The sequence below is a fragment of the Citrus clementina genome, unplaced genomic scaffold (genome assembly GCF_000493195.1).
Source record: "Citrus clementina cultivar Clemenules unplaced genomic scaffold, Citrus_clementina_v1.0 scaffold_7, whole genome shotgun sequence".
Classification (NCBI taxonomy): Eukaryota; Viridiplantae; Streptophyta; class Magnoliopsida; order Sapindales; family Rutaceae; genus Citrus; species Citrus x clementina.
In genome coordinates, this window is record NW_006262075.1 from 11,780,748 (window position 1) to 11,852,836 (window position 72,089).

General features: G+C 37.1%; 3 protein-coding genes and 2 pseudogenes across 3 annotated transcripts; 3 read left to right on the forward strand and 2 right to left on the reverse strand.

Annotated features, from left to right (window-relative positions):
• The first annotated feature begins 8,443 nt into the window (after positions 1–8,443).
• On the forward strand, positions 8,444–33,884 carry LOC18036192 (annotated as a pseudogene).
• Positions 18,803–22,290, forward strand: LOC18035959 (probable disease resistance protein At5g63020). Its single transcript, XM_006427273.2, has 2 exons — positions 18,803–21,710; positions 22,197–22,290. The coding sequence occupies exon 1, from the start codon at positions 18,956–18,958 to the stop codon at positions 21,674–21,676; it is 2,721 nt and encodes a 906-aa protein (XP_006427336.1). The 5' UTR covers positions 18,803–18,955; the 3' UTR covers positions 21,677–21,710; positions 22,197–22,290.
• A 4,508-nt stretch (positions 33,885–38,392) lies between the features above and the next one.
• LOC112096910 lies at positions 38,393–55,526 on the reverse strand. Its single transcript, XM_024181133.1, has 5 exons — positions 55,093–55,526; positions 41,233–42,410; positions 40,573–41,079; positions 39,087–40,445; positions 38,393–38,895 (listed from the first exon to the last, which is right to left on the reverse strand). Exons 1-5 carry the CDS (start codon positions 55,524–55,526, stop codon positions 38,393–38,395), a joined length of 3,981 nt encoding a protein of 1,326 aa, XP_024036901.1.
• Positions 55,527–65,566: 10,040 nt separating this feature from the next.
• On the forward strand, positions 65,567–66,196 carry LOC112096911 (putative pentatricopeptide repeat-containing protein At3g15930). The gene has a single exon (XM_024181134.1). The coding sequence runs from the start codon at positions 65,567–65,569 to the stop codon at positions 66,194–66,196; it is 630 nt and encodes a 209-aa protein (XP_024036902.1).
• Positions 66,197–69,552: 3,356 nt separating this feature from the next.
• LOC18036199 lies at positions 69,553–70,532 on the reverse strand (annotated as a pseudogene).
• Positions 70,533–72,089: the final 1,557 nt, after the last annotated feature.

Consider the following 72,089-nt stretch of genomic DNA (forward strand, 5'->3'; position numbering starts at 1 on the left):
GTTTCGGATCCATTTGAGGGCATCAACATGGATTGATACTTTGCAGTGGAGAAATTCGAATAAAACCTGGTAAGTGCTTTTCCATTTATTGCATATTTATATCTAACTTTTGTTTTCCTTTGTGGTTAAACTTTGCTCTATATACGTTGTTGTACGGTGACATTCTCATATCAATTATTAGCTTTTTAATTCTCTTCTCACATTAACTGCCCTTTTGATCATGTAGGATATGCTGATGTCAAAGAGTCGTAATTTGGACTGCAAATGTAAGAATTAGACAGATGACCAGTTGTTTTGAAGCGCTCGAAGAAGGATTAATTACGTCATTGAAAGCCTCCAATTTTATGACTTTTTTTTTAATTTGTTGTTTTTCTATTTTTAGATAGCTTGATTGTTAGTTGTCGTGACGTAATGCTTTAGTGTAGAAAAATGATATTCGGCCAAGACAACATTAGGAGGGCACCTTGTGCATGCATACTAGTGGATAATTTTGGCATGCTAAATCCAGTTAGGGTGGATGACCTTTTATAAGCATTAGGCTTCTCTCATACCCGAAAACAATGTAGAATATGCTTATAAGCTGTGGATCACCCATTATAAGTTTTAGGCTTCTCCTATACTCGAGCGATGTGGAATACCTTTATAAGCATTAAGCTTCTCCCGGTATCTTTATGTTAAAAATAATAATAATAAAAGAAATCCATTTTAAAATAGACTCTTTTTGCTTTTTCTATATAAACAAATGCATTCTTCAAATCAATTGTGGGCAGAAGAAGTTAGTAGAAAAGAACTAGTCCCCTTTCATTCCCCCTTAAACCTCACCAAAGCCTCTTTTGTAAGCTTTTCGGATTTTCTTTCTATATTGCTTACGATCTCATTTTTGATTGAATCACTTCTTTTGCATGCTGCATTTTTTGTTTGTTGTATTTGGATATTATCGTATTTGGAATGCTGTTATGATTGATGGAACAAGTAATCGATTTTTAGTCTGATGGAAGTTGACTTATTTATTTATTGTTATTTTTATTGAAATTATGTACAATTGCATTTCATTCATTTCTTCCCCCCTAACATATTTGTTATGTATAATTGCGTTTCATTTGATATTGATCATGCTGTAGATAACCATGTGATTGTAGGATGGGGATTTCAAGTTTGTTGAATATTCAAGTAAGTGAAGTAACTGTCAAAATACTAGTGAAATTGGGAGCTTTATTCATGAGCTTGTGGTTTTGAAAAGTACCACAGTTCAACCGATGAAGGTTCCTTTTTGGGGTTTGTTGATGCGAGATTCTGGTTATGCTCGTCCTACGACCAGGATATCTGCTCGATCAACCTCACCTCGATCAGGATCTCTCCTCGTATGCTTTCTTCTCCAAGTATCCCTGCGTTCACAGAAACGAGTCAGAGCACGCCGGTTGTTTTCTCGGCGTAAACCCTCCGACGCTCAAGTCAGATGTGAAGGTTCTGGGAACGCTTGCCACAGATCTTATGGCTTTTCTATAATCTCAGTTCTTAGAGTTCTCTTTTCTTAGTTCCAAAATCAAAAATTCTAAACCTTTTACCTTCGTTGGCTACCTTTTTATAGGCTTCCTCTGAATCCAGATCTTCCGCAGTCCACGCCCGCCATTCTCCCCACTTTCGGGTGTGGACGCCCCATTACCGCCATTGTCGGCGAATAGAGATGGACCTCGTGTCTTAATTCTCGGATAGGAATGCACGTCCTGCCAACTGTCGTTGACTGGGTCTCCTCGCCTCGATGCCTAGCAGGAATGACCTTATGCCTCTAATAGGAGTTCGGCCTCACGAATGGCATATTCGTGGACGAGCAGAATACTCCTGCTCGTATTCCCCTGCTACTTGGCTCTTGCAGGATACCCCTGCTCGCAGAACCCTGCCACCAACCACCTGCTCATCATGTTTGGTCGCCTCGATATATTTCCCTCAAACACCGGTCCCCCAGTTTCTGGTGTTGGGTAATGTAATGGACCAGCAGTAGAAACTCAACGGTTCTTGCTCGCGTGGGACTGGAGAAGGCTGCCAAGAGTCGTGTCGCATTTAATTGCGGACGAGGTGATGTGGCAGAAATCTGCCCCTCTATTTGAATTTCAAACCAACGGTTACGAGGCCCTTGGGGTTTGGTTCCGTTAAATGCTGGCAACCTAAGAGTCCGTCCCCTTTATGAAACCCACCTCCTTTCGTACAACAAATTCATCATCCACTCCGTCTCCGTCTCCGTCTCTCCGGCAAAGAAGTTCCGGCATAAAGGCCTCCATCTCTGTCTTTCACCGACTGAAAAATTACTTCAGGTACTTCTTCTATCTCCTTGGTCTCGAATAGTTGTAGATAATTTCTCTTCTCTTTTGTTCGGGTAATAGTTGGTGGTGGCGTTGTGGTTAGCGCTTAGGGAATGTCGAAAGGTAAAGAGAAGGTCGTTGAGGTTGACGACGATGAGTTGGACTTCCTGCCTGGTCTGCTCACCGATCCTGCTTTTGACCCCGGGATCCCCTTAGAGCCCATCAGATCCAGTGTTGGTACTAGCGCTAGGAGGATGTCTCCCCAAACAACCTCCTCGAGCGGAAATAACGATGAAGAGGGGTCTTCTGGATCGGAGAACACCCCGAGTGAGGGTCGAGGAGATGATTCTGGTGAGGTGTCCCCATCAGGAGCGTCGCGACCAGAAGAGAGGAGTACAATAGGAGGTAGAGCCCTATCGCGGGATTACGCTATTGATTATATGACGTGCACGACCACGTTTGATGAGCTCGATGACCTCCGGCTTAGGTATAGTATTCCTGGTGAAATACCTCTTAAGGTCCCAGGAAAGAAGGATGCTCCTAGCCGGCCTCCTAGGGGATATGTTACCCTATATCTGGATAGCTTTAAGTATGGGCTGAGGTGTCCCTTGCAACCTTACTTTGCCCGGATACTTGACGGGCTGAATCTATCTCCTGGTCAGTTGAACCCAAACGGTTGGAGAGTGCTCTCTGGTCTGTTCATATTGTGGGACAGATGTTGCCAAAGCGAGCCCACAATTGATGAGGTGAAGCACCTGTACCAGCTAAAGAGCAGCCCCAAAGATGCCGGCTGGTACTACTTCCAATCTAGCACCAAGACCAGGAAACCTATAACCGACCTCCCTTCTGGTGGTGGTGGGAATTGGAAGAGAAAGTTCTTTTTTGCTGGGGGTCCTTGGGGTCAGGTTGCACAAATGGACGGGAAGGATTATCGGGTCCCACCCCGTTTCACAGTCCCAGGTTGCCTGCTCGCTTGAGATGTCCTGTATCCATAATTGTTCTTGCTTTATTGGCTTGTCTCTAACCAAGTGTCTGTTTGTGTTGTAGTTTCTTGGGGTGTTCATTTCCCGCTCCAACCTGGCCAGCTCAAACAGGTTGAGGCTGTGCTAGTCAATTCCTGCCCGAGCCGAGAGCTGTTAACTACTTACAACTTGCTCGAGTCTCGTTTGATACTACCTGGTCATAAGATGGAGGACGTTGTGATTGGGGCTCTGAACAGGAAACGTTCTCGACCTCAAACCACGAAGAGGGACCAGAATAAGGACGCCCTTACTGCAAAGCGGGCCAACATCGTGCAGCAGGTCTTTCCCTTGAAGACTTTACCTCCTGCTCCTGCCAAAGTCGGGGAAACTAGTGGAGCAGCCACCGATCCTGCTTCTTCTTCTCCTCCTGTCGGGCCGCGATCTCGCTTACCTGATAGCCGAGCAGAACACTTGGTCCTCTATCTCAATGAGTTATCTAAGCTCGTGAGCAAGAAGGACCTGGAGGACTTTGATGGCTGCACTCTGGGCGAGCTGGTGGGAGCCATGCAGTATAGTGCTTTCCATCTCAGTTGCATGACCACCTACTATAAGGCCAAGGTTGGCCGTTATGACAGGAAGATGAAGGAGGACATTCAGTCGGCGACGACCAGAGCTGACGTTGCTGAGAAGAAAGCAGGGGACTTAAACCTCGAGAATCTCAAGTTGATTGAGCGAGAATCTCTTGCTCAAGCCAAGGCTATTACTCTCGAGGAAGAGCTGGCCAAGGTCAAGGAAGATCTGCAGAGGCAGAAAGCTATGTACGAGGCTCAGCTCGAATCTCTCCGTGATTCCCACCGGGTTCAGGTCGAGAACTTAGAGAAGGAGGCTGACAACCAGTACGACCAGGGACTTCGGCATTCCTATCGTTGCATCATGGCCGTCCTCGGGAAGCAACACCCTGATCTAAAGATGGATGACCTTGCAGTTGGTGTTGCTCAACATATGGATGAGGAGGCGGCCGAGGAAGATGCTGAAGGGGTAGAGCCGATCGTGATTGAGGAGGAAACCTCTCCTCCTCGTGCAGTCCCTGCTGCTGTTGGCGAGGCGAGCACCCCCCCGGACGCAACTGGTGATACCCCCCCTGCACCTGAGGAGGTCCAGACAACCGATGCTGCTCGGCTTACTGATCCACCATCTTCTTAATATATTTCTTGTACTGTAATGAACAATTTTTGTGACGATTATCTCTTCTGTTAATTACTAACAATTAATAAAGATGTTTTTTATTACTTTCTTATGTTGTAATCACGGCTTATTTTCCGTTTGAGAATCTGCTCGTCCTTGTCCGGTCGAGCAAGTTCTGGCTTGGCATATGGTTTTGCCACATGCCTTAGAAAATTCTTCGATGTTCGAGATTCTGCTCGCCTTCGCGCGATCGAGCAGACCCTTCCACGCTTGACTTCATTCTCGCCATAAACAGGCTTTGAGACTTGACGAGCCTTTGCATGCCTTAGAAATTTTTTCGATGCTTGGGGATTCTACTCGCCTTCGCGTGGTCGAGCAGATCCTGGCACGCTTGGCTTCTGTCTCGCCATAAACAGGCTTTGAGACTTGACGAGCCTTTGCATGCCTTAGAAATTTTTTCGATGCTTGGGGATTCTGCTCGCCTTCGCGTGGTCGAGCAGATCCTGGCACGCTTGGCTTCTGTCTCGCCATAAACAGGCTTTGAGACTTGATGAGCCTTTACATGCCTTTGATTCTTCAAGGACTGGGATTCTGCTCGCCTTCTCGTGGTCGAGCAGATCCTGGCACGCTTGGCTTCTGTCTCGCCATAAATAGGCTTTGAGACTTGATGAGCCTTTGCATGCCTTTGATTCTTCAAGGACTGGGATTCTGCTCGCCTTCTCGTGGTCAAGCAGATCCTGGCACGCTTGGCTTCTGTCTCGCCATAAAACAGGCTTTGAGACTTGATGAGCCTTTGCATGCCTTTGATTCTTCAAGGACTGGGATTCTGCTCGCCTTCTCGTGGTCAAGCAGATCCTGGCACGCTTGGCTTCTGTCTCGCCATAAAACAGGTTTGAGACTTGATGAGCCTTTGCATGCCTTTGATTCTTCAAGGACTGGGATTCTGCTCGCCTTCTCGTGGTCAAGCAGATCCTGGCACGCTTGGCTTCTGTCTCGCCATAAAACAGGCTTTGAGACTTGATGAGCCTTTGCATGTCTTTGATTCTTCAAGGACTGGGATTCTGCTCGCCTTCTCGTGGTCGAGCAGATCCTGGCACGCTTGGCTTCTGTCTCGCCATAAACAGGCTTTGAGACTTGATGAGCCTTTGCATGCCTTTGATTCTTCAAGGACTGGGATTCTGCTCGCCTTCTCGTAGTTGAGCAGATCCTGGCACGCTTGGCTTCTGTCTCGCCATAAAACAGGCTTTGAGACTTGATGAGCCTTTGCATGCCTTAGAAAATTTTCACAGTTTCAAGCGAATGAAATTCCTCATTGATTTATTATTGAGTTCGGCTTACATGAGGTTGCTTTGAAATAAGAAATCAAAAATAGAAAACAACGGACACGAACAGAAAAAAAAAACTTTAAAACATGAATAAGTCTTACTAGAAATATTTCCTGAGGTGTGCCGCGCTCCAGGGGCGTTTCACCTCGTGGCCCTCCGTGCGAACCAACTTGTAAACTCCGGGTCCAACTAGCTGCCATTCCCGGCTTCCACTCGGGTATCAAGGTATGTTATCTGCATTGCTTCCCTTGCTGCCGAGGAGTAACAGCTTCGTGCGATTCTCTGGTCTCCTCGTACCACTCCAACTACCCCATTCACCCGGTACTTGAGAGCCAGATAATGGTTGGACAGCACCGCTTTGCTGATCCTCAGAAATGGCCGGCCTAGGATCATCTGATAAGGACCTTCCTCATCCACTACCACAAAGTCCAGTATCATTGTCCTTTCTGTCGGGGAGCTCCCAATCGTGATAGGCAGCTCGACCACGCCCAGAGGGACCAGCTTTCCTCCTCCAAACCCCTTCAAGGAGGTATTGGTGTACTCCAACTTCCGGTCTGCTATTCCCATCTCTTCCAAGGTTGACTTAAATAACACATCAACTGAACTCCCTGTATCAACCAGTATCCGGTCACACTTCTTGCTAGCGACAGTAGCCTTGATGACTAAAGCATCCTCGTGGGGGTATAGAATTCCTTCCTCATCTTCATCCGTCCACATGATTGGCACTTGCCTGACCCTTGCTCGTTTGGCTGCTGGGGTGTTGAAGAATACCTCTTTACTAGTCATGGCGTATCTAGCATAGTTCTTCCTAGATCTGTTGGAATCTCCAGCCAATGTCGGGCCCCCAGCAATCACCCTTACTGTAGGCTGCTCGTGCCTCAAATTTCTGCCACTCTGGTCCCCTTCACATGTCGAGGCCACCATCGGGAAAGTCCCATCTACAAACTCGTCCAGGTACCGATTTCTCACCAAATCTTCAACTTGGGTCTTGAGATCTTTGCATTCTGCGGTGGTATGGCCATGAGTGCCATGGAACTTACAATGACGTCCCCTATCCCTCCTGCCGGGTAGCTTTGTTATTGGGGCAGGGAGGTACATCGATCCTTGGTCCTTTATGGCCTCGTATACTTCGTCCAGGGACATCTTCAAGGAAGTGTATCGCCCATACTCCTGGTTCTGGTCAATCAGGTGCACTGCTCTTTCTCTGTTTGCTCCGTTCTGAGTTGGGTGCGGTGGCAGTACCTCTGGTCTGCTCCCTCTGCTACCGTGGGAGTGTTGATGACCACCATATGATGAATCGTGCCTTCTCCAAGGCTCCCTAGCTGGGGAGCGAGGAGGCTGCGCCCTGCTGCGCTGATACTGTGGTGGCCTCTGATGAGGCTGGTAAGCAATTACCCGACCTCCTGCTCCACTATCCGAGGCCTGGTGGTCCCTCCTCCTGATCGGCCCATTCCCCGGTAATGCTTTCTTCTCTTTCCTCCCCAACCCTTCTAACTGGTCTATCTTAATGCGTGCTGCCTTCTCCTCTTCGATCTCAATATCTCTCTTAGCCTGCTCGTATGCGGCCGCATACGTCTGGATAGCTGGGCTTCTCAAGTTGTACCACAGCCTTCCTATCTTCACTCCTTCTTTCAATCCCCTTAACGCCTGAGGGTGGTTGAAGGCTCCCAAGTCGAGGACAGCACGATGAAACCTCTTGATGAATTCCCGAAGGGTTTCTTGCTCCCCTTGTTTCATGCTTTTCAGCTCCATCATGTCATCTTCTGGTGCCATTGCCCCACTAAATTGCTCTGCGAATTCCTGGCACATCTGCTCGAAGGTTTTAATGCTGCCCCGAGGAAGTTTCCTGTACCACTCGCGTGCACATCCCTCCAGGGATAGTGGGAACACCCTGCACCTTTGAGGCTGAGATAATCCTTGTACCCCCGTTATGTCATTGAAGCGTTCTATGTGCACCAGCGGATCAGTTCGTCCCGAATATCTAAGGTCCGGGAGACGGAAATCTCTCGGAATAACTGCCCTCATGATATCTGCTGCGAGCGGTGACTCTCCGTCCAGCATTATCCTCCAACCAGGAGCTCTGCTCCTTCCTTGCATATCGTCAATTATCTGCGCTAGTCTGCGCACTTCCTCCTCCAGCTGCACCGCACGACCAGGGTCACGTGCTGTAACTTGATCCCTCTCTTGCTCTACATCATGCAAGTGTTGCCTCAACTCTGTTTCTTTTGCATTCGCCACCCCATCGTCCTCGTAAAAAATCTGTCTTGCCGGGGATTGCTCTTCGTCTCTATGGAATTCTCCCCGCAGAGGTATGTTACCTCTCTCACCACCAAGTCTCCCGGTGGTTTGACTTCTCCTTGTACCATCGGGACCTGGTGCCACTCCACCACCTCTCACCATTTCCTCCTGAGTTACCCTTCGTTCACTCCGCAACTCATGCATGATGGTTGTCAAGGTCTCCATCTGCTTTTCCATCCGTTCCATTCGGTCGAACATGGCTTTTTCCCTGGCTTCGCTGGCTATCTCCCTCAGCATCACGGAATCGTTCAGCCTCATATCACCCCCTTGTGCACTACTTCCTCCTGTCTCCATTACTTTTCACTTGCTTCACTCCTCTTCTTGCTATCAACATAAGCTTTTTGCTCAGTTCCCCACAGACGGCGCCAAAATATTGATGCGAGATTCTGGTTATGCTCGTCCTACGACCAGGATATCTGCTCGATCAACCTCACCTCGATCAGGATCTCTCCTCGTATGCTTTCTTCTCCAAGTATCCCTGCGTTCACAGAAACGAGTCAGAGCACGCCGGTTGTTTTCCCGGCGTAAACCCTCCGACGCTCAAGTCAGATGTGAAGGTTCTGGGAATGCTTGCCACAGATCTTATGGCTTTTCTATAATCTCAGTTCTTAGAGTTCTCTTTTCTTAGTTCCAAAATCAAAAATTCTAAACCTTTTACCTTCGTTGGCTACCTTTTTATAGGCTTCCTCTGAATCCAGATCTTCCACAGTCCACGCCCGCCATTCTCCCCACTCTCGGGTGTGGACGCCCCATTACCGCCATTGTCGGCGAATAGAGATGGACCTCGTGTCTTAATTCTCGGATAGGAATGCACGTCCTGCCAACTGTCGTTGACTGGGTCTCCTCGCCTCGATGCCTAGCAGGAATGACTTTATGCCTCTAATAGGAGTTCGGCCTCATGAATGGCATATTCGTGGACGAGCAAAATACTCCTGCTCGTATTCCCCTGCTACTTGGCTCTTGTAGGATACCCCTGCTCGCAGAACCCTGCCACCAACCACCTGCTCATCATGTTTGGTCGCCTCGATATATTTCCCTCAAACAGGGTTCTTCTTTTTCTAGGCTGCAATTAGGATATGTACATGTTAGACAATCTTTTGTGGGTTTAGCATATCTTCTCTGATTTTGTCTTTTATTCCCCAATCTTGTAATTACACACCATGAATGTTGAGTGATTGTATAGATAATTTATGTTAGAACCAAAGCATTGTGAAGGAGTTAAGTTAGTGGCTTCTGTTTTTTTGGCATTGATTGGGTAGATTATGTGTTACAGTGATTCAATTTGTGATCCAAACTTTGCTTTAATTTCTGTTTTCCCTAATTATTTATGTCAAATTTAAATCCAGAAGCATGTGCTGATTTTTTCTTTTTGTATTAATCTGTGAAGTTTATTTGGAATGGAAGTATCTGGGTTGGGTCTAACGGATTAAATTATGACATTGGGGGGAAGGCAGTAAAGGGTTTGCTTGACACATTTGGTTCTGTGTTTACTTTGCAAGAAATAGCTTTTGGTTCTCGCAATGCTGGGGGAAATCCCGATTTGGCCAGTGAATTTCTTTGTGACAAATAGGCGAACACATCAACCTCTTCTATCCATCCTTCTACTCGTAAGGCAAGGGGTAAAGAGTCTTCAAAATCATCAAATAGTAACATCTCTGAGAATTCATTTTATGCAAATGGAAAATCTTGACCTTCTAAGACAAAATGGCGTCCTGTATCAGGAGGTACCGTTTCAAGTTTTCTTGGTAAAAATTATGTTAAACCTGCACAGCCAGCTAATGGCACATTTCTAGTATCAAAGCCATTGAAGTTGGATCCAAAGGGGTTTCCCATGTCTCCACTTTTGTGGAGAAGATACTAAACTGAAACAATCAAAGGATGACCATTTGCAGAAGGATATTGAAGATTTTCTGTTTAAATTGCTAGGAGAAGTGTTCCAATTTAATACATATTGTCCTTTTCAATGTTCTTTCTTTCTTTCTCTTCTTTTCTTCTTCTTCTTCTTTTTTCTTTTTGTGTGCGTGTGATCACTAATTTGGTATTGTAGTTAAGTTGCAGATAGTTGTGGATATGATATGCAAAAGGCAAGGACTATATCTTCCTGATGGAGGCCTCTGCTTTTTCCTTTATGTGTAATTTAATAAATTGCATCTTCCTTTCCGATTGTTAGATCATATCAAAGACAAGTCTTAAATACTGCTGTCATATGTTAAGGTTCAACTTGCAGTTTGATTAACATTCATGGCTCAAAGGCCTGCAAAAACTTGCCAGTAATTGTAAAATGACATTCTTTGCTTTTAATGCAATAGAGGGAACAGGGAAGTATAGCTTTGGAAGCCTGGATTGGTAACTATAGAGAGACTTAGTATTTAATTGATAAAAATTCCCATAACCCAAGGGTCAAGAAAATTTTAGATCGTTAAAGACTTCATTTTGTTTCGGCCAGAAATGTTTGTTTCGATCGAAGACTTGAACCATTTTCATTGAACCTGATTATGATGCTTTACGTTATGCATGTTCCTCTTAATCAAGAAAAGTTGAGGTGATGATTTTATATTTCTATATTGTAAGTTGAAATAATAATTGGTCTGCTTGTTTCTGTAGCTTGATAACATGAATTTTCCTTCTCAAGTTAATTTAATCAATAAAGTAATTCTTCAAAGAAAATATGCCCATTCTATAATCATTTTCTTAACTAACATGTTTTTTTCTTCACTCTTCAGAGCATGTTGAAACTAATTGTTTCGGCAGAGACTTTGGGTGAGAAGACAAAATTTCTCGGTAAATCCTCTGAAAAGGTATGCATAATTCCGGAGTATTAAATAACCAATGGTCATAATTTTTGTACAGGACTCTTTTCTTGTGGAGATGATTAAAAGTGGCTGATGATCCAGTTTGTATATCATAGAGAGCATCAATTCCTTTTCTTTTCAGTGGCTAGGCAACACTTTCAGGGCAAAGTAAGGAAATCTATTTTAGGCAATGTAAAAACCAATGGTAGGATGTAATAGTTTAACATGCACTGACAATAACTTTTTGTATAATTGTCAGTTGAACGAATACAAGAGGAACTCTGTTGACAATTCATCCAAGATAGATGCTAAAATTATTTATGCATGCCAGTTGCCTTAACTAATTTTTCTTGACACTGGTATTGAAGAGGAAAATGGATATGCAATTTGTATATTGTGCCATGTGGAGAATTTGGATATTCCTATCTAAGTAACAAGGAGAGTATTTGCCTCATCTTTAGACAATGAATCTTTGAGAAATTAGGAGTGGGTGATTGGCAGTGTCTTCATGTAAATGTTCATTTGTTTGTATTTTGAACTATTATGAGAATCTTTTATATGCCAAATTAGTAATGCAAATGTTCAGATTATTTTTTCTGTTGATCGTGCATTTGTGTCTGCAAACAACCATTGTATATCACTTCATTCTGATGTGCAAGTCTCTGTAGTTTAGAAGAAAAGAAATAATAATGATATATTATTGCTTGATTCATGATTATTAAATGATTATGGCTTTAAAAAGCCTACAAATTCCTTCTGTTGATATATGAATGTACCAAGTTTGCTATATCTTAGATTACCATTTCCAAGATTACAAGTTCAAATTTTTTCTTTATCCTTTTCCATCACAGTTGCATTTTAAGTGTAAGATTTGTTATTAATACCTGGTTTCCCGTCATTATGATTTCATAAACAGTGTATGGGTATGTGCTCTACTTTTGGAGGGCCTCCACGTGAAAGAAAAATTGCAACAATTGAATTCTTCCAGATTGTATGGTATTTAATTTATTTTCTCAACCTCTTGTAAGACTAATATATTTTCCTTCAGTAGACACGGCATGGTGGGAAGGGTTTTTTATTGAAAGAATTCTGATATTTCTTAGACTTTGTTTTGGAAGGGGGTGCAGGGGTTTCTCATCCATATATGGTTACTTGATTAGCTTTTGACTGTATTGCCTTAATCATGCAAAGGAAGATCCAAATACAAACGAAGGAGAATTGTTTAGACACCCAGAAGATGGAAATGAACTACAGAAGGAAGTTTTTGCTGCTTTATTTAGTGCTCCTGAGAAATCTGATGAATTTCCTGAAATTACGGTGAAGACCAAGTGTGAGGTCCAAAGCATTAGGAAAGGTGGTGAGTGAACTGCCGGAGGAATTGGTACAGAATACAAGGCTAATGTGGTGGACTTGCAGCAAGATAACCGAAACAGTCCGTGCTCTTATATTAACTATATTGACTGGATTTGCTAGTGTGTATATTTTTGTGTGTATACTCACTTTTGTATTTATGCATATTAACGTGTGTAGGATTCTTGATTTCTGCCACTTACTGGAGAACTAGTGGAAAGCTTTATACTGATATATGTGCTATAACTAATGGAAACTATGATATTAATATTTTCTCTCGCTTGGAGAACTGCATAACATATATACTTTGTGGCTCTGGAATACTAAAGATTCTGCAATAACTAATGGAAACTATGATATGAATATTTTCTCTCACCTGGAGAACTTTGTAACAGTTACACTTTGGGGCTTGGAATGTCTAAAGAATTTTGTCTGCTTCAGTTAGATCAAATATCTTTTAGTTGCATACATTATAGAAAAGATAAAGTTCTCTGAATCTGAACGACTTAAAATTTTGCGCATTTCTTGAAAGGGAAATATCTGTAGATACTAGTTCATGCATTGTGGTAGCATCAGTGTTAAAGAAAAACAGCAGTAAGTTATTATATAGAATTAGGTTGACTTGCTTTAAATCCTGGTCTGGTCAACCATATGAACCTGTAAGTGGTTCTGTAGAAATATATATATATACGGGGAGAAAGTAGCTAAATTTTCCTTTCATTTATGGGTTTGGTCATTTTTTCCCCTTATTTATGTTTTCTCACACATTTTTTAAATGCCCCAGACATGCAATTTTGTATGTGTCAATTGCCTTTTAAGTTTTAAAAACCATAAAGTAAGAATACAGTTTCTTGTCAGGCTATTGATGCATTTGCTCGGGGGGATCATGCTCGAGCAGGAAAACTTCTAGAACAGGTAAGGTTTCCATCTACAGCCATTTATTGACAACATATATATTTTCATTCAGCAAGCACTGTTAGCATTCAAGATGCTGGCAGATTCACTTGATTCTTATTAGTTTGTTTAGTAGCAAAGCATATAACCTGTATTTCAAAGCTAAGTTGTGCTATTGATTATGTTAACTTTATTGTTCACATAAAGTGATATAGAGGAAATAATCAATGTAGGAAAATTAGGTGAAGAGATGATGTCAAATCTTGAACCTCTTACAAAACTCTAAGCTCTTTACTTGAAGAAGCTACCAAATTCGAACAGCATGTACTGGAAGGCCTTGCCATTCCCTGATGCATGCAGAATTTTTGTATTTAAATGCCCAGAGCTTAAGAAGCTGCCACTGGATCTTGAAAGGGCAGGCCAAGGTAAAATTCTTATGAAGGGAAAGAAAGATTGGTGGAAACAAACTTCAATGGGAGGATCAAGTAACTCAGAATGCATTGCTTCCATTTTTAAAATCAACCAACAAGTGATTGAAGGGGGCATCATCAACATGGATGGAGAGATTCTGGAGCAGATCAGCGGGGTTTAGTACGACCTGTGGTGGTTGCTTTTTTGTGACTTTTTTCCCTTTCATTTTTTCACTCCCTGTCATATTATCATTTCTTTGTCTCTGTTTCTATTGCTGGTGTTGCTGCATGCTTGCTGTCCTTGACAAAGTTAGCTAGTTTTTTTGTTTATTAAATTTTGTATGTTCGGGACAGTCACAAAGTACTACTTGTTCTATAAGGGGGTGATGTGAATCCACTTTTCAATTATATATTCTGTGGTAATTGTGAATTCAATTCATTTGTCTCCAGCAAATTATGAAGAAAGTGCAGAGTTACAATATGGAAAAGTTCACTGGCAAATACTTTGTAAAAGCTTCGGAGTGAAACAGGGAATGCACTGGCAACTAAGGACAAATTGGTGGCCAGCTAATGCATTCATTTTATGTACATTCCTCTTTTTAATTATTGAAGATAAGTGGTTCGTTGCTTTTGTTGTAGATAAAATTCAGACGACCTCAATTGTGAGATGACAATATTTAAAATATCTCTTAAATTATTATAAACTTTAATTTATCTTAATTTTATTTAAAAGATAAAAGAAAAATGTGGTATATGGATAAATTTTTTTTTATCTTCTTAATAAAATGAAATAAATTAAAATTTATAATAATTTATAATATTTTAAAAATTATTATTTCATAAGAGATTAATATGAAATTAATCCTTTTTACTTTTTGAATGTGAAAGGACAGGAAAAGAGAAAGCAAGTGTCACTGCTTTTTATTTTATTTGAAATCGGAGTTATCCCATATACTTTACTACTTTAGCTCTAACATTACAATGTTTTTAGGCTACACTTTTATTTTTCTTTTTCCCCCTTTTTTTATACATGCATGTGGATTACTTTCCTCTAAGCGCCTTAATATTTAAGACAAATCATAAAAGCGATTGAAGTATAACCAGATGATCAAAACATTTAACCCAAAAAAAAAAAGAAATAAAACATTGAAAATGGAGATGTTGATTAATTTAGAAGAGATGCAAGTAAAAGATATTCCCAAAAAAAAGAAAAAAAGAAAAAAGCAACGTTAGTTCATCCATGTCTGTCAATGCGTTTTTTATGGTTTTTTTTCCAGTTGTTTGTTGTAATAGATTGATTGTAAATTGATATGAACTTGATGTTGTAATATGTTCCCTTTTGTGGAATTAAATTTGAATATTCAAGATTATTCAAGTCTTATTTAGTATGTGTTTAGTTGTGTTGTCGATAACTTTGCATTCGAATAAGTTTTCACCTAAAATATTAGCATGAGTAGTAGTCCTTGAAACTTTGGTCAAAATTATTGTTATTGTTTCTTTTAGAGGAAATTTTTTTATTAAAGCCTCGTTAACACTATTTCTTATTAAGATTATAAGTTAGTGTCGGTGTAGGATTTGCAACGACAAATCCTGTCTAGCCACGTGTCAAAAGTACAAATAAATCAAGGGAAAGCACATGTCGCGGATTAGGATCCAATAAAATTTAAATCCCAAGGAAAAGGACAACTGTATCCTAAAGTTTCAATAAGAGATACTGATATATCTTTTGACTAATGTTATTTTTTGGCTTCATTAATAAAAAGATCCAATAGTTTATAACAAATAAAAATATAGCATTAAGCTAAATGTGATAATATATACATTTTACATAATTTCAATAAAAAAACATTTTAATGTTTTACGATCTATCAGACATATTTTATTAAATTAATAGGAATTTTCTGATAAATAGCAACATAATATTAAAATAAATTTATAAAGATTTAAATGTAAAATAATTTTAGTATAATTAATACATGGGATATATTTTGTAAATTATAAAATTACTTAACCCAATGATTTTTAAAAATCTTTAAAATAAATAAAAATAAATTATTCACATTTTGATGTAAATATTTAAAACATTTTTATACATTAGTCCACAATTATTTATGTTATATTTGTATTTATTAGAAATTTTGAAAGTGAAATGTTTTTCACCTCTATCTTATTAGAATTATTGCACACAGAGAAAGAGCCATATATGCTTTATAGCTTTAAAATCGGTTTGTTTTATAGCTGGGAACAGAGATGATCATTATTATAAGGATTAAAAAAAGATAAAGAATATTAATGATTAACGAAATCTTTATGGAAATTGAATTTAGTAAGAAAAAATTGAGCTGATTTTAGTGGTATAGTCATATTTTATATAGAGAAAAGTAAAAGTTGCACCCCGAAATGTTCAAAACTCTTTTTTAATAATAATATCCTTTTTTCTAGATAACTTAAAAATTTGACTCTAATATTTTATAATAAATAAAAACATATAATCCTAAAATAAATAAAATAATATATATTTTAAAATAATCTCAATATTTAAAATATATTTTAACATTTTATAGTCTATCATATATATTTTATTTTTTTAAAGTAAATTTTATAATAAATACCAACATACTATTAAAAAAGATATATAAAAAATTTAAAATATTTTGAATATTATATAAAATAACTTTAATATTGTTAATATGTGAGATATATTTTATTAATTAAAAATTCTATTTAACCCAAAGATTTATTTAAGATAAATTAATAATTATATTTTTGAAATTATTTCAAATATTAAAAAATATTTTAATATTACTAACTATTAGATAGACTAAACTATTTATATTATTTTATATTTATTATAAAATTTCAAAGTTAATCTTTTTAACTACTATTCAAAAGATATTATGATAAAAACAGAATTTTTGTGTTTTTATTGACAATTTGGAGTTTACATCTATTTTTTTCAAATATTCGGGGTGTAAATGTTTTTTCCCTTTTATATATACGAACGGTGGTGAGAAAGCTTGATTTAACGTTATTTATTTAAATAAAATCTCAGTTAAAAATGTACAGAGAAGAAATTTCTGTTGGTATTTTAGTCTTTTACCAATTATCACGATTAGGCCTTGGCCTTGAAACATTAATTGTTTCACTTTTAGCGCTAGTGGCGTTGAAAGTTGTCAAGAAAAAAGCAAGACCATATTCCACAAAAGCAAAAGTAACGTTGGCTCTTTTATTAAAGGCAAAGTATAAAGTAGTCAAGAATCGAATATCCTGTCGTCTACTCTTTTTTAAATTCTTCTTTTATTATCTTTTAGAATAGTTTTTGGTAATTACAATCATTATTCAGAGTTATTGTTATCTTCCGGGGCAGTCTCTGTTCATCGAACTCGTTACCCTTTTTTATAGATTAGTTCCAGTGGTCAGCAGTAATTTTCTTAGAACTCGGATCTTTAATTCGAGTTTCTGTGTGAATTAATAATAAAAAATTTCATTACACGCAATTTAAGCTACGAATTACTTTTTGCAAAGTTGAATATGAAATTGGAGAAATTAAGTAATTTAGAATGTTGGTAAAAATTGACGAACATATCTCCAATTACAGTAAAACCTCTCTACAGTCATAACATTATAATAAAATTAATTTTATTACTATGTTGAGGTAATATAGGTTTAGTTACAAAATTATTGTTTTAATATGGTTAGTGTCAAGTGATATAAAGGTTAAGTATGTAGTACATTGATAATTAAATAATGAAGCGTGTCAAATCTAATGTATATATATATATATATATATATATATTTTTTTTTTTTTGGTTTTGACCACGAGGTATCCTGGGGAGGGCCCCAACTGTGGGAGACACCTTTAAGCCCGTACCACAACCCAGACTAGAAGTCCTCACTCGAATCGAGAGGCACAGGTTCTCCCAACAAAGGCGACTTCCCTACGACTCGAACTGGGGAGCAAACCCAGTCAAGCCACTTAAGGGGACTCCATTGCCAGTGGAGCCAACACTTTGTTGGTTATATATATTAATGATATAGATAGACATAGTTTTAAAAAACTAATTAATGTATATTTATGTAGTGTTATGAATATGGAAAGTCAAGCCTACACTTTACATTATCCTTAATTTTTTCTCTCAGTTAAATTCTACAAAAATTTTACAATGATTGGGCAAGAACTCTAAATTAAGAATAAATTATTGTCACAAATAATTTTAGAAAATATTTTATTTCGTCTTAAACCTTTAATGTAAGTAAACATATATATATATATATATATATATATATATATATATATATATATATATATATATATATATATGTGCATATTTTGCAACGTATAGATAATTGTTAGTATATGGAGACAAGTCTTTTAAGGTAGGACCTAGGAAAATTTATAACTTACTACACTGGGGAGTTTTTATTCCTTTTTATAATTGGCTCATATTGATACATTCTTACACAAAATATTACCACTGACATATTTTATTACAATTAGTTTAGAACATTTGTTAGGAAAAAAAAAGAAAAGAAAACATCCCTTGGATGTAGCTCTCCTGATTATTTAAATCTTTTAAGGAAAAAAAGAAAAAAGAAAAACTAACACATTCAAATCTTGAAGCAATTACATTAAAACCTCTCCATAATGATAGGAATAATCTCCATTTAGTAATAAAAAATTTTGTTCGCAATTTAGGCATAGTTATAAATAAGAATAAAATCCTCATTGTAATAAGTTATATTTATTATGGATCCCATCCTAAGGAACTTGTCTCTATATAGTAATAATTATTTGAATATTATAAATATATATGTTGCATTAGATTAAATGAACTTGTCTCCACATACTACTTAGACAACGAGAGAAAGTTATTAAAGAGAACACAAATATTTAAAGATTTTTAAGATTACTTTGTATATTTATAACAATAATACATTGATATATGTATTAGTTTTTTGATATATTAGATTTGACATGCTCTATTAATAAATTATTAATACGATGCATACTTCATCTCTATATCCTTGCAATAAAAGTAACTAAGTTATAACGATAATTTTTGTAACTACATGCTTATTAGGTTTTAACTACTTCATAATAATAAATTAGTTTCGTCCTAATATTATAATTATGTAGAGTTGTGGTGTATAGACACACCCAATTTAAATAGTATATCAAATAAAATTGTCCCCACAAAAAAGAAAAAAGGGGTAAAGGATTGTTATTTCTTCAAACATTAGGATCACGTTTGTACAAGTGCGATGCCTTTCTTTTGAAGGCAACGTCAGTGGGTACCCAATAGGACGTGTGTAAATCTTTCCAAAATTTCTCCGGTATAACGGACAGAGATCATTACTTTTCTCTTCCATAGACCACAGCAGCTTCAGTTAATCAGACTCAATCAATTTTCTTGGTTTCTTCGCTTATCAAAATTCCAAAGTATGGGTAGCATATTTCAAATCACATGCGATGGTGCTTTTTTCAATCGTTGCTTGGATTGCTTTCTTGGAAAAGTAGCAAACACAAGTAAGCTCCATGATAACCTTGTTGCCTTGGAGACTGAATTGGGAAAACTAATCGCAGCAAAGAACGATGTGATGATGAGGGTTGTCAATGCTGAACGGCAACAACTGAGAACGCTGGACCAAGTGCATGTGTGGCTTTCGAGGGTGGAAGCTGTTGAAACTGAAGCTGATGAATTGAAAAGACACGGCTCTCAAGAAATTGACAAATTATGTGTTGGAGGCTACTGTTCCAAGAACTGCGCGTCAAGCTACAAGTTCGGGAAACAAGTGGCTAAAAAGCTACGGGATGTGCGGACTTTAATCGACGAAGGAGTTTTTGCGGCGGTGGCTACCGAGGTGGTGCCTGAGAGAGCTCCAGAACCTGTAGCAGATGAAAGACCCACTGAGCCAACAATAGTAGGCTTGCAATCACAACTTGAACAAGTTTGGAGATGTCTTGTAGAAGAATCAGTGGGAATCATTGGCCTATATGGTATGGGCGGTGTTGGTAAAACTACACTATTGACCCATATCAACAATAAATTTCTTGAGAGTCCAACCAGTTTTGATTGTGTGATTTGGGCCGTAGTTTCAAAGGACTTGCGACTCGAAAAAATTCAAGAAGATATTGGGAAAAAGATCGGTTTGGTTGATGATTCATGGAAGAGTAAAAGTGTAGAGGAGAAAGCTCTCGACATCTTCCGGAGTTTAAGAGAGAAGAGAATTGTATTGCTGTTAGATGATATATGGGAGCGGGTTGATTTAACAAAAGTGGGCATTCCACTTTCCGGACCAAAAAATACTACCTCAAAAGTCGTATTCACAACCCGTTTCGTCGATGTTTGTGGTAGCATGGAAGCTGACAAGAAGTTCCAAGTGGCATGCTTATCAGAAGAGCATGCTTGGGAACTGTTTCGAAAAAAAGTTGGGGAAGAAACTCTTGAGAGTGATCATGATATCGTTGAGCTAGCCCAAACTGTGGCCAAAGAGTGTGGTGGTTTGCCACTCGCACTTATTACTATTGGTCGAGCTATGGCCTTCAAAAAGACAGCCGAGGAGTGGAGTCATGCAATTGATGTGCTAAGAACATCAGCTTCTGAGTTTGCAGGTTTGGGAGAAAAGGTGTATCGTCTTTTAAAGTTTAGCTATGATAGTTTGCAGAATGAGACGATTAGATCTTGTTTCTTATATTGTTGTTTATATCCCGAGGATTATGGCATTCTTAAATGGGACTTGATTGATTGTTGGATTGGTGAGGGATTCTTAGAGGAATCTGACAGGTTCAGTGCAGAAAACCAAGGATACTACATTGTGGGCACTCTTGTTCATGCATGTTTATTAGAAGAGTTAGAAGGTGATAAAGTAAAAATGCATGACGTTGTTCGTGATATGGCTCGATGGATAGCTTGTGAAATTGAGAAGGAGAAGAGAAAATTTTTGGTTTGTGCAGGTGCTGGAGTAGGAGCGGTACCAGATGTTGAAGGATGGGAAAATGTGAGAAGATTGTCATTGATGCAAAACCAAATTGAAATTCTGTCAGAGGTTCCCACATGCCCTCATCTCCTCACTTTATTTCTTGACTTTAATTATAAATTGGAGACGATCACCGATGGCTTCTTCCAATGTATGCCTTCTCTCAAAGTTTTGAAGATGTCAAACTGTGGGCATGTCAAAGTTTTGAAATTACCTTTTGGGATGTCAAAGTTGGGTTCACTACAACTTCTTGATATTTCACATACCGGCATAAGAGAGTTACCAGAAGAGTTAAAGTTGTTGGTAAATCTGAAATGTTTGAATTTGAGGTGGACACATATGTTAAATAAAATTCCACGGCAGCTAATATCAAATTCTTCATGGTTACGTGTGTTGAGAATGTTCGCTATTGGCTTCGAAAATTCTAAAGAACCATCAGAAGACAGCGTTTTAATTGGTGGGGGTGAAGTTTTAGTACATGAATTGCTCGGTTTGAAATATTTAGAGGTATTGGAGTTGACCTTGCGAAGTTATGATGCTCTCCAATTTTTTTTGAGCTCAAATAAGTTAAAAAGTTGTATTCGATCTCTTTTCCTCATTAAGCTGGGAGATACAAAGTCGATTCATGCTACGGCATTCGCAGATCTAAAGCATCTCAATGAACTATGCATTCGTTCGGCAGTGGAGTTGGAAGAATTGAAGGTTGATTATACAGAGATTGCGCCAAAAAGGTCGGAACCTTTTGTTTTCCGCAGCCTTCACCGTGTTACTATGGAGCGGTGCCATAAATTGAAAGATTTGACATTCCTCGTTTTTGCTCCAAGCCTCAAGTCTCTTTCGCTATACGGTTGCAATGCTATGGAAGAAATAATCAGCGTTGGAAAATTTGCTGAGACTCCTGAGGTGATGGGACATATAAGCCCTTTTGGAAATCTCCAAACGCTTTATTTAACTGATTTGCCAGAGTTGAAAAGCATCTACTGGAAGCCGTTGCCTTTCACTCATCTCAAAGAAATGACGGTACATGGGTGTAATCAGCTTAAAAAGCTTCCACTCGATTCCAACAGTGCAACAGAGCGTAAATTTGTTATTCGTGGATACACACACTGGTGGAACCGTCTTCAATGGGAGGATGAAGCCACTCAAATTGCTTTTCGTTCCTGTTTCCAATCTCATGAAATATAAATTCCTGAGCGGTGGTTGCAAAATTTGATTTCTAGTGAGTGCTTTTTTCTGAAACTCTTACATATATTCTCGTCGTTTGCTTCGTGCAACAGACTAGGTTTTTATTTCAGATTCGTTTTTTGTCTCCTGCAAATCACAATTAAATGTTGAATTATATGGAGTCAATGCTTTAGAAAATTTTCAAGGCACTGCCATTTCCTTTTTCTTTTTTCTTTTTTTGGGGTCGAATTGATGCTCTGGCTTTTTTCTTCTTCTTGTCAAATTTTGCTCTGTTTTTTCAAGTTGATGATTGAATAGTTGAATTCAATTAATGCTCACATAAATTTGTTTAGTTGCCGTAAAAGGATATAATTAGACTGAAGTACACACTTCTAGAATGAATACAAAATGTTAAGTATACTAGCCCTCTTTACAGAAAATCAAATGAAAATCAATTTTTTGGGGCTTTGATTTTCTATGGTCTATTATATACTCTTTTTAATATCTTCTGTTCTAACTATAACCAAATCCTTTGTTCAAGGATTTTTAGTTGGGGTATTGATAACTGTCCACCAAAAGAGTGAACACTTGGATGCTGCTCAAGGATCTCTAATCAATAGGTGGAAGCAACTGAGAAGGCGGTCGCTACTGTTTACAAAGCGATGCAGTATTCGCCATTCATCTTAATAATTGTGAAGCTTTGGTAAAATTTTCAAACAAAGTTGAACATGCTGTTTTGAGATTTGGTTCATGATTTTCGATGAATATCGTTGTTCCGTTTGAGTTGGATGTGAATTCAAAATCTATATATTCTTTAGTTTTCAATTCTGAACTCAATTTCTTTTTCTCAAGCATGTTATGCAGAAATGATTTTTATAATTACTAAATCATTTTTGATGAATTGTTTAAATTAAACAAGTGGAATAAGAATTGTAAAGGTTTATCATAAGCATGCTAATATGATAAGTTGTTTTATGAACGATTAATTAATTAATCAATTAATATTAAATTATATATTAGTCAATTAGATATGCGTTACATGTCATGTTTAAAAACTATTTATTTATATTTCAAACAAATTTGACTGGATGTTGTGTAGGTAATACTACATAATTTCAAAACAAAAAAAGTAACAAAAACAAGTTAAATTTTGTTTTTATGAAGAAAAAATTTAAAATTTTATTAAGTAGGTGAAAATAATAAATGGATTCGTGTATGGTTTGAGATTCTTGACATAATTATGAAATAAGCCGGATTCAACTTAGTTCAATTTTGACGCGATAAGAAGACGACACCACACAAACACACGATAAGAACCGTTACCTGAGAAGATTGCCATCAGGAATTTTGAAATTGATTTCACTACAATACCTTAATCTTTCAGATACTCCCATCACTGAGCTGCCGGAAGAGCTAAAAGCCTTGGTAAATCTTAAGTGTTTGAACTGTACACAAATTATCTCTCTACAATTCAAAAACAACTGATTTGTTACTTTTTCAATGCTACATGTTCTGCGAATATTGAGTTGTGGTTATCTTGTTGAAAAATCAGAAAATAGAGTTCTATTTGGTGGTAGTGAATTGTTGGTTGGGGAGTTGCTTAGTTTAAAACGTTTAAATGTATTAAGCATCACCTTACAAGGTTTTTCTGCTGTCCAAAAACTTATGAGCTCTCAAAAGTTTCAAAGCTGTACAAAATGTTTGGAGCTTATAGACTGTGATGATTCAAAGTCTTTTGCCTTGGCAGAGTTGAAGCATCTCGAAAAACTAGTTTTTCGAATTGTGGAAGAGTTTAAGTTCTGCTGTGTTGAAGTTGGAAAAGCTCAAGAATGTTTTCGTTTGAACAGCTTTCACCGAGTTAATATAAAGGCTTGTCATAAATTGAGGGATGTGACATGGCTTGTATTTGCTCCAAATCTTATGGTTATTCAAATAGAAAAATGTATGCAGATGGAAGCAATAATCAGTGCAAGGAAATTGGGTGAAATTCCAGAGATGATGGCAGATCTAAACCCTTTTGCAAAACTCCAATATCTTCGCTTCCGAGTTCTTCCAAAATTAAAAATCGTCTATTGGAATGAGTCACCCTTTCCACATGTCAGGGAAATTATTGTATCTGAATGCCCAATTCTCAAGAAGCTTTCACTCAATTTTAACAATGCAAAGGAATCTAAAATTGTCATTAAGGGAGAGGAACACTGGTGGAACGAGCTGCAAAGGGAGGATGAAGCGACCGTTAATGCTTTTCTTCCTTATTTTGGTTCCATTTGACAGGCATCAACATGGATTTATATTTTGCGGTGGACAACTTGTAGTAAGTGCTTTTCCATTTATTACATGTTTATATCTAACTTTTGTTTTCCTTTATGGTTAAATTTTACTATATATATGTTGTTATACGGTGACATTCTCGCATCAATTATTAGCTTTTTAATTCTCTTCTCGCATTAATTGTCCTTCTGATCATGTAGGATTTGCCGATGTCAAAGAGTAGTAAATTGGGATACAAATGTAAGAAATTAGCCAGATGACATGTTGTTTTGAAGCTTTCGAAGAAGGACTAATTATGTCATTCAAAGCATCCAATTTCGCTACTTTTTTTTTTCATTTGTTGCTTTTTCTATTTTTAGATAGCTTGATTGTCAGTTGTCGTAATGTAATGTTTTAGTGTAGAAAAATGATATTCGGCCAAGACATCGATAGTAGGGCACATTGTGCATGCACACTAGTGGATGATTTCGGCATGCCGAATCCAATTAGTGTGGACAACCCTTTATAAGCATCAGGCTTCTCTCATACCAGAGCAATGTAGAATATGTTTATAAACTGTGGATTACCCTTTATAAGTATTAGGCTTCTTCTATACTCGCGCGATGAAACAAAATGCATTCTTCAAATCAATAGTGGGTGGAAGAAGTGAGTAGAGAAGAACTAGGCCCCTTTCATTCCCCTAAAACCTCACCGAAACCTCTCTTGTGAACTTCTCAGATTCTCTCTCAATATTTCTTATGATCTCATTTTTGATAGAATCAATTCTTTTGCATGCTGCATTTTGTGTGTCTTTTTTGGGTAATATCTTATCTGGAATGCTGTTATGATCAATAGAAAAAGTAATCAAGTTTTGGTTTGACGGAAGTCGATTTATTTATTTACTATTATTTTTATTTGAAATTTTGTACAATTGTGTTTCATTCATTTCTTTCATTTTTTTAAATATTTATTATGTATTGTTGATGCTGAAATCTGCTCGCCCTTTGCCCAATCAGATCTTTCCACCAATGTTTACGTGGCTAGAAGAGAAGGTGTCACTTTCTTCTTGTTTCGACTGTTTGCTCAAGCCGCTGGGGTTGGAATCACCCTTCCTTCTTTTACTAAACATGCGTTCACAAAAATGGATCAGAGACGCCGGTGGTTTTATCGGCGTAAACTCTCCGATGCCTAAGTCAGCACAAGGTGTTTATGGGAAAACAGTGCAGTTTAGATTTTGAGATTGCTTATAATTTGCTCAAAGTTTGTATAGAAGACGGCTTGGTTTCAATTTGGCAGAGTTTTCCCCCCTCTCAGTTTTTCTGTCCCTTCTCCATTGGTTTTTCCTTATTTTTATAGCCGTTGTCCCACGTTTCCGTTCACCCTTCATGCCCCCCCTTTTCTCGGGTAGTGGCAACCCCTCATGGGACTCCAACTGCTATATTGTGGGTAAACGTGGGACACTGTGTCTCCCTCTACGATTTTGGGCACAGCGCAACTGGCGTGATTTCGTGAGATCGTGTTCCCGCTCTTTGGGGAATGGGTATCTGCTCGGTATATGTCTCTGGTCGGTGCATTCCTCTGGCTGGTACTCGTCTCTGGTTGGCCCATGTTTGTAGAAGGCTCATTATCAGTGTTCTGCTCGTACCATTTGGCTGAGGTGATCCCTGCCGAGGTGGGGATGATGGCATGGCTGAGCTGATGCTCTTATTTACTTAACATGTATAATTGTGTTTCAGTTGATATTGATCATACTCTAGATAACTATGTGATTGTAGCTGGGGATTTTAAGTTTTGTGAATTCAAGAAACTGTCAAAATGCTAGTGAAATTGGGACCTTTATTCATAAGCTTGTAGTTTTGAAAAGTAGCCCAGTTCAACTGATGAAGTTCCTTTTTGGGATTCTTTTTTTCCTAGGCTGCAATTCGGATATGTACCTGATAGACAATCTTTTGTGGGTTTAGCATATCTTCTCTGATTTTGTCTTTTATTCCTCAATTTTATAATTACACACCATGAATGTTGAGTGATTGTATAGAAAATTTGAGTTATAACCAAAGCATTGTGAAGGAGTTAAGTTAGTGGCTTCTGTTTTATTGGCATTGATTGGGTAGATTACGTGTTACAGTGATTCAATTTGTGATCCAAACATTTTTTTAATTTCTGTTTTCCCAAATTATTTATGTCAAATTCAAAACCAGAAGCATGTGCTGATTTTTTCTTTTTGTATTAATCTGTGAAGTTTATTTGGAAAGGAAGTATCTGGGTCTAATGGATTAAATTATGTAAGTGGCAGAAATTCCTACACACATAAATATGCATAAATACAAGAGTATACACAAAAAAATGCACACACTCATACATCCAGTCAATATAGTTAATGTATGATACCAATTGTTGGGGAAAAATTAGGTTTTTAATTTTTTATAAAACCTTTTGAAGATCGCTCTCATATAATATATAAGAATTTGTATTCTAGAAATCGTACCTTGAAAATCCGAGTTGGCTTTTTCCGCTGAAGTGTTTTAGGCTCCTAGATCACGATCCGCCACCACCGCTCCTGTTAGATCACGATCCGTCACCACCACGCTTGTTAGATCACGAACAGTCTCCAATGATCTTCCAGGTTATGACTCAGGTTCGATCTGCACTTGACGTGTAGGCGCCTTTATCACTACCAAAGCAACTAGCACGAGAAAATTTTTCTCTCAACAATAGAGAGAAAAATCTTTTTCTCTGATCTGTATAAAGTGGCTTCTCACTTTTTCTTTAGGGAAAAATAAGCCTTTTATATCACCCTTTAGTGAAAACCCTAGGCTCCAAATAAATGAAAAATAAAACCCACGTTTATTTGCTTTTTCAATAGGGGACCCACCTTGTAAAATAACATAAGGCCCCTTATACAAAAGCTAATTAAATGGAGCCTCCCACTAAATGATATATTTAGGCTTTTGACCCAAATAGCTGGTTATCTTACTTATTAGTCCAGTAGTGGTGCAGTCAATTAAATGAGCTAACCCGGGGATCATTTGGGAACATACAATAGTGGCTACAATAATTAGGCCTGTAATTAAACTAGCCCAATTATTTAATTCCAAATCTACTCCATTAAAAGATTGGAACTGACTTCCATAATTGTATGCTCGAATAATAATTCGTCCCAAGCCACATTGATTTCTTTACTGCACAATCCTTTGTACCACATCGTTAATTAAATTGATATCTCAACTGTCCAATCAATTTAATAACATCTTATTCCTTGATCCTTACTGGTTTTCTCTAATGATCATTTTCAACATACTAAATATGTTGACACACTCTGGCCAGAGAATTCTATGATCAAGTGCCGAAAACCCATGAAGAGATGTGTTGTACAAATTCTATATTGTTAATCTATAACTCCAATACTCATAATTGCTCCCACCAAGATACCGGGTAATCTTGACCACAAGGATGTGTCGTGCCCATTGGTAACTCAAATGGAATAACAATTACAATCATGAAATCATAATTAACTCAAGATTAAGATTACAGTAAAATCAACGCCTATGAGATTTAATAAGTCTGACAGTTATTACAAAGTTAATTAAATCTCATATGTGATCCTGTTCAATGTAGTCGTACTACATCAATAAATTCATACATGATTAAGACAAATCATTCAATGAATTTATTACAGTCTATACCTAAATAAAGTGCCCAACTTTATTTATCAACTGCGAACTAAATTTATTTAATCATAAGATAACATGTATTTATGTCTTCTGTGAATCCACATGGTAATCACATAAATACATATAATATGATTAAATGGACTTTAATACAAGTATTAATGCAATTAAGATATTTGAATAAAATACCTCATTTATTTTATTAATCAGAAAAATAGTTTATTACAATTAAATAAACATATATGCTTTTAAAGAGCATATTTTCCCAACACATACCGGTTTGGTTATCTTGCTGCAAGTGCACCACATTAGCCTTGCATTCTGGTGCCAACTCCTCCGGCGGTTCACCCACTACCTTTCCCAATGCTTTGGACCTCCATTCGGTCTCCATCAGATTTCTCAGGAGCACTAAATAAAGCAGCTAAAACTTGCTTCTGTAGTTCATTTCTGTCTTTCGGGTGTCTAGGCAATTTTCCTTCGTTGGTATTTCGATCTTCCTTTACATGACTGAGGAAATACAGTCAAAAGCTAATCAAGTAACCATACATGGATGAGAAATCCCTCCACCCCCTTCCAAAACAAAGTCTAAGAAATATCAGAATTCTTTCAGTAAAAACCCTTCCCCCCATGCTGTGCCCACTGAATGAAATATATTAATCTTATGAGAAGTTGAGAAAATAAATTAAAGACCATACCCTCCGGAAGAATTCAATTGTTGCAATTTTCTTTCACGTGGAGGTCCTCCAAAGTTAGAGCACATATCCGTACACTGTTTATGAAATCATAATAACAGGGGACCATTTATTAATAACAAATCTTGACACCTAAAAGTCAACTGTGATGAAAAAGATTAAAAAGAATATGAACTTGTTATCTTGGAAGTGAAAAATATTTGAGATGCTTGAATATGGTGAAAATAGTAATTGTTTTTGTTACTTCTACAATTCTTGAATTTTACAAATATATAAAGACATTCAAGATGCTGTACAAGGAAAGACAATATTTACAATAATTATAATAATCAACTAGCCGTTGTGATGAATCCACCATGACATGTGCTACTATATTCTCCATCAATTATGGCTTAGACGAGATGTTGGAAATCCTCTTGCCATGGCGGTACAAGCTACCATATTTGTTGCTTGTGACTTGTCCTTATCAGCCCCCTTTAAGCTAGGCAGTGACATGCGATGAACACCTAGCTTGGTTCGTAGCGTGAGAAATTGATGCTTCCCCAAAGGTTTTGTAAGAGTGTCTGCAATCTGAAGATGAGAAGGCACATATCGTGTAAATAATGACCCTTTAGCAACCTTTTCACGAACAAAATGCACGTCAAGCTCAATATGTTTCATTCTAGCATGAAACACTGGGTTCTTAGTCATATGAATTGCACTCAAATTGTCACAGAGAAGCGTGGGTGCTTTCGGAATACAGAACCCAATGTCATTAAGTAGATATGTGAGCCATGTTAACTCGGCAGCGGCAGAGGCCGTGGACCTATATTCGGCTTTGGCACTTGAGCGAGAGACTGTGTGTTGTTTCTTGGAGCTCCAAGAGATACAATTGCTTCCAAGATAAATGCAAAATCCTGTTGTACTTCGTCTTGTTATTGGACATCCAGCCCAATCGGAATCAGAAAAGGCATAGAGCTTGAGAGAGCTTTGAGACAAAAATCTAAGGCCAAAGTCAAGGGTACCGTTAAGGTAACGAAGGATCATTTTCACGTCCTTGAGGTTGGCTTTTGTTGGCGCTTGGAAGTGTTGAGAGACTCAATTGACAACAAATGTGATATCGGGCCTTGTGTAGGTGAGATATTGAAGGCGTCCAACAAGGCCTCTATATTCGGTTGCATCCATAGGTTCATTATCATCCGAACATGGTATTGATCGTATAGCCATCGGCGTGTTGATAGGAGAACAATCCTGCATTCTTGCCTTGGAAAGAAGGTCTTTAGTGTACTTCGCTTGAGATAGGAAGATGCTATGCGTGAATTGTTGAACTTCAATGCCTAGGAAGTAATGTAGGTTGCCAAGATCTTTTAAAGCAAACTTTGAGCTCAGATTGTTGATGATTGATTGAATTTCCTTCTCATTATTTCCTGTAATGATCACATCGTCAACATAAATTAATATAAGTATAAGAATGGATTTGTTATTAAATATAAATAAAGAACTATCAGCTTTGCTACTAGAAAATCCAAGAGAAATTAAGGCTTGAGAAAAACACTCGAACCACGCTCTAGGTGCCTGTTTCAGGCCATAGAGCGATTTTTGAAGCTTGCAAACATATGTTGGATGACGTGAATTGCGAAACCCGGGAGGCTGCTCCATGTAGACAATCTCCTTTAGTAGTCCATGAAGAAAAGCATTGCGAACATCCAGTTGCTTGATAAGCCATTTTGAGCTCACAACAATTGCAAGGATAAGGCGAATAGTTGTGGCCTTTATAACGGGACTGAAGGTTTCATCGAAGTCGACTCCTGGAACCTATGTGAATCCCTTGGCAACTAATCGAGCTTTATAGCGATCAATGGTTCCATCTTCTCTGTATTTGATACGATATACCCACTTCGATTTGATGACATTAACATTGTTAGGCCGCGGCACAAGGACCCATGTATGATTTTGATGCAATGCTTGAAGCTCTTCTTTCATAGCTTGAGTCCAAAGTGGATTCTTTAAGGCAATTTTGAGTGTTTTGGGTTCAATTTCTCTACTGTCGCTGGCTTGAAGGGCTAATTTAGGATTTTGTTTGAGTTTATTGCGTGTCATCATGGGATGAGTATTTATGCTTTGCAGTTCTGCAGCTGTGTTTGGTATCTTAAGTTCCACAAATAAGCGATTGGATATGTCAGGATAATCTGGTTGTGAATTTGTGGCAGGGCTGTTGTCCGTATTTCTGGACAAATTAAGTGGTTCAGTTGCATGTGAACTACTAGAATTTGAATCATTTGTAGTCAAATGTTGCATTGCATGTGGAGACTCCAAAATATTTGGAATTGCTTCTGACTTGTCGTGTGGAGTTGCTGAATTCAAATTGTCCTCTAAATTGTCTTGTGGGAAATCTAAAATAATTGGAGAAGTGGCATTTTAGTTGTTGTCCAAGTTCACGTCCTTGTGGGGCATGAATTGCACATGTGGTGTTGATATTGTAGCGCCTTTACAATTGTTTACTTTGACAGCACGTGAATCATTAAGATTCTCACAATTGGGAGAATTCTTTGGGAGCCACTCATCTTGTTGAGGGAAGGTGGTCAATGTACTATGTTCCTGCACATTAAAAAATGATGTTAAAATTTTTGAATGGTAAATAATTTTCATCAAATACAACATGCCCATATATATATACACGATTAGTCTCAGGTTGTAGACAACGACATCCTTTATGGAGGGGACTATAGCCTATGAAAACACATGGATATGATTTTTTTATCAAATTTTGTTTTACTGTAATCCTGAAGATAAGGAAAACATCTACAACCTAGGACTTTTAACCCTCTATAATCCGGTAATTTTTTGAAAAGAATTTCATAAGGGCTTTTATTTTTTAAAGGTGAAAGAGGCAGCCTGTTAATGATATAAGTGGCTGCAAGAAAAGAATCCACCCATAATTTGAGTGGCAAAGAAGCATGAAACATCATCGTCAAGGCTGTCTCATTGATGTGCCTATGCTTTCTCTCAGCAACACCATTTTGCTCCGGAGTGTATGGACAAGAAATTTGTCTTGTGATGCCGCAATTTTCAAGATGTTTGATGAAGGCCGTATCCATCACTTTGAAATATTGTGATCTTTTTGTCCAATTGTTTTTCAACTTGTTTCTGAAATTTCAAGAAGCACTCCAAGAAATCAGATTTTTGTTTTAAGGGATATAACCAACTAAAACGTGAGTAATCATCTACAAATAATACATAGTAACGAAAATGTTGAGTAAAAGTAATGGGAGCTGGACCCCATATATCACAATGCACTTTTTGTAAAGGAAAATCTGCTTTATTATTAGATAAATTAAAAGATTTCCTACAACTCTTGCCTAATTGGCAAGAAACACAAATATGGGGTGCTTTAGACCAACTAGAAAAGTCAATAAAATTATTGCGTTTTAAGGCCTCCAAGATTTTAGGATTGGCATGGCCAAGCCTCTTGTGCCATAAACTAAAACCGCTAGATTCTCCTTGAATTGTGTTGAAGGCAGCATGAAAGTCTCATTCCAATGTGTATAGCTTCCCTTGCTTACTCCCCTTTGCTAGAACCTTGTTTTCCTTTCTCTTCACAATAAAACCATCAGTGTTAAATTTAAAAACACATTTAATATCATCAATGAGTTGTCCAACTGATAAGAGATTCTTTTTGAGTTTTGGAACAACTAAAATATTATTTAAGTGCAAAGAACCGTGATTTGTATTTAAAGAAGCAGAACCAATATGTGAAATATTTAAATCTTGACCATTGCCAACAATTATTTTGTCATTACCTCTATACGGCCTTACATGATCAAGATTATCTGTGTTATTTATCATGTGTGATGTTGCTCCAGAATCCACATAGAACTGTTGATCATTATTTTCTTGAAGATTCATCGCAGCTAGGGCATGTGGATCCTCTTCATTGTCATAGTCGTATCTGTACCAACATTCAGCAGCACTATGTTTGCGTTTGTGACAGATTTGGCAAATAACTTCTTCATCTGAGGTATTATTTTCTTTATTTGGTTTTTGAGGCTGCTGTTGTGGTTTACGGTTGTTGCCATTGTTGTAGTTGTTGGGGTAATTTCTACCACCTGAGTTGCGTTGAGATCCTCTGCCTCGGTATGGAGGTCTTCCACCTCTTTGATTTCTGCCTCTTCCACCTATATTATGGAAAAGATAGAGTTCTCTGAATCTGAAAGACTGAAACATTTTGCATATTTCGTGAAAGGGAAATATTTGTAGATACTAGTTCATGCATTGAGGTAACATCAATGTTAAAGAAAAACGGCAATAACTTATTATATAGAATTAGGTTCACTTGCTTTAAATGCTGGTCTGGTCAACCATATGAACCTGTAAGTGTATCTGCAGAAGTATGGTCAGCCATATGAACCTTTTTGGGGGGCAAATTAGAAAAATTTTCCTAAAAAAGTGAAAAAAATCATTTTTTTTTTTTTAAAAAAAAAAAACTTTAAAAATTTTTTCAAAAGCTTTTTTTTTTTTTTAAAACCAATGGTTTGAGGCTGCTGTTGTGGTTACGGTTGTGCCATTGTTGTAGTTGTTGGGGTAATTTCTACCACCTGAGTTGCGTTGAGATCCTCTGCCTCGGTATGGAGGTCTTCCACCTCTTTGATTTCTGCCTCTTCCACCTATATTATGGAAAAGATAGAGTTCTCTGAATCTGAAAGACTGAAACATTTTGCATATTTCGTGAAAGGGAAATATTTGTAGATACTAGTTCATGCATTGAGGTAACATCAATGTTAAAGAAAAACGGCAATAACTTATTATATAGAATTAGGTTCACTTGCTTTAAATGCTGGTCTGGTCAACCATATGAACCTGTAAGTGTATCTGCAGAAGTATGGTCAGCCATATGAACCATATGGGGGGACAAATTAGCTAAATTTTCCTCTTATTTATGGGTTTGGTCATTTTTTCCCCTTCAGCTTTCCTTCTCCTGAAGTATGTTAACAATTGCAGATAATGACGAAGAGGACCGCTTCCAGGCTCTTCGTAGAGCTGCGATGTAATATAGGGGCACAATGAAGGAACATTGTAAAGCTGTAGGTTCTTTTTCTCCTGTCATTTATGTTTTCTCACACATTTTTTATATGCTCCAAGCATCCAATTTTGTATGTGTCTTTGCCTTTTAAGTTTTAAAAACCATAAAGTAAGAATACAGTTCCTTGTCAGGTTATTGATGCATTCACTCAGGGGGATCATGCTCGAGCAGGAAAACTTCTAGAACAGGTAAGGTTTCCATCTACAGCCATTTATTGACAACATATATATTTTCATTCAGCAAGCACTGTTAGCATTCAAGATGCTGGCAGATTCACTTGATTCTTATTAGTTTGTTTAGTAGCAAAGCATATAACCTGTATTTTAAAGCTAAGTTGTGCTATTGATTATGTTAACTTTATTGTTCACATAAAGTGATATTGAGGAAATAATCAATGTAGGAAAATTAGGTGAAGAGATGATGTCAAATCTTGAACCTCTTACAAAACTCCAAGTTCTTTACTTGAAGAAGCTACCAAATTCGAACAGCATCTACTGGAAGGCCTTGCCATTCCCTGATGTATGCAGAATTTTTGTATTTAAATGCCCAGAGCTTAAGAAGCTGCCACTAGATCTTGAAAGGGCAGGCCAAGGTAAAATTCTTATCAAGGAAAAGAAAGATGGGTGGAAACAACTTCAATGGGAGGATCAAGTAACTCATATTGCATTGCTTCCATCTTTAAAATCAACCAACAAGTGATTGAAGGGGGCATCATCAACATCATCAACATGGATAGAGAGATTCTGGAGCAGATCAGCCGGGTTTAGTACGACCTGTGGTGGTTTCTTTTTTGTGACTTTTTTCCCTTTCATTTTTTCACTTCCTGTCATATTATCATTTCTTTGTCTCTGTTTCTATTGCTGGTGTTGCTGCATGCTTGCTGCCCTTGACAAAGTTAGCTAGTTTTTTTGTTTATTAAATTTTGTATGTTCGGGACAGTCACAAAGTACTACTTGTTCTATATGGGGGTGATGTGAATCAACTTTTCAATTATATATTCTGTGGTAATTGTGAATTCAATTTCATTTGTCTCCTGCAAATTATGAAGAAAGTGCAGAGTTACAATATGGAAAAGTTCACTGGCAAATACTTTGTAAAAGCTTCGGAGTGAAACAGGGAATGCACTAGCAACTAAGGACAAATTGGTGGCCAGCTAATGCATTCATTTTATGTACATTGCTAATTTGTATGTTAATTATTAGATAATCAATTATTTGGATAATCCCTTGTGTTTTATCTCTAATTAGAACATCAATCTTCACAATATCTACAATGCTACAATGGCTATAAAACAAAACCTGTTTGCAAATTGTCAAGGATACTTATCCTTTCGCTTGACAAGTCATTTGGAAAAATATTGTCCCTTGGCGGCTCCATGTCTTCTCTGCCCCTCCTTTTGGTCTTAATGTACGGTTGCATAATGATAGTTTAGGCCCTTCAGGGACTACTTTCCCTGGTGTTGTTAAGTCTTAGCTTGTGCTAGGCTCGTTTTTCTTACCAAAAGAAAAGGAATACTTCTCCTATAAGAAATAATCTCTATATATAGGGTAGTTGGATTCACTTGTTTACATAACAAATCAATTAGTTCTCTGTAAGTAGAGAGTTTCAAGTATGAGAGAAACGGTAGGTCTATCGAGAGATTATGTGTTATTAGGATTTTGGTTGTGAAGAAAAGTACTAGAGTGATTGTGTTAATTTTCTACATAGTGGATTTTTCTATCGTCATCTTTGTGGCTGTGATTTTTCTTTTATATAGAAGTTTCCCACGTAAATTGTTATGTTATGTGATTAGTTTTATTCTCCATCTATTTTTTGTTTATTATTTGTTTGATATTTTATTTGTAAGATGTTGGATGGGATTAAAATTCCTTAACAAATAACGGATTAAAAATATTGAAGAAAAAGCTCAAGAGATCTTCAAGATTTGAAGTGTGAAAAAGTTCATATTACTGCTAGATGATATATAGGAGCGGGTTGATTTAGTAAAAATGGGTGTCCCTCTTCCTAGATCAGAAAACAACACATCCAAAGTGATATTTACAAACCCGTTCTGAGGAAGTTTGCGGCTTAATGGAAGCTCGTAGGAGTTTTAAAGTGGCGTGCTTATCAAATAAAAATGCTTAGGATTATTTCGATACAAAGTTGGGGAAGAAACTTTGAACAATCATCTTGATATCCTTGAGCAAGCACAATAGTTGTTAAGGAGTGTGGTGGTTTGCCACTTGCACTTTTTACCATCGGCCGATCTATGGCGTGCAAGAAGACACAGCCGAAGAATGGAGATATGCTATTCAAGTGTTCACTTCGTCCGCTTCCTGTTTCCAGGTCTGGAAGAAGGGATATATACTCTTGTAAAATTCAGTTATGATAGTTTACCCAATGACACAATTACACCTTGTCTGTTATATTGTAGTTTATATCCAGAAGATTGTTGCATTTCTAAAGAGAATTTGGTAGATTGTTAGATCAATGAAGGATTTTTTAATGAAAGTGATTGGTTTGGAGAAAAAATCAAGGATACTTCATTTTGGGCATTCTTCTTCATGTTTTTTTTTGGAAAAGGGAGGAGATTGTGAAGTGAAAAATGCATGCATGACGTTATTCGTGATATGGCTTTGTGGATCGCATGCGACTATGAGAAGGAGAAGGAGAACTTTTTGGTTTACGCTGGTGTTGGTTTAGCTAAGGTACCGGATATTAGAGATTGGGAAAAGGTAAGGAGATTGTCATTGATGAAAAATAAAATTGAGAATCTATCTGAGGCTCATACATGCCCTCATCTCCTCACTTTCTTTCTTGACGATAATGAGTTTCGGAAGATCCCCGGTGATTTCTTCCAGTTTATGCCTTCTCTCACTGTTTTAAACTTGTCATGTATTAAACTAAAGTCAGTTCCTTTAGGGACTTCAAGGTTGGTTCCACTACAACAACTCGATCATTCATATTCAAGCATAAAAGAGTTGCAAGAAGAGTTAAATGCCCTGATTAAAGTTAAATGCTTGAATATAGATCATGTAGAGGAGCTAATTACAGTTCCACAACAACGGATATTTAATTTTTAAGGTTATATGTGTTGAGAATGTTCGATACTATTAGTTTAAATTTTCAAGAAGCATTAAATAAAGACAGCATTTTATTTGGTGGGGAGGAAGTTTAAGCAGAGGAGTTGCTCGGTTTGGAATATTTGGAGGTATTGAGCTTCACTTGAGAAGTGTTCGTGCTCTCCAATTTATTTTGAGCTCACATAAGCTACGAAGTTGTACTCAAGCGCTGTTCCTCCAATCCTTCAATAATTCGATATGGCTTGATATTTCACTTTTGGCAGAGTTAAAAGCACCACTGCAGATTTAAGTATTTTTGGCTGTAGAAAATTGGAGGACTTGAAGATGGAATATACAGGGGGAGCGAAAAACAAGCGGCAACCTTGTGTTTTCTAAGGCCTACATACAGTTCACATAGAGGTTTGTTCTAAATTGAAGGACTTAACATTCCTTGTTTCTGCTCCAAATCTCAAGAACTTGGAAATACAAAATTGCCCTGCTGTGGAAGCAATCATCGGTGTGGGAGAATTTGCGGAAGCTCTAGATGTGGTGGAAAATCTAAACCCATTTGCAAAACTCCAGTTTCTTGGACTAGAAAATCTGCCAAATGTGGAGAGCATCTATTGCAGGCCTCTGCCCTTTCCATGTTTGAAAAGAAATGACTGTGGATAGTTGCGGTTGTCTTAAAAAGCTTCCACTCTACTCCAACAGAGTAAAAGAGTGTACAATTGTTATTTCATCATTCGGAGAGTTAATGGTGCAATGAGATTTGGCAGTTAACTCTCGTGGGAAGAGCTTTAATGGGAAGACGAAGCCACTCGAATTGCTTTTCATTTCTGTTTCAAATCTCTAATTGGATTGGAGATTGCATTTCGCCTCAGGTTCGTACTTTTCTTGAATTTTTCTTGTTAACTTCATTTGTTCATTTATCCATTTTTTTTTTAAAGGAATCAGAAGGGTTAATATTTTTGGTTGTGTTAGGTCGACTTCTAATCACGAGGCAGAAGGAGCTGAGATGAAGTTTAATTTTGGTGGAGAAATTGTTTGATTTAAAAAATTTAAATGAGTTGACCATCATTCTTTAGCATATTTGTATGAACAGGAGTGTGTAAATATGCAAACTGTCCAGCTGTATGTGTATAACGTAATAATTTTGAGGAGTTAAAACATTGAAGAATATTGATGTTTCCATTGTCAAACCAAATATACTTAATTACTTGAGGATAATGATTACTGCTAATACATTTGCAAAGAAAAAAACATGCCTATTGAAAAACTCATCTTATTAGCAACAGCATTATAAGTAGTATCCAATCATAGTTTCATGCAAGATTTTGAGATTTTTCAAATGCTGATTCCGGGAATGGAGATTAATAGATAATGGAGACAGGTTGACTGCAATGGCTAATTGCAAGAGGGAATTTTAGTCGTAAAAACAGACCAACTAGCAAAGCAGATTCCAAATCTTGGAATGAAGTAGCAAAAAAACGAAACAAACAACTGGCAAGAGGAAGTGACTATACAATAATAACATCGACTTGCAATTCAACATTTATATAGTTATACACACCAAGAAAAGAGAAAATTACAATAGCAATTTGGCTACTAGAAGATGTTCATTCATGCTTATGCCTGTCATATGGATTTGAAACAAGGAGTAAAAGCATTTAGAGTGGCTTTATCCTTCCACTGCAGCTCATTCCACCAGTGTTGCTCTCCCCTAATAACAAGTTTGCGTTCCTTGGCGCTGTTGTAATCGAGTGGAAGCTTCTTGAGGTTCGGGCATCCAGATACAAACAATTCCAAGAGATTTGGAAAGGGCAATGCATTCAAACAGATCTTCTTCAAATTTCTTAGAACTTGCAACCGAAGATATTGGAGTTTCGCAAAAGGTTTTAGCCCTGGAACTTCTTCCACTTTCCAAACACTGATTATTTCTTCCATCTCATAACAACGTTCTACATGCACCATCTTCAGATTTGGGGCAAAAACAAGCCTTGTCATCTCCCTCAATTTACTGCAATAGTCTATGGTAACACTTTGAAGGCTGTTGAAACCATAAGTTCTCTTGTTGTTTGAACTTCTGCATAGTCAACCTTTAGCTCTTCCAAACTTGTACAATACACAAAATCTAGTTTGTCAAGGTACTTGAGATCTGCTATGGACAAAATATTCCATGACCTTGAATCCTCACAGCGGCGAAGCTCTAAAGCATATTTACAACTCTTGTACTGTTGGCAGCTCAAAAGTCTTCGTAGAGCATAAAAACTTCTTAACGTGACGCTTAATACATTTAAATGTTCCAAAGTAATCAACTCCTCTACCAAAATTTCACTACCACCAAATAGAACGCTATCTTCTGGTACTGTATTAGCAGAGCCACAATCTAGCATCCTCAACACCTTTAACCCAGAAAAATTACAAAGCAGTTGCCGTGGAATCGTATGGAGATAACGCATGTACTCCAAGTTCAAACACTTTAGATTTTTCAAGGCTTTTAATTCATGTGGTAACTCTTTGATGAAAGTTTCTGAAAGATTAAGATATTGTAGTGAAACCAATTTTGAAATTCCTGAAGGCAATTGACTCAAGGAGCGATTCTTTGATAGGTTTAAAACTTTTTTTTTTTTGGTGAGAGGGGGCTCGTCAAAACGAGCTAAATAGAAACAAAACGGGGTTGAGTAACCCCAAACAAGTCTTGCGAAATGATAGAATATATACCCATAGGAGGGTCAGAGAACACTTGCAATCCAAGAGGAGCTGAATGAGCCATATTAGCCATGAAGTCCGCAGCTGAGTTTGCTTCACGATAGATATGGGTGATAGCAATCTGCCAATTTCTACTTAATAATTCGTGGACAGCTACTATTAAAGCATGGAACACATTAGGAACGACCACCTGCTTAGAGATTATTTGTGTAATACAAAGACTATCCACTTCCACCAACAGCCGTTTTATGCCTACATCCCAAGCCAGAATTAGACCCTGATACAGCCCCCAAAGCTCAGCCATAAGCACTGAACTCTCCCCAATTCTCATACAAAATCCGGAAATCCAATGACCGACTGAGTCTTGAATGACACCTCCTGCTCCTGCTTCCCTGTCATTTTTACGAGAGCCATCTGAATTTAATTTGCACCATGGCCATGGCGGCGGAATCCAACGAATAAAAATCTCCTTTCTCCTCGGCTGTTGACTTATACCGGAATTATAAACTTTGTAAATTTCATTAGCTCTAGCCATAGCATCCATATAGACTGTTACACCATCCACCAACTTCCCCGCAAACAAGAAATGGTTCCTCCAGAACCACAGCCTCCAAACCACCACTCCAAAGATACAATCCCAAGGGAGGGAAGATGCAATCTTCCATTTGTTCTGCAAGTTCCCAGTAATCCATTCACGTAGATTCGAATTGAAGAAAGCGTTATGAGTTGCCATTGGGACAAGCTTACGCCAAACCTGATTAATACAGCAGTAATCTCTCAATGCATGGAGAATATCTTCAACCGCACCCCCACATCTATCACAGCCCTCAGGAGCATTGATATGGCGCCTAGCTAGCTCAACATGAGTCTTTAATTTCCCATGCATCAGCTGCCACAGAAAAAGACGGATGGATTGAGGCCCCTTCCAACTCCACGGAAGCTTCCAAATTCTGTCATGATCAGCCAAGTGATGATAGCAAAGGGATGCATAAGCTGAACGAACCGTAAACATGCCGCTCGGATCCAGACCCCAGTAAATTTTGTCAGACCCAAAATGCGGTCTCGGAGGCATGACTGATGCGATCTGCATGAGAGTATAATGTGGCAGCAAATGCTCAAAGCTCGACCAATTCCATCCCCCCTGACCATTCGTAAACTCACTCACGGTGGCGTTGATAAGCTCCTGAGGAATCGGCTGGAGAGCTAGGCTGCTCAAGGGATATTTCGTAGCCCAACAATCTATCCAAAAGCGAGCTCGACCTCCATCGCAAACAGACCAGCGAGCTCCCTGAACTATTGTCAACCACTTGCTACGAATAGCTCTCCAAATCTGAGAACCCGGTTTATCTGGAAGGGACATCGGTAAATTTGCTGGAATCCAATCCATATTTGGAACAGAAAACTTTCACCCACAATTTATCCGAGCTGGACACAATCTCCCAGCTCAATTTCATTATCAGCGCCTGGTTCATCTCGTCCATTTTTTTGAACCCCAGACCTCCATATTGTTTCGGCATGCAGATTTTGCTCCACCCCACCATACTCATCTTAGGACTCTTTGAATTCCCATCCCAAATAAATCGCCGACAAGATTTGTCTATTTTATGCCTCACTGGAGAAGGAAGAAATGTCGTTTGCATGGCATAAATAGGCATTGCTTGCAGAACTGATTGAGCCAGGGTGACGCGTCCAGCAAAAGAGAGATGAGTCGCATTCCAACCAGTAAGTCGGTTATCGACTTTATCAAGGATGGACTGATACGTGGATTTATTAACCCGCGTGTGAATTAATGGCATTCCAAGATAATCACCCAAATTATTTGTGGCCGAAAAACCCAAAGTAGAGCCTATGAGATTGGCATCCCGAGTATCAACATTTTTTGAGAAGAACACCTTGGTTTTCAACTTATTTATTTTTGCTTCAGAGCTCCTACAATAGTTTTCCAGAACAACATCAACCACATAAGCTTGGTCAATTGAAGCTTCCACAAATAAAAGCAAATCGTCTGCAAAAAAGAGATGAGTTAAGGGAGTTCCATATTTGGCCAACCTAATAGGCCTCTATCTCCCATCCATTACCGCTTGGGTTATCCCATGACTCAAACGCTCGATACACAGAACAAAAAGATAAGGCGAGAGGGGATCTCCCTGACGAATACCTCTCCCTGGAGTGAAGGTCCCTGTAACCTCACCATTCCACAAAATACTCATACTAGCTGAAGTTACGCAATCCATGATAAGTCTAGATAAATGAGTTGGAATACCAGTCTGTTGAAGCGTATCAAAAATGAAATCCCAATTAAGCCAGTCATACGCCTTCTCTAGGTCAACCTTAATGGCCATAAATCCTTTCCTGCCAGTTTTTCTGCGCATTGAGTGAACAACTTCCTGAGCCACAACAATATTATCTACGATATTCCTCCCTGGAACAAAACTTGTCTGATTGGGGCCTATTAGATTGGGCAACAGCGATTGCAAGCGAGTGGCTATAATTTTAGTCACCGTCTTGTAAGCCATTGTGCATAGGCTTATGGGCCTAAACATCTTTAAGCTAGTAGGGTGCTCCTCTTTTGGAATCAAAACCAGGAGGGTAGTATTTATCTCTTGCGGCACTTTGCCCGTGGTAAAAATATCATCAATAAACCTGCAAAACGACGGACCCACAACATACCATTGGGATTGATAAAAAATAGCATGCAACCCATCCGTATCTAGAGCTTTCAGCGGCTTCATACTAAAAACGGCACTTTTAATCTCCTCCCTCAAAATTGGGGCTGCGGCACCATCAACGTCATGAGAACTCAAGTCTGGAAAAAAATTTGGCACATGGTAGTTCTGATAAATAGCATTTTCTCTTTTAAATAATTCTGAAAAATACCCCACTGCATGCCTCTTTATATCTTCCTCATCATACAGCCAATTCCCTGAACTGTCTCGGATAGCCTCGATTCTATTCCGCCGCCTTCGAGCAATAGTTTTTTTATGGAAAAAATTCGTATTTCTGTCTCCATGTAAAAGCCAATCCTTTCGAGATTTCTGGAGCCACAGAATTTCCTCCTGGCTCATCACCATTTCGAGCTCATTACGCAATCGGGCCTCCAATCGCCTCAAACTGCGAGAGCTATATTTCTCTAGGGTGGCTTGAATTCCATTAATCCGAGCCATAAGCCGGCGTTTCCTCTGAAAGATATTCCCAAACACATCTCGATTCCAAACTTGAACCTCCTGAACAAAATGAGAAGCTGCTGCACTATAGTGGGATTGCGGATTCCACATCCGCTTAACAAAATTGTTAAAGTGCTCATGAGTTAACCAAGCAGCCAAGAAGCGGAAAGGCCTGGTGTTGAGTGTTAGAAAATGCATATTTATAAAGGAGAAAACCGTCATTTTACATTTTAAGTCTTACTAACAACCCTTACTTTTATATATTTAACCTTCTTGTGATTTAATTACATGTGTTTTATTTTAATTAAGTATTTTATGTATTTTAGGGGCATTATAGTCATTTCACAATAAAGGAGAGATCAGACGGCAAAACGGACATCACTTTTGAACTCAGGACGGTCGAAAACCTTAGGAGGAGCATAAAAGGAAAAATGGCACTATTCACATGTACGGTACTATTCACGTATACGGTACTGTCTACGTTACTGTTCACGACACTGTTCACATAGACGGATCGATGACGTGGCATTGACCGATGATGTGGCATTGACTGATGAGGTGTCACGATCCTGTTGGGCTAAAATTCTTATGTACTGTTGATGGTGACGTGGCAGCATATCAGTGGACGAAAAATCTCGTGTACGGTGCATGCATCACACAGGATTATTTTCAACCAAACCGCGTTACTGTTCATCCGGGTCAAACCGCGTTACTGTTCAAAGTCGGGTCAAACCGTGTTACTGTTCATCCGCGTGGTCAAACCGTGGACTGTTGACTGATGACGTGGCGCAATCCTGAGCGTCCAAACTGTTTTTAATCCGATGGCCATGATTTACTCCATGTATCTATAAAAAGGGGGCCTCCCCCCCCTAATTTGATATCTCTGAATCCATTTTTGGGATCCATTTTCTGTAATTCCTTCTCCATCTTGTATTTTCTTCGTATTTTAATAAATTCCCATTTTGCCCCTAGTTCAATTATGAGTGGCTAATTTTCTTTCAAGCTTGGGTTGAAGGTGAAGTCTCAACATGTGTCATGGGCTTAATTTGGTAAATTTATTTTCTCTTCCCCTCTAGTTTTTGTGGATGTTTTGACTTCTCGTCGACAAATAATACTAATCTTGTCTAGTACCGCCTTGGTTTCACCGGCTCTCTAGTATAAGGTTATTATTATTTGGCACGATAAGCCCTTAGCACCATATTGATTAGAGCGTGGTTCATGCGGTGTGGATTCCCCCCTCATGATTTAATTGGTATTAATAAGGAATATTTAGCCTATGATGCATGTTGATACGGATCCAGATACCCAAGTACGTCATTTCAATAGAATTCTCTTCAATTTATTCTCACCATTTCAATACCAATTTTAGAATTTATTCTCTCCATTTTAATTTAAGTTTTAGCATATTCCAATCATTTCCACCACAAATCTAATCACCCATTCACAAAATTAATTCTACACAATTAAAATCCACCTCCTCGTGGGATCGACACTCGTCACCATTAATCTATACTACAACAGATTCGTGCGCTTGCGAGTACATTAAAATTTGCACAACAAGTTTTTGGCGCCGTTGCCGGGGAGGTAAGTAATTTTAATTCATAGAATTAATTTTTGTGAATAATTTCTTTTATTTGTTTTCTTGTATTTTTTTTATTATTAAAAAAAAAGAAAAAAAAAGTGAATCTACATTTAAAGGTTAGTATTTCTTTTCTTTTTCTCTTCTTTAAAATTCTGTAATTTAATTTTCAATTTATTTTTTCTTTGTAATTTTTGTTTATTTTATTAATTTAATTTTTAGTTAATTTCACGTATTTGTTTTTGTGTATTTTTATAGTAAGGTTGTAATAGCGCAATAAGGTTAGTATCGTAATTTCTCCCTCTTCTTTATTTTTATTTGTTTTGTTCCCATCTTTATTTTTTGTTTTGTTTGCATCTTTATTTTTATTTTATTTATTTGCATGCATGGTCGTAGGTCATTATTACCTAATCTTGAACCTATAGACCTTGAATTAGAAAAAACACTTCGCACACACAAACACGTTAAAAATAAAATGGATTTACAAGCACCACAGGAGAGGCCATTTAAGGACTATTTTAGTCCCTTAGCTAATTTGAGCACGTCATGCATAAGATACCCAAATGTAGCTGCTAGGAGTTTTGAATTAAAACCTAGTGTGTTAAATTGTCTCCCTACATTTTATGGCCTAGAAAATGAGGATCCATATAATCATTTGAATGATTTTCATGCCATTTGTCAAACATTCAAATATGAGAATTTTTCAGATGATGATGTTAAACTTAGACTATTCCCATTTTCTTTAAAAGATAGAGCTCGTTCATGGCTTAATACATTGCCTGCTAATAGCATTGCATCATGGGAACAAATGGTAACGAAATTTTTGAATAAATATTTCCCAGTGCATAAAACCAATGCTATTCGCAGGGAAATCTCAGAGTTTACTCAGAGAGAGGACGAGCAGTTTTTCGAGACATGGGAGCGATTCAATGGGCTACTCTTGAAGTGTCCACATCATGGGTATGAGAAATGGCATCAATGCCAATACTTTTTGGAGGGATTACTACCGAATGTGCAAGAATGGCTAATGGCAACAAGTGGAGGAGAGCTAATGTCAAAAAGTGCATCAGAAATTTGGGAGTTTTTCCAGCGACAAGCGGACAATTCCCAACAACGGAGTCGATCACTCAGGAATACTAGAAGGATTAAAGGAGTGAATGAGGTTCACATTGGCGAGTCAACTTCGGGAATCAAAGAAGTCAAGGAGATGGTTGAAGGTCTTGCTCGACAAATAGCATCATTATCGATTGCTAAATCAACAGAACCACATGACCATGACTCATACTCAGATCAAGCCAATGCCATAGGTGTAATGAGAAAGCCATCAAATTACAACCCATACTCCAACACATATAACCCTGGATGGAGAGACCACCCTAATTTTTCATGGTCTCAAGGATTCCAACAGAATGGACCAGCAGCTCCAGCTCCACCAATTCCACAAAATCCTCAAGCCTCTCAGCCATCATTTAGACCATTCAATCAGAACCATAATTATTCTCAACCCAGACCATGGGAGGATGCATTTCAGAATTTCAGGAATGTTACTCACTCCACGATTGAGCAACAGAACCGCACCATTGATGGATTACGAAATGAGTTGAAAGCGGGCTTCAACTCACAAGCCCAATCAGTTTCAAGCCTTGAGAAGATGGTGGGACAACTTGCTTCTTCAGTTCAGACCTTGGCAATGACCGTTGAGAAAGGCAAATTTCCAAGTCAACCAGTACCTAATCCTAAAGGAGTGCATGAAGTAAGTACCAGTTCACCACAGCAGCATGGAGAGGTCAAAGCAGTAATGACCTTGCGAAAAGGAAAGGAAGTCGACAACAAAGTGGAGATGCCGGTGACAAAAGAAAATCAAATTGTACCTGTGAATGTTGAGGACTCATCACCGGAGGAGAAAGAAGAAACTAACCCACGAGAATATGTTCCGAAAGCTCCATTTCCCCAGAGGTTAGCTAAAGGCAAGAAGGGAAAATCCACAGGTGAGATTCTCGAAATCTTCAAACAGGTAAGTGTTAACATCCCTTTACTTGATGCTATTAAACAAGTTCCATCTTATGCCAAGTTTCTTAAAGACCTTTGTACTAAAAAGAGAAATATGCATGTTCAAAAGAAGGCATTTTTAATAGAAAACGTTAGTTCTATACTCCAACATAAAATTCCTTTAAAATGCAAAGACCCAGGCTCCCCCACTATCTCATGTAGTATAGGGAACCACACAATTGAGAATGCTTTATTGGATTTAGGAGCTAGTGTAAATCTTTTGCCTTACTCTGTATTCGTGAAACTTGGACTTGGAGAATTACACCCAACTCCAGTGGTGTTACAACTTGCAGATCGGTCCACAAAAATACCTCGTGGTATTGTGGAGGACGTGCTTATCCAGGTAGACAAGTTTTATTTTCCTGTTGATTTCATTGTAATTGACACTCAACCAATACAGGATTCAAGGAAGCACATCCCCATTATTCTAGGCCGACCTTTCTTGGCAACTGCGGATGCTCACATTCAATGCAGGACTGGAAATATGCAGTTGTCTTTCGGCAACATGACTATGGAGCTGAACATCTTCAACATTGCCAAACAACCTCACAGTGCAGATGATGGAATTGTTGATGTGGATTTAATAGAAACAATAGTTGATAATACTTTTCTTTCAAACCTTAGTGATGATCCTTTACAAACATGTTTAACTCACTTTGGTTTGGATTTTGATATTGACAGATCAGTCGATGAGGTCAACGCCCTGCTTGACTCAACACCATCCATGGACACTAATAAATGGAAGTCAAGAGTTGAACAACTAACACCATCAGAGAAGAAACTCATCACATCATCAGAATCACCACCGAAACTCGAGCTCAAACCATTGCCCAACACATTAGAATATGCGTTTTTGGGAGAAGAAAGTTCTCTGCCGGTAATCATCTCATCATCCCTTAATGACGAACAAAAAGGTAAGTTGTTGGATGTTTTGAAAGAGCATAAAGGGGCATTAGGATGGACCATAGCAGACATAAAAGGTATAAACCCTGCAGATTGCATGCATTACATTCACCTTGATGAAAATGCTAAATCTACTAGGGAAATGCAACGTCGGTTAAATCCTAATATGAAAGAAGTTGTTAGAACAGAAGTCCTTAAGCTATTAGACGCAGGTATCATTTACCCAATTTCTGATAGTTCATGGGTCAGTCCTGTACAAGTTGTCCCCAAAAAGTCAGGAGTCACAGTAGTTACGAATGCAGATAATGAATTGATACCCACTAGAGTAACTACAGGATGGCGTGTACGCATTGATTATAGAAAATTGAATTCTGTCACACGTAAAGACCATTTTCCTTTACCATTTATTGATCAAATGCTTGATAGATTAGCAGGCCATGAATTTTATTGCTTTCTAGATGGTTACTCAGGATATAATCAGATTCCCATAGCACCAAAAGATCAAGAGAAAACTACTTTCACTTGCCCTTTTGGCACATTTGCATATAGGAGAATGCCATTTGGATTATGTAATGCACCTGCTACATTTCAACGATGCATGTTGAGCATTTTTTCTGATATGGTGGAACGATTCCTTGAAGTCTTTATGGATGATTTTTCTGTCTTTGGTGACTCGTTTGATCAATGTTTACATCATCTAACACTAGTTCTGCAGAGATGTATCGAGAAGAACTTGGTCTTAAATTGGGAGAAATGCCATTTTATGGTAAAACAAGGTATTGTTCTCGGTCACATCATTTCGAGCAAAGGTATTGAGGTTGACAAAGCCAAGGTGGATCTCATTTCTAATCTTCCTCCACCCAAAACAGTCAGAGAAGTAAGATCTTTCCTTGGGCATGCTGGTTTCTATAGACGTTTCATTAAAGATTTTAGTAAAGTTTCTAGACCCTTATGCAATTTGCTTGCTAAGGATGTACCTTTTGTCTTTGATGATTCATGTCTTGTTGCGTTTGAAAAATTAAAGCATTTGTTGACATCATCACCCATCATTCAGGCCCCAAACTGGAACTTACCATTTGAGCTAATGTGTGATGCATCTGATTATGCAGTAGGAGCAGTATTAGGACAAAGAGTTGATCGAATTCCCCATGTTATTTACTATGCTAGTATGACATTGAATGATGCACAGTTGAACTATTCAACTACTGAAAAAGAAATGCTAGCAGTAGTGTTTGTATTGGAAAAATTTCGATCATATCTCATTGGTTGTAAAATAATTATATTCACAGATCATGCTGCTCTTAAATATCTTCTCACAAAGAAAGATGCAAAAGCCAGACTAATTCGTTGGGTGTTACTTTTGCAGGAATTTGACTTGGAATTCAAAGATAAAAAAGGGACAGAAAATGTTGTGGCGGACCACCTCTCTCGTCTCCATTTTGACACAATAATAGAACAATTACCATTAAATGAGTCATTTCCAGATGAACAATTAATGAGTGTGGAAGTATTACCTTGGTATGCTGATATAGTTAATTATCTTGTTACAGGTAAACTTCCAGAGCATTGGACCAAGCAAGACAAGGCTAAATTCTTTGCAGAGATAAAGAATTTCTTTTGGGATGACCCGTATTTGTTCAAGTATTGTGCGGATCAAATTGTTAGACGATGTGTCCCAGAAAGTGAAATTCAGAATATCCTTTCATTCTGCCATGAACAAGCTTGTGGAGGCCATTTCAGTGCTAAGAAAACAGCGACTAAAGTTTTACAATGTGGTTTCTATTGGCCAACACTATTTCGAGACGCTTACACTTTTTGTTCTTCATGTGATAGGTGTCAACGAATGGGGAGCATTACACGAAGGAACATGATGCCACTAAATCCAATTTTAGTGGTTGAGATTTTTGACGTATGGGGTATCGACTTCATGGGACCCTTTCCCCCTTCTTTTGGCCATCAATACATATTGGTTGGTGTTGACTACGTCTCAAAATGGGTAGAAGCAATTCCATGTAGGACCAATGATCACAAGGTGGTGATAGGATTTTTGAAAAGCAACATTGTCTCGCGCTTTGGATTCCCTCGAGCAATAATCAGTGATGGTGGTGCCCACTTTTGTAACAAAGCATTCAAAGCTCTTTTGACAAAGTATTCAATCACGCACAAAGTGGCGACCCCGTATCATCCGCAAACCAGTGGCCAAGTTGAGATCTCCAATCGAGAAATAAAGCACATATTAGAAAAAACGGTGAGGCCGGACAGAAAAGATTGGTCATTAAGACTTGATGATGCCTTATGGGCATATAGAACGGCTTTCAAGACCCCGATTGGGATGTCACCCTACAGGCTAGTGTATGGAAAAGCTTGCCACCTACCTGTGGAACTCGAGCATCGTGCGTATTGGGCCATCAAGAAATTCAATTTTGACATGCAGCAAGCCAGCTCAGAAAGAAGATTACAGCTGGCAGAACTTGAAGAAATTCGCAATGACGCGTACGAAAATGCCAAGATTTACAAGCAACGAATGAAAGTCTTCCATGACAAGCAAATTATGAGAAAATCTTTCACCCCAGGTCAGAAAGTGCTTTTATTCAATTCTCGCTTGCACCTATTCCCAGGTAAGTTACGCTCTCGATGGTCTGGCCCATTTATTGTTCATACTGTTTTTCCACATGGGGCAATTGAAATTAAAGACCCAAAGAACGGTGTCACGTTTAAAGTTAATGGTCAAAGATTAAAGCCATATCTAGAGTACCAACCACATGAAGAAGACACCGAAATAAATTTGAGTGACCCACCAAATTTGAATTGATTTTTTTTTTCTTTTCGTTGATTTGATTTTTCTTTCTTTCTTTTTATTATTATTCTTTTGCTAATTGAAATTGTTTTTGCATAAGTGTGTTTATTTTACCATTAAGTTTTCTCTTATCATTTTTAATCATGAGTCTCATACTTAGACCGTTCCTCCTGAACATTCTTAAACCACTTCAACGTGTCAAAACTCATCTCAAAAGACAGATTCAATTTTGTAAAACACATCGCATTTGGGCTCTACAACCACCAGAGTTAGTAGCCTATGTTGAGGGTTTAGAACACCAACTCAGAGACATTGAGAGAAGTGTTTACGACATCCAGTTGGAGCTTGAGGTAAATTCAATAAGAGGACGATTTTAATTTTCTTTGTGTGTTTTAATTTGTTTTTCTATTTGTGTGCTTTAGTTTGTTACCCCGGTGAAATGGCGGATAACGGTACTCCGTGACAATCAAGTCGGTTACTTCAGTCTCCCATAATAACTGATATTCTGAGGCGAAGGTATGGACAGAAACGAGATTCTAGCGAAGCTTCACAAGCGATTCCCTTCACTTCCTCAGAATGCCCTCCTTACGATCTATAAAGCTCGGTCCGAACGCATGCGATTACTCATGAGGAATAACATACCTGCTGACATCCGTTGGTTAATCGAGGCTAAAGTACGATCGGCAGGTGAGTTACCTCCAAAATTTATTGCATACATGCCTGGTTGTGGTAAAGGAAATTATGCAAGAAAACGACGAGCTCGAAGAATTTCTGTTGCTTGTCATAAGTGTGCCAGAATGAGTTGCAATAAAAACCCATGTTCTTTAGGAATGGTGTCTGATAACAGGGAAGATAAGATTCAATTCATTAGGGATGGCTTGAATAAGGAGTCATTGGATGATATCCTTTTGTCTCTTGAAACGCATCCCAGTGGATATGTGCAAGGAGCGATTCTCCAGTTATGGCCATTATTCCAGAAAGAGCATGCACGATATAGTCTCGGGAATCTGACTATAAACGACCCTGTTTGCCAGTTTATAAGAAAATTGGATAGGAAGCCTATCCTCGACCCATAGAGGGCGTTCAAGCCGTTTCTGGACGTAAAACCAGAGGAAGATGTGAGCCACAGTCGCAACTACCTGTAAATATTCTTTTACTTTATTATTTCACTATTGTCTTATTGTTTGCATTATTGTCTTTAATAATTTTATTACTGTTTGCTTTTTTTCTTTTTACTGTTTTCTTTTTGACTCGCGAGCCACGTGCTTTACGCGTTATTTGACATGGACATGTGACCTCATACACAACTATGACCCATTATCACCAAGACTCTTAAATGTGATTTTCTTTGTCAATCACTCACAAATTATTTTTGCGAAGTATCACAATGGCAGCTACTCCCAATAGACAATTCAAGAACATTTGTGTGCTTTCTGGATTTACATATGGCAAACATAAAGAGTTCGTTGAGGCAGCCATAGATCTTGGTCGAAGCATAGCAGCGAGAAAATTACACTTGGTGTATGGAGGAGGTAATCGAGGGTTATCAAAAATGGTCTCAGAAGCAGCTCTTATCAGAGGAAGTCAAGTGTTAGGCATCATCCCAAGAGTCTTAAAACCATTGGGCAGTTCGTCTGACTCATCAACTGGAGAAGAGTTAGTCGTCTCAAGTATGCAGGAAAGAATAACTGAAATGCTTAATCATGCTGATGCTTTTATTTTCCTTCCAGGAGATCTTGCAACACTAGAGGCACTTATGACACTAGCATCTTGGGCCCATCTACACATTCACCAGAAACCCATCGGTTTGTTAAATGTCAATAACTTTTATGATGGCTTTATCGCATTTCTTAACCATGCAATAAAAAACTATTTCATTCCCTCTAATGCGAAAAAACTCTTTATTTGTGCTCACACTGCTAATGAGCTACTTGATATGTTACAAGCTTATCGACCGGAGCCAGACCCCTGGACCTTTGTGTTGGAGCGTCCAAATAATGATGGTAACAGTAGCCGCAGTAAGAAGTACAAATTAGATTTAACTCTCCGCCTGTAAATATTTTCTTCTGTGTTGCACCACCCAGGTGATGTCTTCTAAACTCTACTTCTTTCATTTCAAACATTGAGGACAATGTTTCGTTCTGGTTGGGGGGAGGGAATAGTCGACAATTGTGGAATTTTGGTTAAGTTTTTACTAATTTTTTGTTGTAGAAACTAACTGTTGCTAACTTTTTGTGTTGAAGATGGCTGAATATGGAGTGTAGTTACTCTAGAAACGCATCTTCATTGTTTGAAAAAAAAAATTCAAAAAAAAAAAACAATTCAGACATTTTCTTTTTCTTTATTATGTGTTTATGTTTATTTTTCTTCTTTAATTTCTCCTCTATAAATATAAATTTTCCAACTTTTGAGTCGAAGATGGCTGAATATGGAGTGTAGTTCCTCTAGAAACGCATCTTCTTTTAAAAAAAAAAAAATCATTTTCGTTTTCTATCATTTTACGTGTAACTTTTCTAATTAGTTTTTATACATCATTTTCACATTTCTGCATGCATATTTTCCTTTCATGTTTAGAATAGGTTGGGGGGTAGAATGATGTTTAAAAAAAAAAATGTGTGATTTGTTTTAACATTGGATGACATGATTAATTTCAAATTTTAGTATTTGTATTATCTTTGGTCTTAAGTGATGTTACGCTATGTTTGCTACTTTACATGTTGATGTCGGAGACAAATGTGAGTTGCTTGAAGGAATGAATATGTCATAATAAGTACCAAGTGAGTTTTTGAGCCTATTATTTTTCTTGGAGAATAACCCTTTTGCCCACTCTTTATACAGCTTAGCAGTTTATTATTTTATACACGATCTCTAAATTACTTTTGAGTTAACCCTTAAAAAAAAAATTGTAAAATAAAAAAAAAGAGAAAAAAGAAAAAGAAAAAAGAGTGTGTTGCTACATTTGGAGGCCCATCTAACTAGTAGATATGGAAGATTATTTAGAGCCCTAAAAGACGATGGAGAGGCCATCTTTGATCCGTTTGAGCCTTTCAAGCCATCCCTTTTTAATATCCATAGTTAACCCTTTTGAGCCTATAAAAAAAAAAAAAAAAAAAAAACCTTTTCTTTGTCAACTTATCATCTTGACCCACTCCGATTTGGAGTATTACCCGATATCTTATAAGTTCCATCACCTATTTATGTTTGAGAAAATGTAAATAATTATTTTGTTCAGTGAAGTTATGCCAAATAAAAAAAAAACAAAAACAAAAGTTGTTGTTTCAAAAGAATAAAAATAGGTGAAATCCACCTTGCAACTTCCAAAAAAAAAAAAAAAATTCTCTGCATTTTTCTCAAACATACACTTTGTTTTCCTTATTTTCCTTCTTTGTTAGCCATGTCCCTAGCCTACGTTTCGTCCTAATAAAAGTCCTTCTTGATTTTAGGGAACTATAGTTTGAAGTAGAAGCTAGTTATATGGGCTAAAAAGATGTAGTGATGCATAATTAAAAAAAAAAAAAAAGATAAATAAAGTGGGTTGACTAACATTTTATTTGACTTGAGATCGTATTATTTCTAAGCTGAGGGCATATTTATTTCATCTTGGTGAGAGCATGTGATATCACTTCTTTATTATTTTCTCTCTCAATTACCATTCATTGGAGTGACTATTTTTATTGGGATTAATTTATTTGTGAGAGTGTCACTACTTCCAGTGAGATTTTGGGGTTTGACATTTCATTCTTGAGAGTAGCTATAACAAAGTCTACTGGGCTAATTCATGTGGATGGTTGATGTGGGTGTGATGTTGCTTTAGACTGGAGATAATGCTTATACTTTTATTTGATTGCTATCATTAATCTGATGGAATAAATACGAGTGTTTCTATTAAAAAAAAAAAAATTATTTTGAATTTGAATTTTGTTTTCGCTTTATTTGCTAGGGACTAGCAATAAGCTGGTTGGGGGGTGTGTTGAGTGTTAGAAAATGCATATTTATAAAGGAGAAAACCGTCATTTTACATTTTAAGTCTTACTAACAACCCTTACTTTTATATATTTAACCTTCTTGTGATTTAATTACATGTGTTTTATTTTAATTAAGTATTTTATGTATTTTAGGGGCATTATAGTCATTTCACAATAAAGGAGAGATCAGACGGCAAAACGGACATCACTTTTGAACTCAGGACGGTCGAAAACCTTAGGAGGAGCATAAAAGGAAAAATGGCACTATTCACATGTACGGTACTATTCACGTATACGGTACTGTCTACGTTACTGTTCACGACACTGTTCACATAGACGGATCGATGACGTGGCATTGACCGATGATGTGGCATTGACTGATGAGGTGTCACGATCCTGTTGGGCTAAAATTCTTATGTACTGTTGATGGTGACGTGGCAGCATATCAGTGGACGAAAAATCTCGTGTACGGTGCATGCATCACACAGGATTATTTTCAACCAAACCGCGTTACTGTTCATCCGGGTCAAACCGCGTTACTGTTCAAAGTCGGGTCAAACCGTGTTACTGTTCATCCGCGTGGTCAAACCGTGGACTGTTGACTGATGACGTGGCGCAATCCTGAGCGTCCAAACTGTTTTTAATCCGATGGCCATGATTTACTCCATGTATCTATAAAAAGGGGGCCTCCCCCCCCTAATTTGATATCTCTGAATCCATTTTTGGGATCCATTTTCTGTAATTCCTTCTCCATCTTGTATTTTCTTCATATTTTAATAAATTCCCATTTTGCCCCTAGTTCAATTATGAGTGGCTAATTTTCTTTCAAGCTTGGGTTGAAGGTGAAGTCTCAACATGTGTCATGGGCTTAATTTGGTAAATTTATTTTCTCTTCCCCTCTAGTTTTTGTGGATGTTTTGACTTCTCGTCGACAAATAATACTAATCTTGTCTAGTACCGCCTTGGTTTCACCGGCTCTCTAGTATAAGGTTATTATTATTTGGCACGATAAGCCCTTAGCACCATATTGATTAGAGTGTGGTTCATGCGGTGTGGATTCCCCCCTCATGATTTAATTGGTATTAATAAGGAATATTTAGCCTATGATGCATGTTGATACGGATCCAGATACCCAAGTACGTCATTTCAATAGAATTCTCTTCAATTTATTCTCACCATTTCAATACCAATTTTAGAATTTATTCTCTCCATTTTAATTTAAGTTTTAGCATATTCCAATCATTTCCACCACAAATCTAATCACCCATTCACAAAATTAATTCTACACAATTAAAATCCACCTCCTCGTGGGATCGACACTCGTCACCATTAATCTATACTACAACAGATTCGTGCGCTTGCGAGTACATTAAAATTTGCACAACACCTGGTCCTCTGGTGGCCAGCCACATCTCTCTCAAAACGAACCAGCACCGGCCTGTGATCCGAAGCAATTTTCGGGAGATGGAGCACATAATTATTCATATATTTAAGCAGCCATTCACTATTACACAAAGCTCTATCAAGCCTTTTAAAAAGCAATCCACGTGACCAAGTAAACCTTGGACCCTTAAATTTCAAGTCAAAAAGTTTATGCCCATCAAACCACTTCCGAAACAGATTACACACTCCTGAGTTCCTGGCCACACCCCCTTGCTTTTCTGAGGCGTATAAGATAGAGTTGAAATCCCCACCTATCAACCAAGGCTCTTGAATTAAAGGCGCAAGGTTCTCCATATGGCACCACAGCTGTCTCCGCAACATTGGGTTTGGACTGGCATAAACAGCCGTTACCCAAGACACAAAAACATTGTTCCTGCAAATTTTAAAATGGATGAACTGCCTGTGATTAATTGAGACCTCCACCTCTATAGAACTTCGCCAAAGAAGCCAAATTCCTCCAGAAAAACCCACAGCTTCCACCCGGTGCGAGTAATCAAATCCACTTTTCTTTATAAATTCATCGGCTTTCACCCCACTAGTACGAGGTTCCATTAATACCACCATCGATGGGTTGTAATTTTTAATAATAGTCCTAAACGAGCACCTGAATTCCCCCGAGGCTGCCCCTTGGACATTCCAGAACATAATACTGACTGTCATAAAAAATATAAGAAGAGAGAACATGAGGCTACTGTTGCTATCCAGAGACATCATCCATCAATGCCAACGGCGTTTCCTGAACCATCGAAAATTCATCATCAGTCATCCCATCTCCATCTATACCACTCATAGGAACATCTGGATGGTTACAAACATGTCCACCTTCTTTCACCCGAGAAGTGTTATGGTTATCAGGAGGGTCTGCTAAGGGTTGCGGATCCGATCCCTGCATCTCTATATGATCCGTGGCCACTTCCCTTACATCTCCATTAAGAAGTGTTGGGGGAGAACAAAAAACCATTGTGTGTTTAGTAGGATCCAAGGTGGATTCGAAAGAAACCACACGTTGGTTACTAGATACTTTCTGGGGGAAACTATGTGAATTGGATTTTTGGTTGGCATGGGGTAAGAGAGTTATATCCTCATCTCTGATACTTAAATCACTAGGCTGGAAAGGGTTACTAGTAGGGACCACTGGAGCATTTAGCTTTTTGCTCTGATTCCTTATTACCACGGTCTTATTTTGCAGCTTTCGACGAGCTAAAATCTGTACTGTGTTATTTGTTTTGGCTGTAAATGTAGGGTTTGAGGCGGATATGAAAGGCTACCGTGAGGTGGAGGGGAAGTCTGTGCAAGCCTCCTGCACTTGGTGTCCTCCTTCATCCGGGACTTGGGATAGAATGTGAAACCTTGAGGTACCAGCTCCAGTAAACTCCCTATTCCGATTTAAGTCTCTAGTATTCATCCTTCCATTATTAGGCTTTCTTCCTCTCCTAGGAGCCATCATCCAGGGACCAAATGGTTCCACAGTGCTGTCGCCATTACAACCTTTAGCCTGTTGGCCAGGAGCCTCGTTTCCCGGCATTGCCTGATGGGATTGACCAGCTTCTTTAGAGCTTGTCGAGTTCTTAGCATCTTTGCAATTATTACTATTGTGCCCGTAAAGTCCACACTTATAACAAATTACTGGCAAGCCCTCATATTCGACCTTCTGTATCTTCCCATCCAACTCAAACTGAGACACCAGTGGCCTAGTTAAAGAGATACTCACTGCAAGGCGGGCAAATCTTCCACGAGATGAGGAGGCTGTATTCAAATCGATTGTAATCACGTTCCCCACTAACTGACCCAGCTTTTGAAGAACTTTTCGATCGTAAAGATGAACAGCAAGGCCAGGTAATCTGATCCACACCGTGACCTGTTCAAGAGCCGTGTTTGTGAAGTCAAAGGATGGCGTCCATGGCTGCACCGTTAAATAGTGACCCATGACAAGCCACGGCCCCTTGGTTAATGCATCCATAGCATCCCCTACCGAGCGAAACCGAACCAGATAATAGTTATTCTCCAAGTCTATCACTGAAAACCCCATGGCTGATTTCCACATGCCATTCAATCTTGCACAAAGGGCTCTATAGCCAATTGTGCGGCCAAGCAACTTTACAACAACCGAGTTCTTCCAAGGCTCACTTAACTTAGCATGAACCCTAGCCGAAAAAGTGATGGATGGCATGGATCCCTCGTTACTTTCAGTAACGTCCCCTTCCTCAAAATCCCAGTCATCTAGTCCACCTCCAACTCCTTGCTCCATCGCTTGCGTTGCATTCACTAGGGTTTCTTTGTACGATACCTGAGCAGTGGGATCACCAGCATGTTCCTCATCGCGAAACCTCGCTTTTTTAGTCGTTCTAGCCTCCCTGAACGGCGGGGGAAAAATCCCTCCGGAGATAGGGTTTCCTTCACATCCGTGGTTTTCGGAGCTTTCCATTGAATTTCGCTTGATTCACTAAAAAAATTAACGTTTTTATGAAGGCTCGAACCATTGCACTCAACATTGTAAGTGCATATTGGAGTTATTGGTAAAATCACAATTTTATTTCTCATCAACGATATCCTTCTCTTATCTTCCCATTGTTTAACCTCGGGTGGTTCAGTTAATTCAATACCGGCAGAAACCAAAAAGTTTTCATTCTCCACTTCACAGGCTATCCACAAGGTCATATCACGAATCACATCATGCAGTTTTACATAATCTGATCCTGCTTCTTCCAATAGGCATGCATGAACAAGAACACCAATAATGTAGTATCCTTGGTTATGTACTCCATTAATTCCTTTATATTCCTTTAGAAAACCCTCACCAATCCAACACCCTACCAATTCAATTTTGCTAATTTGATAATCCTCAAGAAATAAACTACAGTATAACAGACAAGATCTAAGGACGTCACTAGACAAACTATCATAACTGAATTTTAAAAGACGAAACACCTCTTTCTCCATACCTGGAAATTCATAAGCTGATCTCCTTAACATCTGAATTGCATAGCTCCATTCTTCGGGTGTCTTCTTGCTGCTCATGGCACGACCGGTGGTAATAAGTGCAAGTGGCAAACCACTACACTCCTTTGCCACAGTTTGGGCTAACTCCGGAATATCGGGATGACTTTCAAGAGTCTCTTCTCCGACCTTCTTTAGGAACAATTCCCAAGCATCTTGATCTGCCAAACACTCCACCTTGAACTTTTTTTGAGCTTCCATGAGGCCACAGACGTCCACAAGACGAGTCGTAAAGACTATCTTTGATGCATTTCTTGAACTCCCAGGAAAAGGGACACCCACTTTGGCTAAATCAATTCTTTCCCATATATCATCTAACAATAGCAGAAATTTCATTTTGCTCAATAAATTGAATATGCCTGATGCTTTCTCTTCAAAGCTTCTATTCTGAAGCCATCCTATTCTTTCTCCGATTTTCTGTTGAATTCTCTCAAGTTGCATGTCTTTTGACACCACCACCCAAATCACAATATCAAAATAATTTGGTGTATTAAGGAACTTGTTGTTGATTTGGGTTAATAGTGTAGTCTTGCCGACTCCCCCCATGCCATAAAGTCCGATGATTCCAAATTGTCCTTCTACAAGACATCTCCAAACTTGATCAAATGATGATTCTAGGCCGATTATTGTTGGCTGAAGAGGCCTTTCATCCACTGCTGGTTGTGGTACCTTTTCAGCTACCACTGCAAAAGCTCCATCATCTATTAAAGTAGCCACAAGCTGCAGCTTTTTAGACACCTTTTTCCCAAACTTGTAGCTTGACTTGCAGTTCTTGGAGCAGTAGCCTCCAAGACATAGTTTTTCAATTTCTTGAGAGCTGTCCCTTCTCAATTCACCTACTTCAGCTTCCACAGCCTCCAACCTTGCACTCTGTTCAGCCGTCTTAGTTGTTGTTGCTCAGCATTAGCGACCCTCATCATCACATCGTTCTTTGTTTCAATTAGTTTCTGCAATTCGGTCTGGACGGCAACCAGATTATTTTCAAGCTGGCTTAGATATGCTGCTTTTCTGCGGGTACAATTGATGAAGCCAGTGGAAAGGGCATCACATGTAAGTTGGATTCCCAAAATATTACCCATAGTTTGTATGAGATTCAGAGTACAATAGAAGGAATGCAACACAGTATGTATTCGGTTGTGGTGTCTATGATTTTACAGTCGCAGAAGCTTATTCACCTTGTGAGGGCTGGTCAGGTGGGCACCATCACTCTCCTTACTCTTTATAGAGAGCGATAGTCCATGTGGTCAGATCTCATTCAGATAACTAGCCAAGTGGGCAATCGCTCCACCTTATCAAAATTCTTCATCTTATAATAATATCATGAGTAGGCCTTGAATTTTTCTTTTAATTTTAACATTTAAAAGGTAGAGGTGAAAAAGTCTACATAGTATTTTTGTCCTCGTACTTTAATAACATTTCTTGAAAGTCACTCGATCTCAAAATTTAATTAAGAAGATATTATAGATTTATAAGCCCTTAAATTTTATTTGCAAGTAAGCCCATAAGACTTACTAAAAGTCGTCAACTCGTCATGACCAAAATTGAAAATTCGTCCGCGCGTGAAATACGGCATGCACAGTCGTATTAAAAGCAAAGGCCAGCTATGATAGTCTTCGTATACTTGCATTCCCTATCATCTTATTAATAATTTCAGACACGTAGTTCGTTGCTTGTGATTTTTCATATGCAAAAGCACAGTCAGTGTTACATTTTACAATTACAATTGAGTGCCACCTATATACTCCTTCATTCTTTTCAAAATATGTTGTAGGATGGGTAATTGTGACAAAAGTGATTTTTAAAAAAAATTAACTTTTAATTTTTTTTAAATTACTTTTGAGATTTGTGAAAAAAATCCTAAACGGGTCTCAGAAGTATAATTAGCACCGCGAATTTATAAAATGATCAAAGGAATCCATCGCCTAATATTATAGTACGCAATTGATTGCTATAAACTAAATTGCTATGATCTCACTTCATAATAATTTATTTTCAATCTCCATCATGGTAGAAAAATTTCATCAATCAACATACCCTACCACCACCCAATAGTCGACCATTTATCATCTTCTATCCGTAAAAAACCGAAAAAAAAAAAGAAAAGGAAAAATTTAGTCCACAAAAGAATATATCGCAAGACCAAACAGAGAGAGAAAATAGAAAAAGCAAAGAGCTGTACTGAATACCGGCGGTGATGGCTCCGTACTTGACCATTTAGGTTTGATTCTGCATTCACATAATATTTTTTCTACACTGCAGTCACATCACAACCATTGAATAGTCGTGATCTATTTTTCTAAAGCGAATAATATTATCTTCTCGTGTCGGTGGCTTGATCATATAACAAAATAGACTAATAATGTTTCAATAGACATTTTGGTAAATGGAAGAAGTTATGATCTGTCCATTTTTATGTTACTTTATTTTAATTTGTTAATTACTATTAATATCTTTGAGTGGGATAGAATCTTGACCTAAGATATGACTAGGCTCCACATGTTATATATTAATTTGATTAAGCCTAGCTAATTGTTAATTATTAATTTGATTGCGGCTTTTTATTTTACCCACATTTTTTATGCGTGAAATCTTTCTTAGTGAAAAACTACACGTATTTGCAAATATTCGGAATGGACATTTTCGAAAAAACAAGTAAAAGAAAATGACTAAAAAGTAAAAGAAAATAGACACCCAATTGTAATTGCGAGGACAATAGAAGGAATGCAACAAACAGCTCTCTCCTTACACTCTTATAGAGAGTTATAGTCCATGATCTCATTGAGAGAACTAGCCAAGTGGGCAATCGCTCCACCTGATCACAATTCTTCATCTTATAATAATATCTTGAGTCGGCCTTCAATTTTTTTTTTCAATTTTTATCTTTAAAAGGTAGAAGAAGTGAAAAAGTTAAATAATATTTTTGTCCTCCTATATAACATTTTTTGAAAATCACTCGATCTTAAAACTTAATTAAGAAAATATTATAGATTTTTAAGTTAGTGGCCCTTAAAATTTATTTGCAAGTAACAATTAGAGAAAAGTCGTCATGCCCAAATGACTTACTAAAAGTCTGCAACTCGTCATGACCAAAATTCTTCCGAGTGTGAAATACGGCATGCGCAGATGCATTAAAAACAAAGGCCAGCTATGATAATCTTTGTATACTTGCCTTCCCTATCATCTTATTAATAATTTCAGACGCGTCGTTCGTTGCCTGTGAATTTTCATATGCAAAAGCACAGTCAGTGTTACTTGCATTCCCTGTCACCTTATTAATAATTTCAGACACATCGTTGGTTGCCTGTGATTTTCATATGCAAAAGCACAGTCAGAATTACAATTTACATTTGGAATTGAGTGCCATCTATTTATTCTAGCTGGATCTAAAATGATATTGCAGTATTGCACTGACTTTTCAGTCACAGCGTTTCTCTATGAATTCCTTAAAGTTTAGACCCATCATGGAATAATTATTTTCTTAAAGACCAAATTAACATAATTCTTAAATCATCTTCCGAGTGTCAAATACGGCATGCGCAGATGCATTAAAAACAAAGGCCAGCTATGATATTCTCTGCATACTTGCATTCCCTGTCACCTTTATTAATAATTTCAGACACGTCGTTGGTTGCCTGTGATTTTCAGACACATCGTTGGTTGTCAGAATTACAATTTACACTGATTTTTTAGTCACAGCGTTTCTCTATGAATTCCTTAAAGTTTAGACCCATCATGGAATAATTATTTTCTTAAAGACCAAATTAACATAATTCTTAAATCATTTATAAAACAACATTTATCATATAACAGATCGTACATGAATAAATTTACCTTGAACCGTAGCAAACAAACAAGAATCTCAACCACATCAATATCATAATCCCTTCTGACCTTAACAATAATTTTATTCGTCCTTAATTCATAGGTATAAGTATCCCAATATATACTTGATGTCAACCTTTACAATTCTTTACAGAATTGCAGCAGACCAAATTTGTATGCAAAACTGAAATCATACAGTAATTGAATACAGTGATAGTAATTAGTATATATAAATATCTTAATAATTTAAAAGTTTCTTAAACTGCTTTTACATATCTGAAAAATTATAGAAATCGGAACTGCTGCAGAAATCATAATTTCCCAGCGAATGTGTTACAACTTCAGAAACTCATAAGAAATTAAATTCTTGGGATCACAAAATAATTCAATAGAAAGCTTAAGATGTCTAGTTCATAAAATCTGAATTTTTTTTTAAAAAATAAGATCTTTGGAATTTAAGAGATTCAGCAGTACTTTTATTACATCAATTCTTCAAACAATCACCAATCTAACATTCATCAAAATTAAGTCATAAAAATCATGTGGTTTATAAAAAGAATTACCTGAAAAAGATTAGCCTTCCCCTTTCAAAAGCAACGTGAAACTCCAAAAACTCTTCTTCCATTGCCTATTCAAACATGAAAAAAAAAATTAGTATATCTTCTTTAAACGCGTGATGAGTGTGCTCTGTTTTCTCTGTTCTTCTTCTTCTTTTTTAGATTTCGAAAACGTAAAGAGTGTTGGAGTCTTTATTTTCTAAAAACAAGACTTTTCCATGTATTCAGTTAAATTAAATTATGTCCTAATGCTATGTCAGTTCCATCATTAGCATTTTTTTTTTTGGCTTTTAACACCAACATTAGCGTATGTTAAGTATCATAATCCATAGTTGGACAATTTGAAATCTCTTCGTGGTTTATCTCAAAGTAGAGCTTCAATCAATTTGTACCTCATAAATTTACAATATCTATGAGGGCTAATAAGACCAAACTCTGGCATATTGTCAAATGTGCTTATACTTTCGCTTGACAAGTCATTTTAAAATTGTCTTTCAATGCCAAAAAAACCACATCAACTAATGGTCCACTACTTTAATTTGAAAGCATGCATGCGATCGCCAATAATCAAGGATGTTAGGGTCATGCTACAGAGTATAGAATATGATTTTATGGTATAGCCTTCTTTCTTTATAATTTTTAAATTTAATACTGTTACTTATGTAGCACATAAGTTGGAAAACATAACATAAAATTTGAAAAATGTATAGTTTTCGTTCCCTTTTTTCCCCTCTAAAAATGGGAAAAAAGAACGTAATTTTGATTTATTTAAATTACTGTTGTGATAACAATTTTTATTTTATTGATTATTTACCCATTCATGTGGCAAATTTTTTAAGATAAGGTGAAGGATGAAGCTCAAAAACATAAATTATATAATTAATTACCCTCTCTAGTAAGTTTAAAGTTTATTATTTTGAACTACATGTTTATAATTTATTTTTATTATGTGTTAATATATAGATCTAAATTCACTTTGGAACCATATACATATTTAGACCTAATGTGCATGTTAATCTATAGATCTAAATTTACTTCTAAATTCACTTTAGATCTATATGAGTATTTAGACATAACGTATTGCAACCATATTGGCATGTTCTCACTATAGTATTGGTGTATTGACATTATATCTAATTGTCCCTATAAATCCAAAAATAATCTAGATATACAAATTAACATAAAATAAAGATAATTGGTAGAAAATGCAAATTATAAACATATAATTGAAAACGATAAATTTAAATTTACTTAAGAAAGTAATTAATCACTTATTTCTTTTTTATAATATGACAAATATTATAATAAATATTAATTAATAATAATTAGAATAACAAACTAAAGATATTTTAGTAACTTAAAATAATTCATTTTGATTTCGAGACAAAATAAACACATCAATCGCAATACAACTCATTCTGATTCCACTCATTCAGATTTCAACATATTTTAATTAATTCAAGTGCTCTCCATTATAATTGAAGCCGCTGCCCCATCCCACTCGTGATTCCAAACTTTATCTTTTTCCTTTTTTAAATTAATGCAAGCAGCCGCTGTCCTTTTTGTTAATTAATTAATTAATTCGGCCGCCCACATTTCTTTTCCTAATGTCTTCGGCTTTCGATTTTCTTTTATTTTCTTTTTATTCTTAAAATAGACTTATAATAATAAAATATAAAAATATAAAAAAAATTAACATAATCAAAATATAATTTAACAGAAAATTAAGATAAAAATGTGAAAATAATATATAAATTATGAGCGTATCAATCAATAAATGAAAAATAATAATTTTTATTTTTATTAAATATATATTTTTCAATATTAATCAGTTATCTAAATAACTAAAATCAGTTAAAAATAAATAAATAAATTATTCTTAAAAAAAAAAAACTTTTTATACCACTCACTATGCTGGCTGTCAAGGGTAGAAGCTTTGGGGACTGAAGTTGGTAACTTCTACAAGTAGTCTTAAGTTGACTGGCAACAACTATATTGGCATTTGGACATAATGTTCTGCAACCATATTGGCATGTTCAATTGTTCTCACTATTGTGTTGGTGTGTCGATATTATCTCTAACTGCCCTATAGATCCAAAAATAATCTAAATTTATAATTTAACATAAAATAAAATAATTGGTAGAAAACAATTATGGTTCATTTACTTATCAGTAATTAGAATAGACTGAAATCAGAATGAGTTGTACTGCCGTTAATGTGTTTATGTTGTCCTTGAATCGGAATGAATTATTTTAATTTACTAAAATACCCTTGGTTTGTTATTCTAATTATTATTATTTAACATTTATTATAATATTTGTCGTATTATTAAAAAGAATTAATAATGATGATAATATTATCATTATTGTTTGTTATATTATTATTATTATTTAAAAAGTTATTGTTAATAACAATAATAACTTTATTTCAATAATAAAAATGATAAAATTAATAATAACAATCATGACAACAACAATAATTATTTATTATGCCAAAAATAACAATAATAATAAGAATAATAATCATCATCATTTCAAAAAAAAATCATCATCATCATCATTTTTGTAGTGGCTGCCTATCGGCTGTTGCTTTCATGCGAGATTAACTTGCGACGCTTCAACTGCTATTATTTCTGGCAATGTCAGGTGTTGTTGTTTCAATGGGGGGAGAAGCTGTTTCGGTGCACTAACGATGGGAGGTGTTGTGGCTGCGATTCGAGGAGCTACTGGTTCAGTGCACTAATGACGGCAGGTGTTGCTGCTCAATGCAAGGTCCATGGCCAGTTGTCTTGTTTTACACCCAGCTCTTGTAGGAAATTCTTTATCAAAAATATTTTTTTTGTAACCTTCAATAATTGTAATATCATTTGCTTCCGTGGTAGAAAGGACAACTCATTACTAAGTCTAGATTGTGATGAGACTGCTCTCCCTACAAAAGTGAGCAAATATCATTGTAGGGATTTTTCAGAATCAACATCTCCTGTCATATCTACACACTTGTAACACAAGTTTGTCACCACCAAAATATAAACATATTCTGGAAATGCCTATAAGATATCTGAGAATTCATTTCACTGTTGTCCAGTGCTCTTTGCCGAGATTGAAGAGAAACCGACTGACTACACTGACTGCATAGGCAATAGCTGGTCTTGCACAAATCATGGTGTACACCAAACTGCCAATTGCCTAAGCATAAGGAACTCCTCTCACTGAGAAATGGGTTTTGCTCTTGAGATTTTTGGGAACATGAAGAATAAAGATGTAATTTCTTGGACTACCATTGTGTTGGGGTATATAAATAGAAGACAAGTCGATATAGCTCGACAGTATTTTGCTCAGATGCCAGAACGAGATTATGTCTTATGGACTGCCATGATTGATGGGTACCTTCGAGTGAATAGGTATAGAGAGGCTTTGACACTTTTCCGGGAGATGCAAACTTCAAATATAAGGCGAGACGAGTTTACCATTGTTAGGATTCTTACAGCTTGTGCGAATCTGGGGGCACTAGAACTGGGAGAATGGATAAAGACTTACACTGACAAAAACAAGGTCAAGAATGATATATTTGTGGGGAATGCTTTGATAGACATGTACTGTAAATGCGGAGATGTTGAGAAAGCTCAAAGGGTATTCAGGAAGATGCTTCGAAAGGACAAATTCACATGGACGGCCATGATTGTTGGCCTTGCCATCAGTGGCCATGGTGATAAAGCTCTTGATATGTTTTCCCAAATGCTTAGGGCTTCGATCAGACCAGATGAGGTAACTTATGTTGGTGTTCTGTCTGCCTGTACTCACAATGGTAACGAAAATTTTGTGATAAACAGTTGCAACTTAAGGTGAGAATTGGAGGAAACGAAATAGACTGAAGTTGTTCAATCATCGGTGGTTGCTATTTGATTTTAAGTTGTTCAATCATCGGTCGTCTCTATTTGGTTTTCTCCAATATCTCATCTCCAGTTTTGACTCAGATTCTGTCTTACCACTAGTAATTACATAGACTTGTTGCCAAAGGTAAGAATGGGAATAAATTAAATAGATTATGTCGATAACGAAATAGATTTACTATTGCTATGTGCATTCTATTTGGTTCCTGCAAAATATTTTCTCCTGCCTAAAATTTTTTGAATCAGTAAGTTTTTACCTTATGCAAGAATTGTGCTAAGAGTAATTCCAGTCTCTCTATGTTTCAATGAAGACGTAAAACTTGTGTTTTAGAGCACCAATGTTATGCTTCTTACAATTGGATTTTAATTTACTTCGTAGAACTTTTGTCAAAAAGTACTAAGAGTGTATTTGAAATTGATGTACTGTATCTTTTAAGCTACAGCTGCTGTGGAAAAAAAAACTGTAACTATGAAATAAAAGTTAATAATATATAGTAAATATAAATTTTAAATAATAATTTTGATAAAATTATTAAAGATATAATAGTTTTTTTATTATACAAGTGAAAAATTATATAAACATAGTTTTCAAGTTACAGCAGCTAGTGTTTATCAAACACTTTAGTACTGTATCTTTTAAGTTACAGTTGCCCGAGTTCAATCTCAAACGCAACTTAACGAGTAGTGCACCAAACACCAACTTTATTACAGAGAGGACTTTGGTTAAACTTTAAGAAAAACACTCAAAGGAAGAGTTATAAATTATTATAGAAATATTTGACATAAATAAAAGCCATTCCACAATGCGAAGATCTTGCTATCATCACCAGAAACCATCGGGAGCTTTCAGGGTTTCCATGAAAACGCCATTTCATTCCAAGAGTCAATGGTGGGTAGAAAGTGGTGCAAACGATACTCATTGTTAATGCTATAAGTTTTTGCTAAATTATGTCTTACCCAAAATGATGATTTAATTTCCATTCTCAATTAATTTTCAAATTTCAACACTTTTCTTTGTAGCATGACATTGGAAAGATCTTGTACTACTAAAAGCTAGCACCACACGTTAATTATTGTTAAGTTCTTTTTCAACGTGAAATAAAGGAAGTAGTCCTTCGTTAAAACCATTATAGCCAAATTTCATGTAATTGGACACTTACAGACTTTCATTTCAAGCTGGAATTTGGTCCAACGTTTCAAAGTTGACCCAACTAATTGTCTGGTCAAGTCCTACACAGCTAAGACCCTCAATGAATGAGGGTGAGACTGCTAAAAATTACGACAGTTGATATTATTATTATTTTGGGATAAATCCTCACCAAGGTGAGTGAGGAGATTTTATCAAAATAAAAATAAAAATATAACAAGAAAACTAGCTAAATTAAAATATTACAAAAGCTAGATGAAATGAAAGGCAGCCTAAAAACAACCTTATGCAAAAGAGAAGCAACATGCTAGTATTCCAAGCTTCTTGTTATAAAAGTGTAGAATGAAGTAGGTGATGTAGTTTTAAATTACACCTCCATGCCCAATCACAATATCAAATAATGCTTAAAGTAGTTATATTAACTCTTAAATTTATAAATAATTAAATTTTTAAAAGTTTGGATTTATATTAAAAAATTTCTATATAAATAAATAATCTATGCATTTTTACAACATAGTCTTTAAATTTAAACTTTTCTAGAAAAATCTTCTGGATATCTTTTCTATTAAAAAAGAGATTCTCAAAATTTATAAAAGTAACTTAAAGTTTTGTCTTCCCTTTTCTTTTAGCTTATACATATGTGTGTGTATTCTTTTATAGCAATAACTAACGTTATTTATTTTTAAATCATAAAAAAATTATGAAAAAAAAATGTACCAAATTTAATTGGACCCAGCACAATGCACATGCATAGAACACATTCTGAAAAGCCATGCTATTCGGAAATTGACGAATGGAAAGTGAAGAGGCAGCAGTCAATGCTATTTCGGCTTGGCCCAAAATTTCACCAGTTTGTTAATCAGTGTTCTGCAGCTCTTGCTGCTTTCCTAGAGATTCTACATCTTTTGCAATCTGATAGATTTAAAAAAAAAAAAAAAATTAGTGGCCATTTGGAATGGAGGAGAGATTTGTGTGAATGGTATAGGTGAAAAATTGGATGAAAATAAACAGGCAACCGTCCGTATAAAACAACAATAACAATATACAAAAAGATAAGTAATTCACGAAAGGAAATTTACGGTTGTTTCTGGAAAACATACATATTAATTTCACTTATACTCTAAGATTTGCCATCATGACTGGACTTGTGAGGAATTTGGAAACATGTATGCTGTAGAAATGCTGAAGTAGCTTGAACCCGATAAAAATTGATTGGTAGAATTGTTAAAAAGTCTAAATTTTTAGTTCAAACCTATTGCATATTTAAGAAAATCTCAAATGAATTGCTTATTGCTATCGTCATCATCATTGCCCATATAATTATTATTATTATTATTATTATGTCTTTATAATTATTAGTATCGCTGTTATTATTTTTATGGGTAAATGGTTTTTCTATCCTGGCAATTTAAGCCAATTACCTAACTAATCCACGTAATTTTAAAAATGTTTCAAAAGATCTTTATTTTATATATGTTTCCACTACAATTTATTTAATGATTCTTTATTTTTCAATTATTGCATGTTCGATATTTTTGAGTTCTAAGCTATATCAATAGAAATGTTATCTTATCCATAAAAAGTTAGATCCAGCAATTATGAAAATTACTATAGAGCTGCTTTGAATAATTTTAAAAAAATACCACAAGCAAATAATAATTAGTTTAAATAGTGGAGACTAAAAAGCATTCACCCTTATTCTTTATCTGTTATTTGTTTTTTTTTTTTTCCGTTAATGCACATATTATACATTTTAAACATTCCGTTAATTGCCAATTATGCAAGCGAGATAGTAATTTAAATTTTTTTATTTTAAAAAAAAGTGAAAATTAATCCTATGCAATGTGAATAAATTTCTTTCCTTTTTCCTTCTCTCTTTTTATTTGATAATTAAGTTTCAACCTATGTACCCAAAATTTCTGCAACAGGTAAAAAAACATAAAAATATATGATTGTTAATGTAAACACGCGGAAGTTCATCATTTCAATGTTCAGTATTTCCAATTTTGGCATACGAATATATTCCACTTAGAAAGCCAAATATTAGAATTGTGATTTTAATTCATTCATCATATCTCATTTCAATCCCAAAATATTCAAGAGGATCCAAGTTACCATAAGACTTCAGAGGCTCGAGCCTTAGCCAGAGACGGTTAATTGATAGACTATGTGCCCGGGTCGAGCACTGGAAGCCTGCAATGCAGACTGATTGATTTATCAGTTTGATGTGTGCCAGGAATGAAGAACTGGAATATCACCGTCAAGCAAGCACCCAGTGAAGCAATACCATAGAATGCACAATCCGGCCTTGCTAGGTGACACTGGAGGCTTTTTGAAAAGTGCTTCACGCTTACTTGCACAGATTGAGCATACCCTCTGGATATTGCCCTCTCTGATCCAGTCTGAGCACTCAAATTTCGGTCCTCAGATGGAGCTACAGCTTTCTCTCCAATAACCAACAATTTTCTAAACTCAGCACCTAGTGTGATCAGAGTTGTTGATATTTGTAAATGGAGATCCCCATATTTGAAAATGGAGACATTTAACAAATCACCAACATGCTTCATCCGGTCTACGAAATTCTGCAGCTGATTCAAATCCGGAACCTGAACCAGAGTCGGAGGTAAATCTTGAGCCATATCTAAAGCAGTTTGAAGTTCAAGTACTTGAGCCCTTGACAGTGGTTTTGAAATTGGAACATCTTGAATTACTGCAGACCTGTACCCTTTGGTTTCAAAGGTAAGGAAAGGCATTGCTTGAGTACAATTTGGAGGCAGCTTCTTCACCAATTTTATTTGGAGGCGATTGGCAGCGGATCCAGCTGCACCAATTTCAGAGCAAATACTGACACTACTTCAAACAGCACGCTGAAGAAGCGCTATGTCTATGGCAAAGGCAATGCAGTCCTCATTTTGGCTTGAGATGCGGTAATCATCGAAGAGAGTTTCCTTATGAAACTGGGCAACACATTGAATCCCTTCACCACTGAGAAGGTTGTGGAGGAAGTACGCTTTCTCTCTAGTGAGGAAGAGGTGGCATACCTTCCCCATTTTGTCTAGGGCAGTTAGGAATCTTTTTTCTAAGAGATTTACTCCATTCTCTGTGAGAAATGCTTTGAACTTCATCCCTCTGTCTCTATCCTCACTTATCAGTAAAACAGTTGAAAGTGATACAAGGAGAGAAAAGGAGAGTACTAAGATATATAGACAAGAAAAACATTAGGTGTCGATCTTACATGTTAATACTTCAAACAGTATCCTAGAAAGCTAAAAACTGCAGAATGGCTTGAAATTTGAAAAGAACACATGCTTTTCCTCCTTAACTTGAGAAAATGTTTGACATAGCGCGCCTTACAGAAGCAAGCAATTAGAACTTTGCACAAAAACATTCAAGAAGACCAATATTTCAACTATTTTACTGATGAAAATCTCAAAGCACAAATGGCATTGCATTTTGTCCTCAACTGTAATATTTATTGATGAAAATCAGTACAGGTCCCTCATTTGTTATGGAAAGCTTTCTTGTAGTCTGACCGGTTAATTCACGGGTCTATAATCATCTTGCAAAGTTACGGACATTTCTTTCGATTTAAAGTCTTTGCATCACCACCTCATCACACACCAAACCAATATTCTGTCTACCTCTACAACAAAAAGTTTTAAGTAAACGATCCTAATGCACGCAGCCAAATAAAATGCAGTAAGAATATTCAACTTAAAAATCTGAAAGTATCTTGGTGAATTGCCTTCTTAGGGGAAGTTCCATGATTTACTATACTAGACAGAACTGAGCAAAAGCTTCCATACGACAGATTTTGACAATAATGATGCCAACAGATCCTCATTAACTCCATTAAAACTCCTAAGGTTCATTGTTCATGGATGTTTACAGAGTTTTGGCCATCAAATAGCTCAGACCACAATCCCAAAGAAAAGACGAGTGAAAGTTAGATAACGAGCAGCTAATTGTAAATTCTAACTTAACTCTTCATCTCCTTTGTAAAAAGGAAACAAAATGGAGACGCGTAAATTCTAACTTAACTCAAATAAAATGAGGGCACGAAAGCAAACAAATGGCATGCACAAACAAACCAAGCATCAATCAAAAACTAATTAACCATTAAAAAAAATAAAAATTGGTCAGAGAATGAACTCCAAATTCGGGAGTGAAGCAAGAAGCTTTCACTATTTCAGAAGCTCCTGTACAAATTAATAAGTTATGCTCTTTGGAGACAATCCTAAATTCCAAGAGAAACAGAGCTCAAAAAAATTTTGCAATTATGCGCAAAGGAAGTGAAGCACAGCATTCTACCACACACAGGAATTGTATAACATGAGATCGATATATCGAATTGGAAGAACTCAATTCTAATTTGTGTCAAAAATCAAAATTAGAAGATTGCATATTTCGAGAGGAACAAGCAACAGGTGAGGTTCAAAATTTCAGCCATAACATGCTAAAATTGCTACATTTAACGGTTTATTTTCATGGATTTTCTCGGGAAACAAACAGAAAATTACGGTTTAGAGAGTTGACTGACCTTTTGGCTTTTAGAATTGAGAAGATCGCGCACTGCATTAGTCCATAGTATAATTATAGACAGTTTTGAGTCAAAGTGTAGTTTCAGTGAACAGTATTACTGTAGCAAAATTCAAAAATAACGGTAATATTACTGTTCCTGAGCGGCTAGCCGGATAATCAA

Coding starts and splice junctions, on each gene's coding strand:
- LOC18035959 (XM_006427273.2), top strand. CDS start 18,956: ATGGGTAGCATATTTCAAATCACATGCGATGGTGCTTTTTTCAATCGT.
- LOC112096910 (XM_024181133.1), bottom strand. CDS start 55,526: ATGGAACCTCGTACTAGTGGGGTGAAAGCCGATGAATTTATAAAGAAA. Junction 42,411..55,092: donor TTGAAATTTAAGGGTCCAAG/GTTTACTTGGTC, acceptor ACTCAACACCAG/GCCTTTCCGCTTCTTGGCTG. Junction 41,080..41,232: donor GACCTTCACTCCAGGGAGAG/GTATTCGTCAGG, acceptor TCTTTTTTGCAG/ACGATTTGCTTTTATTTGTG.
- LOC112096911 (XM_024181134.1), top strand. CDS start 65,567: ATGGGTTTTGCTCTTGAGATTTTTGGGAACATGAAGAATAAAGATGTA.